Raw genomic sequence first — 72,089 nt, 5'->3', positions numbered from 1 at the left:
TATGGTTTCTTCAAAATCATGCCTTGTGTGGAACCGCGAGTCCCAAATCATTAAAGACAAGACCAAACAAAATGTCTCGTACAACGAAGCAAAGAAGAAGGTTCAAGGGCTCACTTCAAGCACTTCCACCATCACCTTCTCTGCTGCTGTCTCTCGTCCTCCCGTCACTACTGCCTCTATCGACTGCCAGACTGATCTGACATGGGTCAAGTCTGTACACCCGCTTCCAGCAGCTTCAATCCAAAAACCAGCTGTGCCATCTTCGTCTGTAACACCTCCAAAACCAAAACCTGTCAAAATAATTTGAGTCTCAGACTCCTAAAACAGCACCTGAACTTGTTAATCTTACAAACAAGGAAAGAAAGTCTTTGAAAAAAGCAGCAGTCTTCCTCACGTTCGCGTGACATTTCTCCTGTGGAAGCACCACCATGAATCCACAAAAAAACATAATACAATGGAATTGCATAGGTCTTAAGAAGAATTTTAATGAAATACAACATTTAATCCAAGATTTTAAACCGTCAGCATTTTGTCTCCAAGAAACATATTTTAAAACACAGATCTATTTGATATCCATCAGTACATAATCCATAACCCTGCTCCACTCAACACTACTCTACAAGATGGTGCTTTCCATGTATTTACACTGTGTTCACTGTATCTTCCACCTTCCTCAATTATCTATCAATCAGATCTTCAGATCTACTCATACAAATAATAGTGAAGAATCTTTGAAGATTTTATCTCAAATAATGATTTATGCATCTTCAATGATGGTTCTAATACCTATCTCCATCCTGTCACTGGCACATTCTCTGCCCTCGATCTTTCACTGAGAGATTCAAATATTCTAGACGCATTTGAATGGTCGGTCCATGATGACCTTTGTGGAAGTGACCATTTTCCAACAATACAAACCACCTTCAACAAGGTGGAACTTTACAACTGACAAATGAGCGTCTGCGAGCCATTGGTATGCTTGAAGCAGGATCGAGTCAACGTGATGTTACAAGACAATTAAACGTCCACAGAAACACCATTTGGTGTTTATGGCAACGTTGGCAACAGACGAATGCATTCAGAGACCATCCTCTGAGTGGCAGGCCACGCGCAACCAATAACCGACAAGACAACAAGGATTCGCACAACACACCTACGAAATCGATTCCAGCATCCCAAGCAACAGTGACTGCAAGAAGCATCCATGGACTTCGACGAATATCTTCACAAACCGTACGTCGTAGCCCCAGATGTGCAGGCATTGTCGCCAGGAGACCCACCAGACGTCCCATTTTGACAGGAAACCACCGTCAAGCACGTCTACAGTGGTGCAGACAGCGTCTACGCTGGACGACCATGCAATGGGGCAAGTTCTATTCACTGACGAGTCTCGTTTTCACCTCATCCACAGCGATGGACGGATTCGAGAGTACCGACGTCGAGGTGAACGTTACGTCAATCATTGTGTCATGGACGAAGATCGGTTCGGGGGCGGCAGCGATATCGTATTGGGTGGGATTACAGCAAGACAGTGGACCTGTTTGATAGTGGTAGAGGGAAATCTCAATGGACATCGCTACCGCGACGAGATCCTCGACTCTGTTGTTCTACCGTTTTTGCGCTTCGTCATGGCCCAGGCATTACCTTTCAACATGCTCGACTTGTTCAGGACTCTCTTCAACAAAACAACGTGAATGCCATCCCCTGGCCGGCTAGCTCGCCTGGTCTCTCACCAATCGAGCACATGTGGGATGAGATGGATCGGCGCCTTCGACGTCAACCACGTGTTCCACAGACACTCCAGGAACTTCGAAACATGCTCCAGCAGATATGGACAGATTTCCCACAGGACTTTGTGCGACGCCTGGTACATTTCATGAAACGAAGATGTGTTGCTTGCATCACAACCAGAGGTGGACACATACGCTATTGATCTGTAAATTGACATTTTGGCATGTACATGATTTTTATGAAATCACGCATTTTCTGAAGTCAGTATGGCTAATTAAACCATTTGAACACTTACAGGAGTCTTTTATCTGTTGCAAACCGAAATTGTTTCAGATTTGGTAAAAAACTTAACTTTGCATTAAATCATATTCAATGTCACAGGAACTTTTGTTGTTCAGTATATTATTACTCCTATTCCGAAGCCTGGACGGGATCATACAGGTCCATCCAATTACCGTCCAATATCATTAATTAGCTGAGTTTGTAAAACCATGGGGCGCATGGTCAACAATTGATTAGTCTGGTACCTAGAGACCAATAACCTCCTGAGTGACATCCAGTGTAGTTTCAGAAAAAAAACCAGAAGTACGATTGAACATTTGGTGCGTTTAGAATCATTTGATAAAAATTTCATTGTCAACAAACAACATACTGTATCAATCTTTTCCGACCTAGCGTAGGCATATGATACAACGTGGAAACATGGTATTTTAAAAGATTTGAATTTGGATTGAGGGACAAATTACCTCAGTTCATATCTTAATTCTTAAACAATTTCAAGTACGAGTGGTCTCTAACCTGTCTGGTCATTTTGATCAAGACCAGGGCGTCCCTCAAGGCAGCATACCATCAGTCACATTTTTTAGCATTAAAATTAATAGTCTCACTAAAGTATTAAACAATAGCGTTGATGTTTCACTTTTTGTGAACATTTCTTGTCGCGGTAAGAATATGAGTACAATAGAAAGACAGCTACAGCTCTGTCTTAACGAAATTCAGAAATGGTCAAAAACGGCTTCCAATTTTCTAAATCTAAAACAAACTGTATTCACTTTTGTCGAAATATAAACCCAACAAGATTCCAGATTTATATTCATTTTTAGATGGTGCTCCTATCAAGGTAGTAGTGGAAGCCAAATTCCTGGGTCTCATATTTGACTGGCATCACACTTTCTTACCACAAACTAAATATCTAGAGGCGAAGAGCCTGAGTGAGTGAGTATGGTTTTACGCCGCTTTTAGCAATATTCCAGCAATATCACGGCGGGGGACACCAGAAATGGGCTTCACACATTGTACCCATGTCAGGAATCGAACCCGGGTCTTCGACGTGACGAGCGAACGCTTTAACCACTAGGCTACCCGACCGCCCCGCAAAGCGCCTGAAGGCATTTGACTTATTAAAGGTCGTTTCAAGTTCCGAGTGTGGAGGGGATCAGACAACCCTCCTTTATTTGTACAGATTATTAATACGCTCCAAACAAGACTATTGTTCCATTGTCTTTGGCGGAACTTGCAATACAATTTAGACAAATTAGATACAACACCATCAAGGCCTAAGGATCTGTCTCAGAGCTTTTAGGACCTCTCCCGTGGTCAGTTTTCATGTATAGTCTCATGAACCTTCACTCGAACAGAGCCGCATCCACCTTTCACTACAATATATCACAAAATTGCACCCAAAATAAATCAAATCCAGCATACAATTGCGTTTTCCACCCTCAGTGTGAAAACCTGTTTCGAAATCTGTCAAACCTGGTTCCACCACTTTGAATCAGAATTCTACCATACATCGTGGCAGCTAAAATAGATCTAAATATTATATCACCCTCCCGACTTCTGTCTTCTCCTCTCCGGCAGATGGTGAAGCTAGAGGTAGACCTCACTCTAACCCAACTAAAAAATCTCCTGTGTGTATTCCTTGTGATGAAAGGTTCACCGTCAAGCATATATTGCTTGACTGTGTGGACTTTACAATCGCAAGGGATTCACAGTATTTAAAGCGTAAATGTGAAAGATCTCTTTTCCCGTGTCAGCGGGCATCTCATCTGAAGTTACTTTAACGAAATTGATCTGCATAATACATTTTGAATATGTATGTGAATAATTAAATGCTTGTTTTTAAATTTGGAGTGATGCTATTATCAACTGACATTATTGAAGACCATTATCAACCAGTGTTTTTAAGCAGACTCATTTCTGAGTATTTTTTAAATATTGACTAGTATTGCGCACAACCAACAGTAGCTAAGGTGTTGACGTAAATCCTGCTGGGGTATCATGCAGGAAGCCGAGGTACTGTAAGTCCCCATGATCCCCAGCGAGGTGGCCTAGCTTTGGTTACTGGTGGCCTATAGCCCGTGTTTGAAAACTGTTTACATGATATTGTTATGGCTTTACATAAATAACTAGATTGTGAATATATTCACTTGACCTCTTCGCTATATGGCTAAAATAATGCCGATGCGACGTTAAATATTAACTCACTCACTCACTAACTCAATCACTCACCCACTGAGTTGCCTCATATGAAAAGAAAGAACATATGTCCTCACAATCATCCGCCAGTTGTGTGAAGCCGAGAAGAATATAGATGATGATTTTCGCTTGTGTACATGCACAATAATAGGTGATGTGCTTCACTGGGATGTCCGCTGCATACGTAATATGTATATGTAACTGGGCAGTCAGTATAATAATTGTCGAGAACGTTTCATGATTTTAGATTGTCTCAATCAGAATGCACATCAGATTCATCACTATTAACGCCAGAAAAGGAAGTTATTAAAACTACAATATACTTAATTAAAAAAAATGCCTTTGATGATTGTAACAGGTTCTCGCCAAAAAGTGAACGTATCCTGCAATACCTGTGAAACCCTTTATACTTTTCTCATTTTTCATAACTACAACAAAAAGCTGTAAAATGTCCTCTCCACCATCTACGCTCTTCAAAAAAAAGAAACGCACAGGTAGATGTTTAGTAAATGTATTGTACCTAATAAAGTATATATTTTGAATTTAATATCATAGATACAAGTATGACATTTTGGAGCTCGATTGCCGTTGTACAAAAGCATTGAAAACTGTTCATTTTCATGTCACATGAGGCCAGAAGGGCGCGCTGAACTGCCCGTTGTGCTGACCCGGGCAGCAATCACGGCTCTGATCTCCTCGGCACTGACTGGATAAGTGTACGAATTCTGTCCCGTGGAATTCTCCGCCATTCTGCTTGTAACGCGTTGGCCAGTTGTGTGAGTGTCCTCGGCGTGTTCTGACGTTGACGTACACGTCGACGTTGATGTTGGCACCGTGAAGGTAGTCTATTTTGACACGAGCTGTGTGCGTTGGAGCGTTGTCCTGTTGAAACAGCTACTTTGGCGGTCAGTGATTGGAATGAATGTAAGGTCGAAGAATTTGATTCATGTAGCGATTTGCTGTCAAATTTCCCTGAACCACAACCAAGTCAGATGTCGTCGTGTAGCATATGCCACACAATGACACTACCGCCACCCATATTGTCGAATTCACATACACAATGTGGGGCAAAACGCTCATTTCGACGACGATAAACACATTGTCTTCCATCTCGCCGGTGAAGAAGAAACCGAGATTCATCAATAAACCACACGCGTCTCCAGTTTCTCAAATTCCAAGGCTGTTGTAAGGTATGGCGCCAACGCAAGTGGTCTTCTGGGTCGGATTCCAGCCTCGCGAAGATGGTTTGGTCCGATATCTTCCTCAAACGTCCTGCAGTTTCCGTAGCTGTGACATTGCGATGATGTTGGTGGAACAGTCGAATGTAGCGATCCTCTGCAGGGGTGGTAACTCTTGGTCGGCCGGTTCTCGAACGGTCTGCAGTGGAATTAAACTGTGTGTATCGGTCCCAAAGGCGGCAAATGGTGCTGTGCCAGAAGATTGTGATTCCCCTCTTTCGATACGTCATGTGGCGATGTTCCGATCGGCACCGCTGTGCGCATTCTCGAATTGGATGAGAAATTATTGCCTTATAATGCCATAACTTGTACGTGGATATGGCTTTATTGTTTTCCTCCATGACATTTTTTAACAAGTGTGAAAACAATGCGCTTTGAGACATTGCAAATCATTGCAATGGCTGCGTTTAAACGCACCGTTTGTCGAATATCAGGCCACCAACATTTTCCAATCACATATATCCAATTTATATACTGGATATTTTGTGTAGTCAGGCTCGAAGAAGTACATACTACCTGTGCATTTCTTTTTATGAAGAGTGTAGTTTTACACCAACACACTTTGTTTTTAGACACCCTATTATTTCTAAAGGAACTGAAATAAATATCTTATTCGTGTCATTTTGTAAGACACTTTTACGATTGAAAAACATATTTGGTCATATCATTGAAAATTTGTTATTTGTAGTGTTTCTATTATATGCTATCATTGCCCCAAATGGCGCGAATTTGATATCCGTTGTGGAATTAAGTGCCCCTGTTTACCATTCTGTATTTCAAATTCTAAAAAATGGTTTCCACAGAATCTGAAAGTTAAATATGAAAATAGTGTTATGGTATACGCTTTTAAAAAATGGGAACTTGTTTAATTTCATGCTGGCACTAACCGAGATGTTCAATAAAAGCAGAAAAAACACTTTCCATAGTCAAAAGAAATATCAGCTAAATGCAGAATCTATTATCAAATATCATGATCATGTGTTTATGAATCACTATTAAATTGTAATGATCCCGGGTGTTATAGAAATGGTGAAAGTATTCTACACAACCATGGCACCCTTGAAGTCGTATTTTCTAAATCAGACAATTATATATTACTCCAAGCCTTCATTTATAGTTCCCATAGTTCTGATGTTTGGGGTATATTAAGAATCAACATATTTTGAAAGCCACTTGAGACCAGTAGTAAATAAATCTGCAAGAAATTGTATTTCTGAAGTGATCACGATACAGTCTTACGATGCATCACGTTTGCAATAGCGCTCGATAGCAGCCTTGTGTTTGGGTGTTTTAGTTTAAATTGCTGCTCTTAATAGTGTTGATTAAATTTTGATACAATGAACAATATAAGACTGATTGAGAGGATGACTTTAGAACGGTAGCAAGCGTTAATGTATATGTTAATGTATATATATATAAGATGACATAATAGAACAATAAGCAGTACTTCCGGTCTGATAGCCTAGTGGTGAAAGCGTTCGCTCGTCACGCCGAAGACCCGGGTTCGATTCCCGACATGGGTACAAAGTGTGAAGCCCATTTCTGGTGTCCCCCGTCATGATATTGCTGGAATATTGCTAAAAGCTGCGAAAAAAACATAATCACTCACTCCAGTATCTATGTGTAAGGGAAACAGGACATGTCGGTAGACACAATTGCAAACTTGTCTGGCTGACTTGTCTCCAACATAAATCAATCCACAAAGGGTACATTCAGTGCCGTTTAGGACGTTTTTAGTTAGACATGATAGGTCTTCAAAACGTGCAGTATGTTTTAGGTGCTAAGTTAGATTTGAATTCAGGATCCGTTATCTAAATAGTACAAGCTTTGCATTTGTTGTGCCACATGAGTGAGTGAGTGAGTGAGTTTGATTTTACGCCGCTTTTAGCAATATTCCAGCAATATCACGGCTGGGGACACCAGAAATGGGCTTCACACATTGTACCCATGTCGGGAATCGAACCCGGGTCTTCGGCGTGACGAGCGAACGCTTTAACCACTAGGCTACCCGACCGCCCCTTGTGCCACATGAAGAAAAACTGCATAGATATGGGTTTGAAAGAAAAATGTCCTCCAATTTTTCTGAACATTGTTTAATGATATTTGTAAATTACTGTCTCGGCCGAAACAACCTCCCACATGGATTCACAGAAAGACCTGATCGGCCAGACAAGTCATAATCAAAGTATGATTGAAATGAATCGTCTATCTATCTATCTTTTTATTTTTGTTTAACGCCGCACCCTGCGATATTCAAGTGAAACGTGACATTAGTCCATTCACGTACATGGCAACCATATTGAAAACCAATCGCATTGTGTATAACATTGATCATTTTGGTTTGGAATCACTGGATTCATTCTACCTACCACAATTAAGTCACGGAGATTCGAAATTATTTGCTGTTTGAATATAGATGATGATTTCCGTTTGTATACATTCATTATAATAGGTGATGCGCTTCCTGGCGCATATCCGCGGCATACGTAATCTGCACATGTATCTGGGCAGTCAGTACAATAATTGTCGGGAACTGCTCAGGATTTTTAGTTTGTGTCAATCAGACTGCACATCAAGTTTTGCATTTTCTGTGCCACATGAAGAATTACTGCATGGAGATGGGTTTGAAAGAAAAATGTCCTCCAAGTTTACTGAACATTTTTAAATGATGTTTGTAAATTACTTTCTCGGCCGAAACAACCCCCTACATGGATTCACAGAAAGACCTGATCGGAAAGACAAGTCACAATCTAAGTATGATTGTAATGTATCATCTATCTATCTTTTTATTTTTGTGTAACGCCGCACCTAGCGATATTCAAGTGAAATATGAAATTAGTCAATGCACGTACATGGCAAACAAATTGAAACACCCTCGCATTGTGTTTAACATTGCTCATTTTGGTTTGAATTATTCGGATTCATTCTACCTACCACATTCTAGTCACGGAGATTTGAAATGATTTGCTGTTTGAATATAGATGATGATTTTCGGTTGCATACATGCATGATAATAGGTGATGTGCTTCATTCGGATGTCCGAGGCATACGCAATCTGCACATGTAACTGGGCCGCAGCGTAATAATTGTTGAGAACTTTTCATGATTTTAGTTATAAATAGTACCATTTCAATAATTATAAGAAATGCCTTTTGTGATTGCAGCAGGTTCTCGCCACAAGGTGAACGTATCCTGCACTACCTGCGAAACCCTTTTCACTTCTTGCACATTTTTAATGCCTGCGACGAAAAGCCGTAAAAATGTTCTCTCCACTACCTATTTTTACGCCTACGTACTTTTTTATTAGACATCCAAATATTTCTAAACAAACTGAAATAAATATAGTATTCGATCACCATCAAATTGCGATTATACCGGGTGTTCTCACGAAGCGCTCGTAAAGACATTGTGATAGGCAGGTTGTGTGATTCGTGGCGTGACTCAGTACCAACATTTTGACACAAGTCAAATATATCTATGGAGCTAATAATGTAATCGATAACACTTGCCACAGCATTGCCAACATATGTAAAATCACCTTCCCCGGAATCACTTCCACAGCGGCCATTCATAATGATGTGTACATTTAAAACAGCACATAAATTAATAAACATTTTCCAAAGTTATTAAGAACAGTATCGTTTGCATATCTGTACAGATTAAACCTGTCTAAGAGAAAGTCCCAGTATGAGGTATCCTGGCCATGGAGATATTAAAGTATATCATCCTCTACATAATCTTTGCTAGTTCTTGCATTAAAGTCGCCCCCTAAAATGCACGAAACGTCACTAACATCACCTAGGATGTCAAGCAGTTCATCCTGAAATAGCAATATACCGTTTTTAGATCCAACATTACTGTCGTACCATGTAGATCCTTCTGGGCGAATATACACGCAGAAGCATAACACGTGTTTCTCAAGTCCAAACAGTGACCTGTCAAGTAAAAGATATACACCATTTGCTGTGATCCAAAAGTTTTTAACATAAGCTATAAGATTCCTTTTTACGATAACATAAATTCCAACTTAAGGTCTTCCAAAATTTACTAATTTGTCTCCTGTCTTAATAAAGTTGGTATATTCGCAGAACGTATCATCAAAAATCAGTTTCTGGGTCCATGTTTCTGTCAAACCAATTATGTCAAATGTTTTTTTAAAAATGATAGACACTCACAGTCTGATAACTTTGAGAGCAATCCTGATATATTACAAAACACTAGTTTCACAGCATTAATGGTACTACAAGTAGGTTCAGACGACGACCCATGTATATCCGGGCCCTGGCCACACCCTTATCTCTTCTGTGTCGGTCTCCCACCTCTGCCTGCGTTACCTCTGTCGGCCCGACGTGGGTTGTTGCCGTCACGTGACTCGGGGCGAGTCACCTCGGTATTTTCTCGCGAAGCGTACGTATCACGTACAGGAGCAGACAACAGTGTACCACCTTTATAGAAATAATGTTTGCTTGGGTCTTTCTCTTTGCATTGTTTTATCTCTTGTCTCTGGGTCATCGTCAGGTCGTTTGCTATACCGTAGCCTCCGGACTTAAGAGAAGCTCTCAAGTTCAGAGTCTTTAATTTATCGTCCCAATGAACCATTTTTTGCAATAACTGGGCGTGGTTTATCGGACGACATGCGTCCTATCCTATGTGCCCTCTCGATGTCCCTCAGTGTTAATAGTTCATTGTCATCAGTTCTGGCAGAGTTCAGAACATCCAATGTTTTATTTCCGCAAACAGAATATGATTCGTTTTCACTCCCAGGGATACCAAAGATAATAATGTTGTTCCTTCTCCTACGTCTCTCAAGATCCCGTATGCGTGAATCAATAGCATCAAAACCATTATGGATCTCATCAACATTATCATTAACAGCATCAATATCTAACCTCATGATGTTTTCTTCTTTGGTCTCCTTGAGTTGTTTTTCAAGATCGGTGATGTCACCACGTAACAACCGAATGTGGTTCCTCATTGAACTGATCTCGTTTGTTAGTTTATCCTCTGAATCTTTAATTTGCTAAATGATTGCTGATTTGAGATCTTTATTCAATGTCCCAGGTTTTAACTCTATAGCACCTGACAAATATATAATAATACCTGCACATGGATTACACATACAGCTGTTTCGAGAGTAGTCTTCACAAAGGTGTGTGATTTGACTCATATATATATGAAAGTTTATTCTGGTGTAATAACACTGTGCAGAGTAGTATCTGATATGCCATGTCTGTCACTGGCGTCCATTGCGATGTTGATCGATACGGTTGCTTTTTTTCAGTCCGTTCGGCAACGGACAATGGGCAAACGGGATGCCGGCCGTAATTAGCACTTACAGGTTAACGGAATGCCAGGGGGTAATTACCTCTGGTAGGCAAAGGAAACAGAAATAGCAAATCGGCAAAAGGAAGCTATAATAAATTGCACTGACAAAGATCAAACAATAAGACCCAAGGACTAGGCAGATATGTTCCCTGGTCACGGTTCATGGCTGGCTGAGGTCTCCTGAAGTCAATGGCTTATTGTAGTTTTCTCTGTCGTTTTTGTTTGTAGACAGGACTTTGGTGGCTTCCCACATGATGTTATGGTCCTGGATGTCGAGGATGTGTTCGGATTTCAGGTCTAGTTTCTTGACAGAGGTCTGATATTCTTGTCCATTGCCATTTACCTATCAGTAATAATTTAGTCAAGTTGTCCATAACTATCAGCTGTAATTACTGTAAAGTGTTGGCTTCCATTGTCTATTGCTGATCGCCTATCAGCGCCAGTCATCTGTTGGCTTATTTTGTTAAGTTTCTTACTTTTGTTATCTAATTACTTTTGCTGTCCTTACATGTACATATATATAGAATACTACATTCATTCTCGTTAGATACCATTTCATATGAAACGAGTGGACTTGCTATGGTATCTGACCGACCGAAAGCGACATCAAATACCATATAAAGTTCACAAGTTTAACACAGGCTGTGAAGTTTATCAAGTCGAAGGAATGCCCACCAACACTCTCAAAAGATAACATATATCATTACAATCGCAAATATCCACTTCATGATAGCAGTATTTCACTATTTCAGCGTCCAACGTTGGAAATGGAGTGAACATCATACATATATGTTGTTGTTTTGATTGAAGATAAGGAAAACCATTTCCAAAGAGCGCAAAGTTATACTAATATACCCCATCCTGTTTTTCGCAAGATGTGTGATTATGTGCCTCATTTAAATTGACCTTCACCCAAGATGTAGATAGTGTTAACACAATGACTGATTATGAGTAAAAGTGGTCATGACACATGAAGGAGTGAGTGAGTTAAAATTAAACGTTGCATCGACATTACTTCATTCATTTAGCAACGAGACCAAGTTAATATATTCACAATTTAGTTATGTATGCAACGACATATTTAAAAACAATTTATGAAACACATTTGAGCATAACAATATCATATAAACAGTTTTAAAACACGGGCTATAGGCCACCAGTAACCAAAGCTAGGCCACCTCGCTGGGGATCATGGGGATCAGTACCTCGGCTTCCTGCATAATACACCAGCAGGATTTACGTCATCAGTTTAGCTAGTGGTGGTTGTGCGCAATACTAGCCAATATTTAAAAATGCTCAGAAATGAGTTTGCTTAAAAACACTGGTTGATGATAGTTACATGGATTATGATAGAATGACACATGAAGGAAGTACTGGGAACACAAAAGTTAGGCCACGATGTTTCGAATTGATGAATTTACTGTGTTGTCAGACTCCCCACATGCATATCCTCCACCAAAAATTGCCCTAATGCCAATGTTTTAGAACGTGTACAGTCTGTTGCGATGATACAGCATTCAATTCACGTGGTTTTAAAGGGTGTCCATGTCAGATAATTATGCTTTTCAATTGCTGAAACAATGCAATGGAACTGTCCTCAATTTTATGACGAAGACAAGTTCCTTATTATGTTTCATTTGAGGCGACTCAGTTGATAAATAAACTAAAATAATATGAGACTACCTTTCCTGGCGTTGATAGTGATGAATAGGATGTGCAGTCTGATTGACACAAACTAAAAACTAATGTCAGCAATATTCCAGTGACATTTGTCCGTGCACGGACATGACAACCACATGGACTAACCCTCGCATTTGTTTCGTTATTGTGTATAACATTGCTCATTTTGGTTTGGAATTACCTGATTCATTCTACCTACTACAATCTAGTCACGGACATTCGAAATTATCCGCTGTTTGAATATAGATGAGGATTTCCGTTTGTATATATGCACAATAATAGGTGATGCGCTTCCTGTCACATGTCTGCGGCATACGTAATCTGCACGTGTAACTGGACAGTCAGTACATTAATTGTCGGGAACTGTTCAGGATTTTTAGTTTGTGTCAATCAGACTGCACATCATATTCATCACTATCAACGCCAGAAAAGGTAATCGATGTCTCATATTATTTTAGTTTATTTATCAACTGAGTCGCCTCATATGAAATGAAAGTGCGTAATTCCTCACATCATCCCCTGGTTTTGTGAAGCCCGATATAAAGATGCTATTTTCAGTTCAGCTTATCTCTCAACACAGATATATTGCATATGTCTAACATTTCAGTTATTAAAGCTACCATTTCCTTAATTATAAGAGTGAGTGAGTTAGTATGGTTTTACGCCACTTTTAGCAATATTACAGCAATATCACGGCGGGGGACACCAGAAATGGGCTTCACACATTGTACCCATGTCGGGAATCGAACCCGGGTCTTCGGCGTGACGAGCGAACGCTTCAACCACTATGCTATCCGACCGCCCCTTTAATTATAAGAAATGCCTTTTGTGACTGCAACAGATGCGCGCCAAAAGGCGAACGTATCCTGCACTACCTGTGAAACCCTTTTCACTACTTGCACATTTTTCATGACTGCGGCGAAAAGTTGTAAGATGTCCTCTCCACCACCTATTTTTACATCTATGTACTTTTTTTAGCCTCCCAATTATCTATAAACAAACTGAAATAAATATCTTATTCATTTGATTTTGTAAGACTCTTTTACGATTGAAAACAGATTTTAAGCATGTCTTTGAAAAATGTGTGTGTAGTTTTTCAATTATATGCTATTATTGCCCGACAATGGCGCGAATTTGATATCCGTTGTGTGTTGGTGACCCTGTTTACCGTTCTGTATGTTAAATATTAACAAATCGTGTCTCTACATTATCTGAAAGTGAAATATGTAAAAAGTGTTATGGTATACGCTATTAAAAAATGGGTACTTGTTCAATTTCATGCTGGCCAAAACCGAGATGTTCAATAAAAGCAGAAAAAACACTTTCCATAATGAAAAGACAAATCTTAATGCAGACTCTATTGAACGAATATCATGATCATGTGTTTATGAATCACTATCAAATTGCGATGACACCAGGTGTTCTCGCAACGGTGAAAGTATCCTTCACAACCGTTGGCACCCTTTAAATCGTGTTTCTGAATCAGACAATTATATATTACTCCAAGCCTTCATTTATAGTTCCCATAGTTCTGATGTTTGGTGTATATTTAGAATCAACATATCTTGAAGGCCGTTTGAGACCACATCAGAATTGGCAGTCTCATTCTGTTTTGATTTGGGAAATTCAAAATCGACTTTGATTGTCCACCTAGTCATATTTTAGCATGGGTGTTAATCTTCTGCTCTGGAATGGTCAATTTCATTAGTGACTTGTGACTAACTGAAACTTTGTCTTTGTTGGATAAGAATAACCAGATTGTTAGTGTCGACTTCCAAATTGAAACAATAAGTTACCCATGAAAGAATTCAGTGTGAAACCAACAATCAACAACCAATGGTATAAATTAACAATTGTGTAATGAAATGAACCAGGTTTACAAATAAATACAAATTACTGCAATTCAAATACAATGGCAGTACAAAATAGAGTGTCAATACAAAATTCAATGACAGTACAATTACAATAGCAGTATAAAATATAATATCAGTGGTAATAATATTCACCAAGCAGCAACAGCGGTAATAGGATTATTTACAAAAAACGAGGTATAACACCCTCGCCAATAAGCTTCGCTAAGTAACACCAGAGTAATTCAGTACAAGATTGAAAACTGTCACATAGGTCTGTATGACAGACGAGTCGGCTCGTGCTACATGTATATGTGAAAGCAATGTTTTTTTAAAATGAAGAGAACAACTGTTAAAATTTTCTAATAAACGTGTATTTAGTGTTTTTATCTTCACTGCAATAATAATGACGTGTGCTTGTCTTTAGTAATAACATTCAAAATCATGATATCTGCATCAGCGATATTGTCTTCTCTCCACCAGCGAGTAAGGACTAGACTTACTAGTAGTAAAAACATCTGCAAGAAATTGTATTTCTGAAGTGATCACGATGCAGTCTTACGATCCATCACGTTTGGAACAGTGCTCGATATCAGCCTTGTGTTTGGATGTTTAAGTATTTTAAATTGCTGCTCTTAATATTTTTGATAAAAAATTGACACAATGACCAATATAAGGCTAAATAAGAGGATGACTTTAGCACGGTAACAGCCGTTAATGTATAACTGATATATATTAGATGACATAAATAGAACAATGAGAAGTACTTCAAGTATCTATGGGGACGGTCGGGTAGCCTAGTGGTTAAAGCGTTCGCTCGTCACGCCAAAGACCCGGGTTCGATTCCCGACATGGGTACAATGTGTGAAGACCATTTCTGGTGTCCCCCACCGTGATATTGCTGGCATATAGCTAAACGCGGCGAAAAACCATAGTCACTCACTCCAGTATCTATGTGTAAAGGAAACAGGACATGTTGGTAAACACAATTGGAAACAGTTCTGTTGATGCCCGATCTATGCTGGCTGACTGGTGTCGATAATTTCTGTTGTGTCTCTCAAACATATATCAATCCACAAAAGGTACACTCAGTGCCGTTTATGACGTTTTTAGTAAGACATGATAGGTCTTCAAAACGTTTTGTGCAGTTTCTTTTAGGTGTTAAATTAGATATGAATCCAGTATCAGTTATCTAAATAGGACAAGCTTTGCATTTTTTGTGCCACGTGAAGAAATACTGCATAGAGATGGATTTGAAAGAAAAATATCCTCCAAGTTTACTGAACATTTTTTAATGATGTTTGTAAATTACTGTCTTGGCCGAAACAACACCCTACATGGATTCACAGAAAGACATGGTCGGACAGACAAGTCACAATCGAAGTATGATTGTAATGTATCGTCTTTCTATCTTTTTATTTTTGCTTAACGACACACCTAGCGATATTCAAGTGAAACGTGACATTAGTCCATGCACGTACATGGCAACCATATTGAAAACTCATCGCACTGTATATAACATTGCTCATTTTGGTTTGGAATTACCTGATTCATTCCACCAACCACACTCTAGTCACGGAGATTCGAAATTATCCGCTGTTTGAATATACATGATGACTTCCGTTTGTATACATGCATAATAATAGGTGATGCGCTTCCTGTCACATATCCACGGCATCCATAATCTGCACATGTATCTGTGCAGTCAGTACAATAATTGTCGGGAACTGTTCAGGATTTTTAGTTTGTGTTAATCAGACTGCACATCTTATTCATCACTATCAACGCCAGAAAAGGTAATTAATGTCTCATATTATTTTAGTTTATGTATCAACTGAGTCGCCTCAAAAGAAATGAAAGTACACCTCTTCACATCATCCTCTGGTTTTGTGAAGCCCGTTACAAAGATGCTATTTTCAATTTAGCTAATCTCTCAACACAGATAAATTGCAGATGTCTAACATTTCAGTTACAAAACTACTATTTCCTTAATTATAAGAACTGCCTATAGTTATATGTTTCAGTTATATGTTATTATTGCCCGAGAATGGCCCGTTGTGTGATTTGGTGCCCCTGTTTACCGTTCTGTATTATAACAAATCGTGTTTCTACATAATCTGAAAGTTAAATATGTAAATAGTGTTATCCGGCATGGTATCTCAGTGGGCTTAAAACAAGGACTGGTCGGCTCGGAGTCAGTATACTGTGTTTGAGTGGGATGTTCCTTTTACACTGCGGCATGATATCTCAGTGGGCTAGCACTATAAATCGGCATCAGTTCGGACTAGACCAAGCAGCCACAAACACACACACACACAAGCACACACGTGCATGATGTCCTTTGCAATGCCCTATTTTGACTTGTACAATATGTTCCCGAAGTTTTTATCCAGGTAAACAATTGACTTGCCTGATCATGTGTTTGTGTAGGGTGGCACCAGTGGGTCATCATACGCTCACCTTTTCGTGAGCGCCTGGTATCATCACTATTCAAAAGCTATTCATAAACACCTTCTCATGAATCATGCAGTGGACTCTGTCTTCAGCAGAGATTTCTTGTGGCTATGGAAAGGGTTTTGTCGCTTTTATTTACGATGTACACATCCATAAATCCTTTCGAACATATTCTTCCCCCTAACCATAACTATCCTGTCACCAATTCATGTTCAGCCACATACACAACAATTTCAGTTGTGGTATGATGACCATGTTGAAAAATATAAATACTTTACTGTATGATTTTTATTTCTATGTAACTAAACGTTTATTTTACCAAATGTACTCGTTTATTTTCAGAAGAACAGTTGACTTGCCTTGGCATGTATTTGTGATGGGTGCACCGGTAGGGCAAGATACGGTCACCTTTTCGCGAACACTTATATTATAATCACTATTTTATTGTGATTCATTGACAGGCTTTTGATATGCATGAATCTTACTTTGGGCTCGGGTTTTAGTTGACATGCCCAACGAATGTGGAAAGGGTTTTGTCGCCACTGATATTTGGATTGTTATTATTTTGAAACATTTTGTGTTTGATTACTTTACAGGTGAATACAATATATAGTACATCCTCCTCAGTGGAACTTCTAACCTAACAAAAAGGCGTCTATTCCACCATGACAAAGCAAGGGAAACTGGAAACTGAGAAAACAGGTACACCAGGTCTACACAATTCGGCTGTTCTTATCCAAGATACTGATTCTTTGGTGAATTCTATAGAAAGTTTGTAGGGAGAGTGGAAGATTATTTGTTCGATCCTGTGACCGCGTAATGCCAAAATACATTTCTGGCGCTCGGCATTTGGGGGGATAAAACCTTCCTTTAATCATCAGAAAGAAAGGATTCTAAAGTAATGACTGGCTCGTTCGGAGTCTCCACACACACACAAACACACGCGCGCAAGCACACACGCAGGCAGGCAGGCAGGCAGGCAGGCACGCACGCACGCAGGCACGCACGCACGCACGCACGCACGCACGCACACACACACACACACACACACACACACGGGTATACACGTCGCGATATACATGAAAATAACTTGAACCTGACGTTAAACCTCATTTTCACCTCGCCTTGTCTCAACTCCGATTGGCATTGCTATTTGGTGTTTAACTTCTAATATCCTCTAACGCCTGAGCTAGGACGTATATTACACCACTGGTTCCTTATTTCCAGAAACAAGAGAAACATGGGGCCATCGAGTGGATGGCATTGTCACCTTGTTGGGATACAGTGTCGGGGAGGGAACTCTGCTCAAGTTTCCTTATCTATGCGCAAGAAACGGCGGAGGTACACAACCAGATGATCCACTAAACGAGTTGAATTGCCACCTTAAACAAAAAATAAAGCAACCCCCAAAATATAAGTTTAATATTCTATAAGGGAAACTAGTCTCAACATTAATTGGTAAAAAAATAGTCACTGTTTATGTTTGTTTGTATGACTTCCTATCTCCTACGTAGGAGATACTAAGTCCTACGTAGGAGATAATAAGTCTTACGTAGAAGATGGTAAGTCCTACTTAGGAGATGGTAAGTAGGAGAGAACAAAAACAATTTTCACCGTGGCCCTACTACGCTTCGGTGCTAACATATATGAAATTAGATTTTCGGAATATTTTCTGTAGTTATTTCATTGTATTAAGATTCAATCGTACACTTTTGTACCACACTGACTATGTAAATATATACCAGTTTCTTTGTCAGCAACAAAAGAATATAGATATATGAAACTGCAAATGTAATGTTCTTTACAAATACTTACGAACTATGTGATTTACTAGTATATATCTGGTATACTTCGTCTTGAAATAAATCATTTGTCCACTCAAAATACTCGACAAAATAATTATGCCTCATAATACATATTATGAAAAAGAGTGTAGTCCCCTTAAAGTGTTTGTCTCTTACAAAATAGGACAGTGTTAAAAACTGTATTTCTCAGAAATACTCTCAACGACTCACAGATTATTTTGTTTATTCTTTTCAGGAGCATTCTTGATCCCATACCTGGTGTTTGTGGGACTTTGTGCTGTACCCCTGTACTTTCTGGAGGTCGTCATTGGGCAATACTACCAGAGAGGCCCTGTTGAGGTGTGGAAGTTTTGTCCAGCCATGAAAGGTGACAAATACAATATATGTATGTATCGGGGATTTATCCAGAATTCCATACCATTTTTTTGTTTTGTTTATTACTTAACGCCGCACTCGTCAATATTCCAGCTATATGACGATGGTCTGTAAATAATCGAATCTGGAAAACACAGTCCTGTGATTGACATCATGAGCATCCACACTATTGGGATACGATGACATGCATCAACCACGTCAGTGAGCCTGACAACCCGATCCCAAATATCACCGTGGGCGCTTATTAGAGCGGGGCGCTTATTATCGAATACGGTAACTGTATCAAGTGCTTTGGAAATTTTCACTGACAACTTGTGGATAAATAATATTTTGTGCTGAATAAGATTTGTGTTTTAAAATCTATATTTTCTGAAATTCGGTGCAATATTTAATGTCTGATTCTCTATACTGATATCGTTTTATGAGTGCAAGCTACCTCAACAAAGTCATTGTATTGGGAATAACAAGATCAAAAATATAAATTTCATTTTTTTTCCTGCAGACTTCGGGCTGAATATCGACATCCTAGCAGGTGTAGTTACATTTCCCAACATATGTGCTGACGAAACAGTGGTCGCATATATCTATATAAGCTATATGGCCATGGAAATATATTAGAAATGGAAAGTACATTTAAATGAATTTGGTCGAGAGGAAACGGTTGATGGAAGCAATACAATTACGTATAATGACTGTTAACTTAATTGTATTTAATACATGATACATGTGTGTATTTTGACCAGGTCTTGGCCTAGGCACGGTGTTGGTGTCGTGGGTTTACGCCATGTACACGTCTATGTACTTCTCCTGGTATCTCTACTACTTCTTCAACTCCTTCTTCAATCCCCTGCCCTGGTCGACCTGTGGCAATCCCTGGAACACACCCAGCTGCGTGGAGTCGACGCTGCATGGACGGGGAGGGATGAACACCACAGTCAATGACACTGTTCCTCTGCAAGGTGCTATAAACACTACACAGTGGGGTCACCTGAATGGGCCCACTGCGAATGTTGCTAGTGCCTCAGAAGAATTCTGGAGGCAAGTCTTTAAATTGTCTTTATGAGTAAATATTATTTAAAACCGATATTGCAGTGACTTGTAAAGATGCTTATTATTTCTACATGCCTTAAGTTAATGATCATTATGGATATCTACTCCTTCCTGGAATGGTTTAAGCTGAAGATATAACCTGATATTATTTCCATTTCTGCCACCAGCAACGTGAGAAACAATGGACGTTGATTCGTGTAAATCGGGGTAAGATAAAAGTTTGGATTGTCACGAGGTATTCCTGATGTGGTTGAACGTAGAAAGGTAGGCAATGATAAAATAAATTTACCAAGATGATAGTCCATCCTTGAAGATACCAAGAACTTGTTAACAAGCAACACATCTGTTTCAGGTATAATGCACTGGACATCTCGAGTGGACTTGATGACACAGGCTCCATTCGGTGGCCTTTGTTTGGATGTCTACTCTTCACCTATGTCACCATGTACATCATGCTGTTTAAGGGCATCCGTGTTACGGGCAAGGTATATGGTGCGAATTTAGGCATACGTCAGTACATATAAAACGCCAGAGAAAAAACAGACCCCAACGAACCAGATTCCACAAGGTGTAAAAGCAAAAACAACGAAGCAATTATATGAAAATCAGTAATGACACCAGGTGTTCGCGAAAAGGCTAAGGATGTAATACGAAAATACGAGTGTTGCCTTGCACCGCACAATGTTTGTAAATCAAATATTATCTACTGACTGTGAGTGGGTCGCGCGGTCAGTTTAACGCATCCCTTCACTAATGTCATCGAAGGAAAGGTTTGAAACAACCTTGCTGGCGAACATGCACTTGAAAACAAGATTCTTAAAGGCCCTGTGGTTCACTCAATGGGCTACAGATACGGAGGTTGCAAGTTTTAACTGAAATGTAGAGAAGACATTTTGTCGTTCGATTTTACATCATTCTGCACATATAGTCAACAGAACAGAACAAAACAAATATTTATTTGCTCCCAGACCGATATACTCGGTATACGAGGTACGAACCACAGGCCCTTGCGCCGTTGCTTCAATATTTCAGGATCAATTACTATCACGAGTGTCAGACATGCACTATCCGAATCTATCTTTACACAAGGCCAGACACTCCGTGCATTGCCCTTTCTTAAGTAAAATCGAAATTCTGCACAAAACCTTAATATCTACCTTGTCTGGGGTGATTATTTTATCAATTCCAATACATGACACTCCGAAAGCCATCGCCTCGCCACTTTGAATCCAAATGAGCACAAATGGCCGACATCAGACCGTACAGAATGGGTGTGAAAGTAGCTTTCTGATTGGTCAATATTTTTAGTTGTGAGGGGAAACACTCGAATCGCGGGAGCAGTAAACATATAAAGAGCCGCTCATTCTTGTTGCCAAATGAATATTTTCTGTTTCCTGCAAGTTTTAAAGCCCTAAAATGCACACAGACAAAGCAAAATAAATTTCTAGCGAGGGACTCTATCCCCGGGACAGAGGAATAATCCAGATGAAGTCCCTCTGAGCGGTAACTCTTCGGAAAGAAGGCCCGTGAAAATAATAGGATGACGTCATTAGAGGTTTATCATGGGTCTTCAGCAACCTACATGTATCATCCCAGCAACCTACATGTATCATCACTCTTGCGCAGTTCGATGCTCATGATGTTAATTACCGTGTAGTCTGGTCTAAATATATATCATTTCCAGATCGTGTACGTCACCTTCATGTGCCCCGTGCTTGTGTGTGCTGTCTTCCTAATACGGGGTTCCTTGTTGCCAGGGGCGACAGATGGAATATTATATCTCATGAGACCAGACTTTGGACAGCTAAAAAGCCCTAAAGTGAGTGCCATGGCAAAGTTCACCGTATCAGCTGTTACATCATAAACTATTCATGATTGCGTGTGGAGAAAATGTTCTTTCTACTTGTTTGCCCTCTGAAGGTTGTGTGGTATTTTATAATGACAATAATAATAATTCTTTATTCTGTACTTGTGTAGGCCGATGGCCCATGATACGATTGAGGGTCTTCAGAAGACAGTATGGCCAAACGGCGATGTACAAACTTGGATGTATTTCTAATTAAAGATTTTTCTCGGTTTGACATGAGAATATTAAACTCAGATAACGTTGGATGGACATGAAACTTTTCTGGAATATACTGCTTGCGAAGGTTACCACATACATTACAAATTAACAAGAAGTGATATTGGTCCTCCAGATAGCCCATGTTACATGTTTTACAAAACCTCTGTTCTCTGAGAGTATAATTGTATGGTATTAGAATGCGGGTTAAACTTCAAACATTGAAATGACTCATATACCAATAATGGCATTACGGAGGACATGGTACTACGATGATCTGTGATCTTGATGTGTTGTAGATATGGATCGAAGCATGTGGCTATGCCCTTCACTCGATGGGAACCAGTACAGGGATCGCCAACACAATTTCCAGTCACAATCAGCGAAGCAGTAACTGCTACAGGTAAGAGGTTGGATATTTAATATGCCAGTGGGGCCTGTATGTTTGAATAATTTGTTCCAGAAAGTAATGGAAACATTGATGCAAGGTTTTTACTCACCAAAAATAAGCTTGTTAGCTTGTCAGGGGATGTCCTAAAAAACGTGTTTGAACCAAATGTTCGGATTCTCCTTTTCATGGCCTATATATTTCTGGTCCATTCATTTTAACACACGTATTCTACAGTTTTTCAGAAAAATACTGACATAATTGTGCATGTTCTGAGAGGTTGCGAAAACATCCCCTATGTTTGGCTGGTAAGTTCATATTAACACATGTGTTCCCCGACTTATACCATAATGGTGATATAACTATGAATCACGAGAGGTTGCATCCCTATGTTTGGCGGGTAAGTTCATATCAACACATTTGTTCCATTATCCATAATGTTAACGATATTTATGTTACGATCTTAGAGGCATATAACATGTGTGCAAATGGATGTTTTCCTTGTTTCAAGAATAACAGCACACAATAAACTCATTGACAGAAATGTCGAAGGAAGCACCTTTAAACTGCTAAAACGTTTCCTTGAAACAAGGATGATATCGGAAAGAGAAATAAGAACCAATAAACTACGATTTTTATAATCTCTCCTTAAATCTTCATTTTACATTTGGTTTGCTTACTTACTGAGAAAGCTCACTGCCAAATGATTTATAATGTGCCCAGCTCACTTAAGTCATAACAAACAGAAGTGGTCATTGAATATTGCTGATTCCCAGAGTTGCGCTGTTTCTGTGTATTGTGGATCCTCTGATCACCATCTTCTGTGGACTGTCTATCTTCACGGTGTTGGGGCACATGGCTTACGTGACCGGGGTTAACATGGACGACTTCCAGTCATCAGGTACACCAGATTAACGAATAATAATAGTAAACTGCACATCCACGTCGTACTATAACTCTGGGCATCTCACTTTGGGCATCTACATGTACATAAGTCTGATCCACTGACGTTTGTTAGCTTGTTATTAATGTAGAACATATATGCATAGAGAATCTCATCCTCGTGTCTGTTGATATTAAATATATCAAAATCGAGGCTTGCTGAGGAGTGTTAATCTTGTATCGCCTAGCGTTGATATATTTGATCTCAAAAGACACTCGGGTGAGATTCTATTTAGCACCCAACATCATTCTTCTTTTTAGTTAGTATACAGTAATAAACAGGGTCTTAAGTGTAAAATGTACAGCTGACAAGCTTCTGTGACAGAGAGGTTAACTGTAGAGGCCAGTTTTTGATAATAAATGCCTTTCTGTATATCATGTATAACTTCAGTGTAAGATGCATACACATGTGCGTATGCAACCAATTCACTCCTGCCTGCAGGTCTTAATCTGGCGTTCTCGGTGTTACCGGAAGCAGTGAGTTATCTCCCCGTGCCCCAGTTATGGTCGGTGTTGGTCTTCCTGATGATGATGACGTTAGGCCTTGATACAACGGTATATGAAGCTAGTTTATTACAACCATACAAGATTGGAATATAGGGATTCATGGTTACAATTGGTCCTCAGCAACCTATGCTTGCCGTAAGTGTAAGTGTAAGGGAGTGAAAATGCGTCCCAAAATCAGTGTTCAGCCATACTTGTTTATTTGTTCTTTAGCGTCACACTCGGCAATATTCAAGCTATATGACGGCGGTCTGTAAATACTCGAGTCTGAACCAGACAATCCAGTGATTGGCATCATGAGCATCGTTCTACGCAATTGGGATACGATGACATGCATGAACCTTGTCAGTGAGCCTGACCTCACGATCCCGTTATTTGTCTCTTACGACAAGCATGGGTTGCTGAAGACCAATTCGACGCCGGGTCTTAACGAATGGTTTCATCCATATATCGACGAGAAGAAATTATGAACTAACAACATGGTATATTTTGCATCAATAAGTCAAAAATGATTCCAATTGTGATGATGGACATGCGTGTACTGATATATACTCTGTTATTTGTTCACGTATAAATTCAATTACAATTTAAAACGAACCCTTCGTTGCAGGTACCGAGTTTAGAGATAACACAGGAGACACTAGCTGACCAGTTCCCTTCACTGGCCAAGCGGCGATGGCTTCTCCTCCTGATCGTGTTTCTTCCTTGCTTCCTTCTGGCTCTTCCCTATACTACTCAGGTAGGACGAAATAACGTTTAGGTATCAGGGTTCGCCAGGCACTGCTTCATCCAAGAGCGTGGAATAAAATTATCGTCTATTTTTAGCGTCTTATGAATTTCTACAAATTGATAGTTGTTACACTGGCGTCATGAGCAGGAAGTTGGGGGGAAGTGAAATAGTTTTAAAGTCGCGTTCAGTATTATTGCACTTATATAGCGACCTGCGTGCGCGTGTGTTGGTTGTGGCTGCTTGTACTTGTCCGCACTAATGCCGAGCTCGCCCACTGAGACGCAATGCCGCAGGTTAACATGGATACCCTACTCAGACACCGTGTACTGACTCAGATCCTTCCTGTCCTTATTTTAACCCTCAATGCCGAACGGCAGGCAGGGTAACAAGTACCGACGTTGGGCATCTTTTGGTATGACGCGGGCGGGGATCGACCCAAAGACCTTGTGGGCAGGCGGTCTATCCACTACACCACGGAGTCAGACGGTGAGCAGAAGGAGCATTTCACTGTGACTTATTTTGGTCACGTGCTACTTTAGGTATTCCAGCCGTTGGTTGTCGCTCGATGGCCTTCTGTAACAAACGGCGAACAGCTTAATTTGACGCATCAGTAACAAACATGATGTTTGATGCAATTCTTTATTTTGACGTAAACCATATGTTCGAGTGTTTGTTGAGGCGGACACTTGACTTGACTTTGCAAGTGTTTGTGACGGTAAACCACCAGTGGAGTATTTGCATCTCGATTTTCATAGGACAGGCTGTCAACTATTGTGGCACGCATATCGAATTTACTTTCATGACGAGCTCGTGTCACAAGATCTTCTCTTCATATAACGGATTATGGGTTAGCCTCGTGATAAATGCTTTCCCTCGTCACGCAGAAGCGCCGAGTTCGATTCCCAACTTATTTGAAGCCTAATATTGGTGTCTCACGTCATGATGTTGCTTGACTATTGATAATTGACCCGTTTTATCGATATACTCACTCTTCAGAAGAGATGCCGGTATATGGAGAAAGTGTCCACAAAATGTTGATAAATACAATGTTGCATACCAGAATGAGTCCATAATTTGTAAGTGTCGAATGGAGACCCAAACAATTCAAATATGTGTTGAAGTGGATTGTTTTGGATCGTTAAATATGAGATCATGTGTATGCCGTCACCAATATTAAATAAACTCAATTTATAGGATTTTCTTAATCGTATAACAGAAGGTTCATTCTCATAGTTAAACTAGCAATCTGAATAATATTCTTTGAATAATATCATTATTAATCATGGTATGTTTGCGGCTTATTCTCAGATCTTGCGTGTTCACATGGAGACCTTTATTTCTTTCATCATAAGCATTTCCATTGGTTTCAAAACACGTCTCTTGTTTACATGCTGTCGCTGTAGGGTGGTATCTACGCCCTAACCCTCGTAGACTGGTACTCATCGGTGCCCCCCGTGATGCTGTTTGGGGTGGTGGAGTGTCTAGTACTGGCCTGGGTGTTTGGTAAATATATTCGTCGTAGCATGGGGATTCCCGACGAGAAGTGTTTGTCGTATGATGCGACTAAATGGATAGGGTGGTCCGGATCGGTGACTTGGTGGATTGGATATCAGCGTTCCCAATTGCGTAGATCGATGCGTAGACTGCATTGTCTGGTCCAGGCTCGATTATCTTCAGTGCCGCACTAAACAACAAACACAACAAACACGCACGCACGCACGCACTCACGCACTCACGCAGCACTTGACTTTCAAAATTCTTGATTGGTTGGTTGGTTTGTTGTTTAACGCCGCACTCAGCAATATTCCAGCTATATGACGGCGGTCTGTAAATAATCGAGTCTGGACCAGACAATCCAGTGATTAATATCATGAGCATCGATCCACGCAATTGGGATCCATGACGTGCATCAACCAAGTCAGCGAGCCTGACCACCCGATCCCGTTGGTCGCCTTTTACGACAATCATAGTCGCCTTTTACGGCAAGCATGGGTTGCTGAAGATCTATTCTACCCCGGATCTTCACGGGTCCAAAGTTTTTGATACCCCCATTGAGTCCCTTGGTCTCCAGCAACCTGTGCTTGGCGTAAGAGGGTAATAAATGGATCTGGGGGTCAGGCACACAGCTTTAAATAATCGAGTCTGGTTCAATCAAGTCATCAAGTCTGATAGACCCAAATGCTTACAGACTGCCGTGTCGCGTAGCTGAAATATTGCCGAGTGCGGCGTTAAACATCAAACAAAGAAACAAACCAAGTCTGATCACCCGATCCATGCGACAGACATGCATTGCTGGAGACCTATTCCAACCCGGAAACTCAGTGAGAACCTTCAACTTTCTGACAATAGAACAAAAAGAAAACGATTCATGTCCTGTGAAAGCATCTGTGTATGACGAGGGCGTGTACATTACAGGTATAAGGAGACTGGACAAGTGTACGTTGGAGATGTATGGACAGACCATTCCAAAGTGGTTGACGTTCCTCATGAAATACATCACACCTGGGCTTCTCATGGTAGGACGTTCATCCATGTTTAATCTTGAATGAGTGAGTGAGTGAGTGACGTCGCTTCCAGTTTGTCAGTTGGTCTCACGGTATTGTGGCTGGAAAGGTCGAAGTGATCACACGAGCACGGCAATAATCATGCCAAATGAAGAATCACTTTTGGTCCGAATGTGGGATTTGAACCTTTCATCACCTAATTCTGCAACACTTTGGGGGCGCAACAGGACCCTTGCCCCCTCTACACGCAGCACAGACAGCGAATGGGACTTCTCCCAGGAAGAGCTGCCTAGTCAAACCCACCCAGAACTTTTCGGGCAATGTGAAGACTCCCTAACACTGCACACAACCATCTGCATTACCCAGATGGTCAGAAGGGCTGTATTCCTCGTAGCAAACCCGGATACTCTCTCAATGTTAGTCAACAGATTGGGAGGTACGAAACCTAAGGCAACGAGAACAATGGAGAGTCGGAAAACTTGGTACTTTGGATGCAAGCGTGACATTTCGAAAACGAGATCCGCATATTTGCCATGTTTCTCCTCAACCTTGTCAACCACGTTGGTGTCAAAAGGGACAGAAAATTCAATGATATAAATGATTTCATTGGATTTATCAAAAAGGACAAGATCAGGTTTGTTGGCCTGGATACGTCTGAGGCTGTATACGGGCCTATTCCAAAGAATTTTGTATTTATCATTTTCCATGCCGCCCACTACATATTCTGGGTCATTGAGATTATGTCGGATTATGTCCGACATTGAGATTATGTCCCACATCCTTGGCTCGTTTAAGAAAACTGTGGAATGTCTTGTTTTTATCAGAGTCTTGACATGCTTCATTAGAGGATCACAAGACAAATAAATATGTGCACATGTGCTCAATATTATATCACAAAGAGGCTCCACGTTAATCAAAGCGAGTATAAGCGATTTAGGGAAGAACGAGGGTGTTGGGATCTATTGTCCGCCATGATTCTTCGTGTGAGAGTGTCAATACCCTGAATTGTTTGTTTCGTCCAATCAACACCAAAAGAATACGAAAGGACGGGTACAGCATAACTATTTTTGAATTAGACTGTATTTCGAGCGGTTCCAGATTTTCTAAAGTCTACATTTGTCCTCTGTCCTTGTCATTTGTCCTTGATATGGCATTCTGGAGTTTGCATTCCCAAGTACGTGTAGGCCTGACCATCCATGAGATGGTCAATAACTCCTCTCCCAAGTAAACTGACTGATCCTCCTTCTTCTACCGTGCCACGTTGCAGATGATATTATAATTACTGTTGTGATAATTGGTTATTGTGGTTGTTATTATTACAAGGAATGGGTGAATAGCAGTATTCCAAATCATGCTCAGGGCCAGGAGAGCAAAGTAATTATTAGAGTACGTTAGGTGAATGTTGCGGTAACCCTATCTTTGTGCTGCTCCCTACGAATATGATATTGACTTGTCGCTAAACAGAGCGATCCCATAGTGTTTTCCTACTAGATCCCCGTCTCATTGGAGTGGTTGTTTTTAGTATCGTCATTCCAAATACTTGTCTTCTTCGCTCAAAGAACGATCACAATTATTTCATGTTCATATGCCACAGTTGTAAGTATTCACTATTTCCAGACTATATTTTTGTACGCCTTCTACGAGTACCGTCCTCCAAAATACGGTGACTACTTCTACCCTGAATGGGCTACTGTGATTGGCTGGCTAATATCTCTCTTCATAATTGTACCTACGCCTTGCTGGATGGTGTACTGTGTATGGAAGTCGGAAGGGGACACATTTAAACAGGTAACTGAAGCTGGTTCCTAAGTGAGTGAGTGAGTGAGTGACTATATATGTGGGAGTGGGTTATGATGTTTTCATAAGATAAGGCATTATGCTCCAGGTACAAATGAGATGGACACAAATTAACCTCAGTCCTACAAACCTATATAAAAACATACAGTACCCTATTACATCCCAAGACACATAAGCATGACATGCTGCTCTTTTCGCGAACACCTGATGTAATATTTGATGTTCAATGATTCATAAATATTCAGGTAATTTCACCTATAGTTTACCTTTTATGCTCAAAAGAATAATCGAGACTGGTTATTCCCAGGCGTCGACATTCAATGGACACATATGTTAATTAATATAAAGTTTATGTATAAATAATAAAAAGTGCATAATGTATTGTTTATTTCTTCCCTCCACCCAGAAATTGGTGAACGCATTCATTCCGGAAGATGTACCAACGGATATACCAATAGACGACATACGTGGGGAGCAAGAAGCGCTCAACGCAGTCGATACGTCCATGTCAACCCATCCTCTATAACCCAGTGTGATATATCTTCATTCGGTTATGATCAATATCCTGGACCCATTCGCTACCATATCTTCGTTTAGGAAGTGACGTCACCATACCTCTTATGAGTAACTTCGCTGAAAATGTCTATTTCATTGGAGGGCTATTTTAAGCCTCGTTTATTGATCTGACACAATACGAAGTGAATTAGCGAACGTGTTTTAGAGATTGATCGTAATAGATTTGAAATATACTAAACGTCATTATTGATTGGTCACCTAGGTATATCAGATTGTCAAACATTAACATATGCCAACTTGCAAATTTGTGTCTAATAATCTAAGTCTAATAATGCACACTAAAGCTTTTGTTTTCATACCTCCATGTCAGAATGACGAGATCTGGTTTGTCGACGTGATCTTAATGAAAGGGAATATTTTATTACCACTCTGTGTGATCCTGCTACAACGTAATATCCAACTTCTAAAATTTGCATATGAACAACAAATATGTTTTGTCCATTGTTTATTAACTGAAAACGATATTTTATTATCTAATATACCAAAGTTTGTCTCACCAGTCCTACACACCATTCGTTGTCTAGTGCCTTTGCAAAATATATTAATACACGACGCAATGTTTTAAATTTTACATATTTATAAACATCAACTATGTTGTCTCACATTGATACGATTTTCACTGAAAATGATATTTTTAGTTTCAACGAACTGTGTGCGTCGCGTATTCCGTATGCTTCTAAGGACAGTTAATGATAGTTATCGGCTTCCGTGAATGTGTATCTAGTGAATTGTAATGTTGTTTATATTGGCTAAAATAAAGACATGAGTCATGCTTGTTGTGAGATACCTGATGTGAAGACTTTATTGAAGAGGCCAACATATTTACATAGGAACGAACAACTCCACAGAGTTCATGATAAAAACTAATTTCCGATACGACACTTATGCCAGAGACCTTGTTATGTTTCAAACATGTAATCATTTCAAATAATTTTTTAGCTGTTGTATCGGTATTTGACATTTGATCGCTGTACGTGGTAGAATTGGAAACTTTCCCATGATATATGTATCTGTACTTGCGTTTTCATTAATTACCCCCAAAAGGAAAGTGTTCAAAACCTCATTGCCTGTAGATCTGAGGACGCATCAGGAACACAGTCAGTCAGAGTTTTATTACGTCATCTCGAGCACGAATAGAATGGGGAATTCCAAATGCCAAAACATAGAGCTACGCTGTAGAAATTTATAGATCATGTCGTTTCTGAGCGTCTTGTGATCGACATATACTATATATCGAGGGTACATTTATATATGTTTTGTTTAATGCCGCTCTCGGGAACATTCCAGTGATAGTTCTCTTCCAAAACCTCGTCAAGCCAGATATAAACAACAAAAACACAATGTGGCTTCCCCTGTGGCACTTGCCGAGGCATTTACTCTGCATTGAAATGTCCCGTTACAAACCCAGTAGCGTCACTAGCCTTGATCCATATAATTTGAGAACCACGCCAGTCACCGACAGTGTAACATCTTACTGTAAGATATATGCAATTACCAGGTACCATCCATGTTTTGTGGTTCAGAACCATACTCGTCACTGTGACGACATTTGTCTTGAAGCAAGACTGCCAACACCTGCCAACAGAAAATGATCATCACCATAATGCACAGGAGATAAACATAAAGTAAACAGACCGCACTGTAACGGCGACACCACAGGAGAGATTGAACTACCCGGGCTTTACAGTTCCTATATATACCCCTCACGGTTGCGCCCTATACCTGGAATAATCTCTGTTTATATCTGGCTTAACCTTCAAGAGAAATCAATTTCAGTCTAATTCACTCTGTTCAACCGATGAAATTTCATTTCTCTTCCAAAACCTCGTCAAGCCAGATATAAACAACAAACACACAATGTGGCTTCCCCTGTGGCACTCGCCGAGGCATTCACTCTGTATGAGAAACAGATAAAGGGATTTCAGGAAAACAACCTATTACAAACCCAATGAACATTGTTTGCTGCCGCTGAAGTACCACCTGACCTCAAAACTGTGCAGGCCATACCTTGACACATCACCAACAAAAGGGGACAAAGTTATACGAAATATTTCACGGAGTCTTGTATAAGTCGGTGGCTTGTTTTCTTTCCTCAGAACATATTTACCATTAACAGTACTTCGTGCTCTGAACACATATTCCTGAGAATCCACGGCAATCTCTGCCATCGTTAAATAACGTTGTAAGTGCATAACAGGACATAGCAGTGAATCAGATACACCTATGACTACCCATCCACCATCTCCGTCTTGGACTGTTCAATAAGTATAGACATATAATGTTCACAAAACATGATATCTGAACGTGCAATATGCAATAATTCAACTGATCGAAGAAAACAAATACAGCTCCCAAAAAACGACTGGGAACATAAGCTTCTTTGCAAGACGGCAAATAAACCAAGTCTTTTACTTCTTTGAGAAATGTACCTTGTTTGTGTAGCAAAGGACAGAAACTCGCCGAGTACCACTGAGATACAACCAACGTGCCCTTTGCTCTGTATTTGCGCATTTGGCACAACACACGAGAGACCAGATACACTGGTGGTATTATCCAGTTCACCTCATTACTCAAATCTGAAGTAAAATTACACATTCTCAGAATTAGGGTTCTTGTACCTAGAATCAAAACGATTGGTCTTCTTGTTGTAGTAAGAAGCAAAACGATCTATTGAATGTGGTCCCCATGTTTCATCAAGTACATGAAAAACACAGTCTGCAACCGCCCAGTCATCTCTATCAGTAAGCTTGCTCAGATAATCTGCTTGATCATTTTGTTCTCGGGGAATCCAGTCTACTTCCAAACATATACAGCAGCTCAAACACAACTGCCAGATAATTAACGCAAGATTTTGTGAGTGTGTCTTCATGCTACCCTTTTTAATAATAGCACACATGCATTGGTATTATCCGTAAACCACTTGAATGAGTGAGAACCAAGAAAAGACAAAAGACTTGTCAGTACCGTAGACACCATGTGACAACCTTCCACCAAACTGAACACAGTAGCCATCGTAACCTACACCACTTGGTTGCTATAAACAACCCTGGTAGGGGAACTGTCTGAACACAACGATCTTGACTTGTCCCTCCAGAACACCAAAATTTGAATGAAATATAAAGTGGTCTGTTAAGATTGCATAATGCCGTCTACCAATATCTCTGTCATGTTATTCAACATGATAGTTAATGCACATAGTTTATGTGTCATTCATATACAACCGTAACATTACTGAATTGACTGTTTACCTAAGGCGGCCAGAAACCTCCTGTCTGAATTGTATGTTAAAACAAAATAACAGGAGTCCAAACACAACTCGGTTAAAATTACACCTCGATCGAAATCACTGGTAGCAACCTTTTATTTGTTGTCACGCAAAATAAGGTACAGTATATGAAGTATCCCAGGAGTGGTTGTCAGTAACCACGTCACAGAGTTGTCTTGCATTGCCATCTATGTTCTGAATGAAGTCTTTGCTGGTCAGTAATTTCTAGGCCGCACGTTTCACTGAATAACGAAACGTTACTGTATATTGTTGGGTGATAGAATGTTGTGTTTTGTGACAGTTTGCAATAGCGATGTTTATTACGACAGCTTGTAATTTGTAAATATTAGAAACAGACGAGTCATTGACAGCATGACGAACGATCTACTACAGTCGCGGTAAGATGACACACATTCAGCTACATAATAATATGCCTGACGCTCGGCGTAAGGGCATAAAATAATCATCAGAAATGTCTGCATCATATAACAATTAATGCATGGGTTATATATGGAACATATTTTATATAAATTCTGCATAGTTTAATTAAATGTTGTATTGACAGGCTAGTGTGTATTGCTATTGCAATTAAATTGCAGCAATTTGTATTGAATTATAAATCTAATTCATTTTGTAATGCAATTGTTATTTGTATGACAGTTTACTTATTGTTTCAATTTGTAATTGACACGTAACAATGTGCGAACAGTACGGAAAATAAACCCTGCTAAACACAGAAAATAGACAAGGTAAATGTTCATAGAATAGAAAAGCAATACATATGATATCAATAAGGAAATAAATGCTTCTGTTAATTGTGTAAAAAATATAGGTGTGGCATTAATGTATGAATCGATGTACATCTATATACACATATCTCTATATATTTTTAAAGCGTCAAAAATAACTGAATGTGTTGAACCCAAATAATTCATTTAAAAGTCAATGGGATTCAAGCCTATTGACTTGTGAGAAAGGAAAGAGGTGCAAATATTAATAAATTGTGAGATAATATGTATGTCACAAATAGTTGTCCTTTCCTGACGTGACACGTTATAAACATAAGGTATACCCTTTCAAAAAATGAAACGTAAAACGGAAATATTTTTGCCATATGCAAAATGATCACAACAAGGACATGCAAACCATTAGTCGGGAAACCCGTACAATTCGAAAAAAAAGCGCACCCAGTGAATTAACAAAAGAGCCATGTAGCTGAACGCACTGCACGTGCAGCAGCACTAAGAACGGTTTTAAGTGCAGGGCCTACGAATGCCTTGCATCTGCGTCAGTCGAACAGTGACAGTTCAACAACATGCCAAGATTAACAGAAATGCAAAGAAACAACGTCATAGGCCGCTTGCAGGCAGAGGAATCCCGATCAGCTGTACCCAGGGTTTTCAATGTAGCCCCCAGCACCATCACAAGGCTATGTGATCGGTTTCAACAGCATGGGTCAACACGTGTTCGGCCAAGGTCGGGACGAGAGTAACCACCCCGCCAAAAATCGCTACATCCGACTGCGCCACCGATGTAAAAGGACGACCACAGCCATCACAACCGCATCCCAAATAACACGACTGAGCAGAATCTCCGACCAGGCCGTAAGAACTCGTTTATAAGCAGCAGGTCTACGAGCAACACGTCCTGTTCCACGCGTCATATTGAGTCGACAACATCGTCAACAACAACTGCATTGGTGTATGGCTGCAACGACAGGGTATGGCCTCAACTGCGATGGAGAGATGTCTGGTTCAGCGACGAATCAAGATTTCTCCTCCGTCGAGGGGATGGAAGAGCAAGGGTCTTCAGACGTCGGGGAGAACGTTACGCCGGAAACTGCGTACAGGGAGTGGACAGGTTTGATGGGGGTAGCGTTATGATGTGGACTTATATCTCTCATCACGGCAGGACAGGTTTGGTCCATATCCAGGGCAATCTTACGGATTAACATACATCAACGAAATTATCCAACCATACGTCCTCCCAATTGCAGACAACGGCAACGGTGTATTCCAGCAGGACAACCGCATAAGCACGGATCACAAGAGCCTGTCTACACAACAACGTTGATGTTCTCCCCTGGTCCTCCAGATCCCCGGATTTGAACCCAATAGAGCACCTGTAGGATGAATTGGATAGACGTCAACCACAACCCCCGACGTTGCAGCAGTTGGCGTTTGCGTTTGCGTTGCAGGCCGAGTGGGCTACCATTCCCCAGGATGTGATTCGCATACAACGGGGAACATAGCGTTATAGATAGTAGCTGACCTTCACCTTGGACCTTTCCTACGTACCGATAACTGAGATGACTACAATCACTAACCGTTCTCTCCACAACATATTAGCTCAATACCTTTTACGGTTCCTCGTATAAATGTATGTTCCTACCTCATACACATCTGGCTATGCGTTTCTTTTTTGAAGAGCATATAAGGATTATTATTATAAGTCGGGTAACATCGAATTATATACGTATAAAGTTTCATCAAATCTTGCGAGAACAAGCGAGAACAACCATTACACCATCAATCAAACCTATCTGCCAAACAAGGGCCAGTTTCCGTCAGGCCTAGCTTGCCACTGCCTGTTCCTTAATAGAGATAAGAAAGTCACCAAATGCGATCAGCGCAGCCTGAGCTCGGTGAAGGAAATGCATCCCTGTCTGTCCAGACCTTTGGATACTGAATAAACACTTTGACAGAAACCTAACTTGTCACAATGAAGACAGTGAAGCTATATGGCCGACCATTCGGGAAAATGTCCCTATTTCACTGTATATTGTTTTGTGCTGCTGTGTGGTTGATTTCACATGATGTGTGTTTCACTTGATAGGAGCATTTTTTATGTTCTTTAAATTTTGTTTCTCCTTCATAAATATGGATATTATTATGACTAAGACATTGACGTTTTGAAATAGGATGTCGCAGAAATAAGTATTTTATTGAAATATTTTTCTCTTCAAAAAAGAGCCTCTTTCTGTGTGTCACCTTTGCTCTGCAGTGATAGGTCCTTTGAGTGCCAGAATGTTATACTCATTGGTTGAGACTCGCCTCGGTTATGCGTTTTGGCCTTTCAGCACTATACCCGTGCTTGTAGAATGCTTCTATATTTAGACGACAGCTATGATTGTGACTGAAATACCTTTCAAAGTAGCGTTAGCCCGGACACATATCCATACGCCTTGCCATTAGTTATTTGTATTCTGTTTAACCATGCATGAAAGTAAAAGGACAAAACCCTTTTCATAGCCACAAGAAATCTCTGCTGAAGGCAGAGTCGATTGTACAATTCCGACTGTATGATTTACTTCCAAATAGTGATGATACCAGGTGTTCGTATGCTCGTGAGCGTATCCTACTCCTCCGTTGGCACCCGTCGCGAACACATACAAAATCAAGTCATTTATTAACCTGAAAAAAACACGGGAAGATATGGTACAAGTCAATATAGGGAAATGCAACGACCATATTTTTTGTCACTGATGCGTCAAATCTGTTTTGGGGCTAAAAAGCGAAAAGCTAATAGAGATGATAGCATTGTTACGTGTCGACATAATGCTATGACGTTCTTCTGAACCTTAGCTGAAACAATGCTATACAATGAAATACAATTGTACCACTGTTGAACAAAATATTACACTGCCATAACATTATAAATCAATCAATTTGTGAGTAAAACAAACATAATATATCATTAAATATTCTGGCATAAACCTTGGGCTCAAGATTTCACACAGGGAGGACACACGTGTGGGTAGTTACATCGTAGGGGTGGGATGGTGGTGATGTCTTCGTGTTAATCTATATTATTCCTGAGGTACATTGACACAATGCCAATATGTACATTGTTTGGAAACTCTATAAGGAATTTTTGGTTAGCCTAGGCCCCAGCAATGTATGCGAAATGATCCGGTGGTCAGACTTGATGACTTGGTGGACTTGGTGTCATCCTTCCCCGCAACTCCTCATCATATCAATCATTAGATTACCTGGTCCAGATGCTATCATTGACAGGTTGTCATCAGACAAGTGGACAATTGCTGAGTGTGGCCTCAAAGAAAAGACAAGCAATAAAAAACGACAAAACATTTCTACACTCATAAATAATTTCCGCTGAGGACAGAGTCTATCATACGATTCCGAATATATCAAAAGCACGTGTTTATGAATAAAGTGGTGATTATTCCCCCGCACGCACATATGGGAACATATGGTATAAGTCAAGATAGGAAAATGCATCAGGCATCATTTTTGTCACAGAACACATGGTATCATCAATATTTGATATTGATTCATAAACACATGGTCTGTACAATGTACAGTGTACCACTTTCCAAATGTTGTATTAATGTCGTCTGTAAATAGCAATGTATCATTGTCCTCAACAACATATTTCATGCAAGGAAGTTTAGAAATTATCAGACAAATCATCTACAACACAACATATTTTTCCTGTATGTCTGTGGCCTTTAACTGCAATGAAGACTTGAATAGTGATGTGTACCTTAAAACTCAGTTTGCTATGCTCGCTTTTTCCCCTAGGGGGAACGTTTCAATACGAGAGGAGGGGAAGAGGGAAAAGAAGAAAATAGATAATAAATCCAACGGCTGTTAATAAACAATTTTGCCATGTAGTAAATTATATTATCGATGCCAAAAGCTAATCCCATAAACTTGCTAATCGCAAAAGGATTAACGTGCAAATGAAGTCACATTGCAGGAACTGCTTTTAATGACCTCAATACATCGATGTGCATAGTTTTCACAATAAAACAAGGTAGGGATTTTCCCGATGTGAGAGTGCTGGAAACATGGTTCCACATCATTTAGCACTGTATAGTACATAGTTCGTTGTAATCTGGCAATGTGTTCATGCGCGGTTCCTAAAATGACTTAAGGCTACAAAATACGTCACAAAATTCGATTTTTATCAATCATCACACAATATGATCGAAGATGTTGCATTTACGATTGGGACACTCGCTCAATAACCTCTTTGTCGTATAGAGGCTGATCTGAATGCATTGATCCAGCATATCTATTTTCTTTTCTTTGGCTTCAGTTTTGTGTTCACTATTTGATTATCATGTCAATGCACGAGGTATTTGGTTAAGTGAGGATTCGTTTACCTTACTCGAAAACCACGTTTACTTTCAGGTAACCATCAATGAATAATTAAATAATCACTCCAATAGTTTTGAAATAGCATAACTATTAATACCTCACAAGATTGTAAAGAATCTTTGCTGTTTTTATTCAAGGGGTTTGTAATTTTATCGAAAAGAATACATTGTGCTTGAAAATTGATGATAAGATAATTATGCTTAAACAAACTTATGGCCACAACAATAACATTGTTGCGAGGTGTTTTTCGTAAAAGATATGCAGGCTCATAGTTTTAAATAAAAAACTATCTGGTTTCGCAGCTCAAGCTAAAAAAGTACCTAATCTCAAAGCAAAATCCCAGCCCCACTCCCTTTGTTTGCTACTGTTATTTAGATTTTGTGCCTTTGGGCTTCTTCTCTTTACAGAATATCCTTATTATTGATTTGCATGTTTACGTGTCAGATGTATTCAATATTATATGTTACAAATACATTCGTTGCATACAGTAATTACTCATCCCAAAAGAGTTTTGATAATTTCCAAATGTGTTTACGGCGTGATCTTCTTCAGAGAGCGAACTGGGGGTAATAGTTTGCAATTTTAGACTAAGACCTCCGTAGGGATCCGGATTTCAATAGGTCACTGGGGCTCTATTACCTGTCGTGAGGGGCGATGACAGTGTAGTTGTTGTTCAACTGGCAGACACGCATTCAATGCAGTGATTGGCTGAATATCACATGATGTGTATCCATGTTTGACGTCAAATGTATACATAACAACCTAACCTTAGCTATATCGGAGTTTGACAAATGCAGCCTTACAGAAGGTTTAGAGTGATTTTCATTTGATCATTTGATTGAGGCTTCCAGATGTCATGCTACTATGTGATTACTGTGGGGATGAGATACTATCAAACTCACAACGTGTAACTGTGTATCACAAGGATGAGGAAGTGTTTTATGTACCAGAGGGTGGTGATATACCAGAAGCGTATGAACATGTAACTGTGTGCGTACATGGTGACAATGTTATATATACCAGACAGGGAAGCAACCTACCAAGAGGTTTTGAATCTGTCTATGTCTATGCCACAGAACAAGGATTAGTATATTCTAAAGAAAGTACAGCACCAACTGGTTTTGTCCCTGTACTTGTTTATGCCAGGAATGATTTCGCATCCCGCAGTAAGAAATCAACACTTAAACAGGTCGTTCACACAGCGTGTCTAACGTGAGTATTTCGAATATCTGATGTGAACGATATGCACTTTAGTCGGTTATGTATAGTTATGTTATTTATATTCCGAATTTGGTATTTTTCTATTACAAATAAGAAACTCAAACGATTTCCAAAAATGTATAACTATACGAAAATGTATATAGCGGTATTGTGAACTGACCAGAAAGATGCTCGAGGGACTGTTTTGTAGTTCTGACACTCCTGCTACTTACTTGTTTACTTAGTCTACGTATGTTTCCCTTTCAGTGAACATATTCCACGGTGTGAGGAAGCAGTTACTAAGTTCCTCCAGTATGCGTCTTCCACTGATCGCATCTTGTCTATTGGGATTCACGTTAAGTACCTGTATGGTGTAGGACGAGAGGAAGATAACAAAAAGAAGAAAAGGGAGAAGAGAGATCATAAAGTCCACCAGTTGTTGGAAAAAGTGTCAGCTTTGCGCAACTCCAACTCTGGATGTATACTGATTCATCTTGTTGGTCTGGCACCAGGGGATCATTTTACTGGCGCATTTGATGAGTTTGTGGATACAAAACTTCACGACTTGATTCATGATGGTCAATTATTTTCTAATGTTTATCGGAAGGAAAAGCTGAGTAAACACATGAAACTTTGTGATTTCCATGATTTTATAGCTCTTTATGTTAGTGCTTCTTCCATTGTCACAACATCTGACTTCAATACAAAGGTTGCACTTGATGACTGCATTGTAGACATTCCCGCGGATACACTGCGGACATTTATCAGAAAAAGAGGAGAATTCGAAGGAACCTGCCACACACCAACTACAGACATAAACACTGTAAATGATGTTGAGAACTTACATGAAAGCAGATCAATTCAAATGAAAAGTCACTTTCGCCCAAAGAAAGGGGATCATGAAACAGTCACTGACATTATTAACCGTCTTAAACTTTCTGAGTACATAAGTGCAATGAGCAAACTTGAAAATGGTGGTTCTTACCTATATGGTGTCAGAGAGGAATGCGTTTTTAAAACGGAATATGGCTATGAATCTAAAGAAATCAAATGTCAACCTGTTTGTATAGATGAGCAAGACTGTTTGAAGGATACGTTGAAGCAGAAGATTTGCGAGGCTGTTCTTGTGTGTGACTTTGATGGAAAGAAAGTGACTGACGCACATACAATAGACATACGTTTTATCCCCTGCCCGCCAAATGTTACAAAGCCGTGTTGCAGTGATGAACTTAGAAATAACATTTTAGAAACAGGGGGAGAGTACATTATTCATATTTTAGTAAAACACGTGAAGGGTGTAGTGTTTTATGATTCACGGGGACCATTGGCTTACAAATATGATCCCACAAACAAGTCAGTCACCCGGATGGAAATCCATGAATGGTTCCATGCTTTCAAAAAGACACGATGCAATCAAGCATAGCTGATGCTGTGGTATGCTAAAAAGTAGGTAACATATCCTATTTGCTTTATTCATTGTTATATACTATTCACTACTCTTGTAATGTGAATGGTAAAATGCTGTTAAATTTCTTTCAATCAACTTTCAGAATCCATTTTAAAATCAGTATTTAGTTCTATTTCATGAATTGAGATCGAAATCAATAACCAATCAAGATTGTTTCAATCAGAAACTTAAGTGTGAGATTTTGAAATGTTTCTAAACTGAAAAGATATTTTCATTAAACAGCTAAGTGTTGGCCTACCACGTTGTTGAGAATCTATTTTTGATGAAATACGTTTCAGTCTTCCTGTTGTCATATAGTAGCAGTAAAGATTAGGCAGTTGTTTTATGTCTCCCATGAGCAAAACCAGTTTTGCTGTCATCCTCGCTTAGTGACAATGTCATGTTCCCGTCTATGCTCAGCTTGCTGCATGTAGTCTTATGACAATTTTCCAATTGAGGCATTGTATTTCCAGGTTGAAACTGTAGCCTCGTCAAAATGTGGAATATGCTGGTATGTATAGTCGGTGTCCATAAAAAGCAGTAAATTCAGGCAAAGGCGATGGCGATGGTCCCTAGGCATTGGTTACATATCAAACCCCCAAGACTACACAGCCAATGCTTATCAGTGGCATCATTCAAATACCTTGAAAGGAAAATGTCTTCAAAATGTGTCAACTTGCTGTCAGTTGTCTATGACTTGTCATTGTAGTGACTTGGGTGCTGGTGTGGGTTACAATTCATTCAAGGCTGACCCTGAGGAGAATAGGGCCAGCCGCTCAACCGGAATATTTGTCCTGGCTTAACTAATGGGGCTGGAAGGGGAGTGACTTACCAAGTACAACTTGAAATCTTGAAATACCAATAACAAAATGCTAATACTACTGCTAACTACACTACATACTTACTCTTGTTCAGGTAACACGATCGCATAAAAAGTGTGACCGCTACACGTACATTTAACATATCCTAGCACTGATTCAAAATAAATTTCTTGAAATGACAACTGTAGTGTACATGTATTAAGATAAGATTTTTTATGTTTTATTTCCATTATCCAGAACGAAATTGCAAATGAGGAAGAGCATGATTTCGCGTTGGCTACAAACGATTTCTTCCGACCTGACCTGAAGCAAATTGGAAACAGCATCTTTGAGATCAGGAGACATTTCATTCCTGAAGGTGATCAAGCTATATACTAAGAGCAATGAATATTTCTGGTCGTATTGCCAAAGTAATAGTCGAAATTGTTCCCTATTTTTCAACTCTAAACTTAAGAGCGATTTGTTGACATGATAGTAGAATCTGAGCTCAAGGTCACATAATTTAACTCTTTAATTTGAATATTATCCATGTCAAGGGGGAAGTTGGTGTTATGTGTTTAAGGAATTGTAAACGGTACCGTTGTTCCAATAAATATAGACACATTAGTACAATTCGGTCAAGACAAAATAGGTACCTGAGTTCCATTACAACGACACAAGCTTAGAAAACAGTTTCTGTTAATATTTCTTTTCTTTTTTCAGAAGGTCGAACCATAACACCCTCAAAACTTGACGACCAACTAGCAATAATCAAAGACTGTCTCTCGGGACTTGTAGAGAACCATGCGTTTGTCTTAGGTTTGGATACCAGGACTAATGAAGATGTAGACAAAAAGAACCATTCAAAGACTGAGCCATGTTTCATGTTCTTATCAGAAACTTTATCAGTTGCTCTGGATTTTACCACATCGTATCGTCCAAGTAATGCCGTGTGTGATGTGTTCATAGCCTTTCCTACAAAGCCAACTATGGTCCTGTCACTCGTTGATGGCGATGAAGACTCAGAGGAAGCGTTGGTATACAATACGTCCGTGGCTAGAGGAGTGAGGGATAAACTCATCAGATTCATGGATGAAGATGTGAACTCAATACATGGAGTGATCAATACGTCGACTCTCAAGGATAGTGTCGCATTCAACACTCGCCTGGGGGTTTTGGCAAACGATTCGTTTCATTTTGTACCAAAGTATTCATTGCTTATGAATGCTAGACGATATGATTCAGTACTGACAGCCTTTTGGGCAGGTGTTGCTGAGACAAAGTCAGTGCTTAGAGAAAATGGTGAAGGCGATACTTGTATAAGATTCCTCACCAAAGAACAATGTATCATTCTGGTGGAGAACATCAACAGTAAGGATGTCCAGGTCCAGTGTGTGCCAGGTAGCGGGGCAACGACTCTGATGCTGGAGGTGGCCAGGAGACTGAGCAGGCTGGGGGACACTCTACTGGTGTGTAGGTCACGGGAAGAGGAGTGCATACTCGGGTTTGTAGATACCATAGGATCTAAATCAAAATACTCTCAACAAACTATGCATTGGAATATCTCAGAACTCAAGGCCGAGTTAATTATTTCTGTTTATGTCTGTCACTGACTTAATCGTTAATACTTTCAGGTCAGCGTATGCATCAGTGAACGACCTCAGCAAACTGGATCTGTCCTCATACGGGAACATTGTTGATGAAACAAACAGTGTGATACCGAAAACAATACGTCACCATTGGCAATTTGCAACTTGTATGTATTTCAAACATTATTTCTTTGGCTTCCAAAACTCGCATACGTAATATTTTCTTGGCAATACTGACCTCTGCTTTTATATTATTTTTAGATGATTTTTGCTTCATGTTTTTGGTCTGGCATAATGCAGGCTGTTTTTATTTCATAAGGAAGGTGGAATGTGAACAGTCATTGATAAAGACGTACGTGCGCGTGTTTTATTGTTTTAGATCCTGAGACGATCCCTGAAACGAGGGCGGAAAATAAAACAGGATATTCTTTAACGGTAGGTGCCATGCTATTTGTTATTAGCTAGCTGCCTGTCCACATTCATTGCATAAGTTTGGTTTAACAGTTTAGTTAGTAACATATGAATATGTAGTATCATTATATACTGCTAACTGTGTTTATTCACATCTATTGTTGATTGTAGAGTTACATTTTGTGCGGAAACAAACACCAGTACTGCCATGTTACTACTTGCTTAACACACTGGGCTACTGATGGGTACTGCTACAACACACTGGGCTACTGTTGTGTACTGCAACAAAACACTGGGTTACTGTTGGTTACTATTGGGCACTGCAACAACACACTGGGTTACTGTTGGGTACTGCAACAACACACTGGGTTACTGTTGGGTACTGCAACAACACACTGGGTTACTGATGGGTACTGCAACAACACACGGGGATACTGGTGAATACTGCAACAACACACTGGCTTACTGTTGGGTACTGCAACAACACACTGGGTTACTGTTTGGTACTGCAACAACACATTTGGTTACTGTTCGGTACTGCAACAACACACTGGCCTACTGTTGGGTACTGCTAGAACTCCCTGCGTTACTGTTGGGTACTACAACAACACACTTAGTCTTGCAATTGGGTACTGCAGAAACACACAGGGTTAATGTCACGTACTGCGGTAACACACTGGCTCACTGCTGGGTACTGCAACAACACACTGACTTACTGTTAGGTACTTCGACAACATACTGAGTTACTGCTGAGTACTGCAACAACTCCCTAGGTAACTGTTGGGTACTGCAACAGCACACTGCCTAAATGTTGGGTACTGCAACAACACACTGGGTTACTGTTTGGTACAGGAACAACAAACTAGGTTACTGCTGAGTACTGCAACAACTCCCTGGGTTGCTGTTGGGTACTGCAAAAACACACTGGGTTCCTGCTGGGTACTGCTACACCACAATGGGTTACTGTTGGGCACTGCAACAACACACTGGGTTACTGTTGGGCACTGCTACAACACACAGGGTTACTGTTGGGTACTGCTACAACACACTGGGTTAGCGTTGGGCACTGCAACAACACACTTGGTTACTGATGGGTACTGCAACAACACACTGGGTTACTGTTGGGTACTGCAGTAAGACACTGGGTTAATGTTAGGTACTGCAGTAACATACTGGCTTACTGTTAGGTACAGCAACAACACCCTGACTTACTGTTGGGTACTGCAACAACACACTGGGTTACTGATGGGTACTGCTACAACACAATGGGTTACTGTTAGGTACTTCGACAACATACTGAGTTACTGCTGAGTACTGCAACAACTCCCTAGGTAACTGTTGGGTACTGCAACAGCACACTGCCTAAATGTTGGGTACTGCAACAACACACTGGGTTACTGTTTGGTACAGGAACAACAAACTAGGTTACTGCTGAGTACTGCAACAACTCCCTGGGTTGCTGTTGGGTACTGCAAAAACACACTGGGTTCCTGCTGGGTACTGCTACACCACAATGGGTTACTGTTGGGCACTGCAACAACACACTGGGTTACTGTTGGGCACTGCTACAACACACAGGGTTACTGTTGGGTACTGCTACAACACACTGGGTTAGCGTTGGGCACTGCAACAACACACTTGGTTACTGATGGGTACTGCAACAACACACTGGGTTACTGTTGGGTACTGCAGTAAGACACTGGGTTAATGTTAGGTACTGCAGTAACATACTGGCTTACTGTTAGGTACAGCAACAACACCCTGACTTACTGTTGGGTACTGCAACAACACACTGGGTTACTGATGGGTACTGCTATAACACAATGGGTTAATGTTGGGTACTGCAACAACACACTTGGTTACTGCTGGGTACTGCAAAAACACACTTGGTACTGCTACAACACAATGGGTTACTGTCGGGTACTGCAACAATACACTGGGTTACTTTTGGGTACTGCTATAACACAATGGGTTAATGTTGGGTACTGCAACAACACACTTGGTTACTGCTGGGTACTGCAAAAACACACTTGGTACTGCTACAACACACTGGGTTACTGTTGGGCACTGCAACAACATACTGGGTTACTGTTGGGTACTGCAACAACACACTGGGTTACTGATGGGTACTGCAACAACACACTGGGTTACTGTTTGGTACTGCAACAACACACTGGCTTACTATTGGGCACTGCAACAACACACTGGTTTACTGTTGGGTACTGCAACAACACACTGGGTTACTAATGGCTAATGCAACAACACATGGGGATACTGATTGGTACTGCAACAACACACTGGCTTACTGTTGGGTCCTGCAACAACACACTGGTTTACTGTTGGGTACTGCAACAACACACTGGGTTAATGTTCGGTACTGCTACAACACACTGGCCTACTGTTGGGTACTGCAAGAACTCCCTGGGTTACTGTTGGGTATTGCAACAACACACTGGGTAAATGTTAGGTACTGCAGTAACACACTGGGTTGATGTTAGGTACTGTTGTAAGACACTGGGTTACTATTGGTCACTGCAACAACACACAGGGTAAATGTTAGGTACTGCAGTAACACACTGGCTTATTGTTGGGTACTGCAACAACACCCTGAGTTACAGTCTGGTACTGCAACAACACACTGGGTTACTGTTGGGAACAGAAACCACACTCTTGGGTGCTGTTGGGTACTGCAACAACACAATTGGTTACTGTTGGGTACTGCAACAACACACTGGCTTACTGTTGGGTACTGCAACAACACACTGTTGGCTACTGCAAGAACACACTTGTTAACTATTGGTTCCTGCAACAACACACTGACTTACTGTTAGGTACTTCGACAACACACTGGGTTACTGATGAGTACTGCAACAACACACTGGTTAACTGTTGGGTACTGCAACAGCACACTGCCTTACTGTTGGGTACTGCAACAACACACTTTGTTACTGTTTGGTACAGGAATAACAAACTAGGTTACTGTTGGGTATTGCAACAACTCCCTGGGTTACTGTTGGGTACTGGAAAAACACACTGGGTTCCTGCTGGGTACTGCTACACCACAATGGGTTACTGTTGGGCACTGCAACAACACACTGGCTTACTGTTGGGTACTGCAACAACTCACTGTTGGCTACTGCAACAACACACTGGTTAACTGTTGGGTAATGCAACAACACACTGACTTACTGTTAGGTACTTCGACAACACACTGGGTAACTGCTGAGTACTGCAACAACTCCCTGGGTTACTGTTGGGTACTGCAAAAACACAAAGGGTTCCTGCAGGGTACTGCAACACCACACAGGGTTACTGTTTGGTACTGCAACAACACACTGGGTTACATTTGGGTACTGCACCTAAACACTGGGTTACTGTTGGGTACTGCAACAACACACTGGGTTACTGTTGGGTACTGCAACAACACACTGGGTTAAAGTTAGGTACAGCAGTAACACACTGGGTTAATGTTAGGTACTGCAGTAACACACTGGGTTAGTGTTAGGTACTGCAGTAACACAATGACCTACTCTTGGGTACTGCAACAACACCCTTAGGTAATTTTGGGAACTGCAACAACACACTGGGCTACTGTTGGGAACTCCTACAACACACTGGGTTACTGTTAGATACTGCAACAACACACAGTTGGATACTGCAACAACACACTTTTGGGTACTGCAACAACACACTGGGTTACTGTTAGGTACTGCAACAACACACTTTTGGGTACTGCAACAACAAACTGGGTTACTCTTGGGTACTGCAACAACACACTGGGTTACTGTTCGGTATTGCAACAAGACACTGGGTTACTGTTGGGTACTGCAACAACACACTAGGTTACTGGAGACTGAAGTCCAGTGAATACGATATAGCACCAGGTGATGCCCAACAAGGCCAGGGCATGTGTAACATCCAAATATGTATGAGATGCCACACTGTGAAGCTTGTCACTGGCTCTGAACGCCCTAACGTACTCTTCAATGTTTTCTAGGTGATTACAGAAGACAAGCAGCGACTCGCGGGTCTGACGGCAAAGAATGCCTCCTTGGAAAAAGGTTTGTAGATTCTATATAGCTGTACATTCATATTATTTATAGTATACCTTGAATAATTCTTTTATATGGCACCTTGAACCATATATTTACGTGTATGTCAAATGTGGAGTTTAAATGTTAATATCGCCATACCCACACAAAACATGTAATTAGAACAGTATCCATCATTAAAAACGGATGGCAATTATATGTTTTACGCCGTTTTAAGCAAAAGGGCGTGTAAAGCGCGAATGCTTATATGCAAGCAATAATAGTAAGTGCTCTTCATATAAAGTTCAATAAAATTAAATTTATTCAAAATTTAAATAATGCATCTTTCAATAGATATTCATGAACATCCCCTCAACATTAAGATGCACGGCGCACGATTTGAATGTTTGCGTTGGGAGCCTGATACTCACGCAATGCAAACAGCACACACTGATTGTTAGCTAACAAGTGCTCATAAAAAAAACTTTTGTCTTGCCGTAAATAACCCATGCCCGGTTTGCCGAAAATGAAAGCAACCGGTTGAGGGAGCAAAACATCCACTTTTGTTTCCACGTCACCGTCATGCAGGTCTAGCTTGGTGTAGACAGCATCTGAGGTTCAGAAGACAGGCTTGGGACAGTATGCTTGTTTACAGATGAGTCCAGGTTACATCTGAGTAGCTCCGATGGTCGTCCACGCAAGCGTAACTCACATTTATAAATTGTCATTGCAAGAGAATAACTAGCCTAGGTTTTCTGCCGTAACAGATTCCACTCGGCGTAAAGGGAAAATAGCTGAGGAAAACCTTCTCTTGGACGCCGTGCACGACCATGGGAGTCCAAGGCTTGTAACGCTTGCGTTACTCAACGTCGTCAGTTTGTGGGCATAAGTGTAATGGTATGGGTTGCCATCACAACTTATGTTTGAACACAGCTTATAATAGTTTATGGCAAATTGCGTAACCTACGGACCGACATCGTTCGAGACCATTCTCTTCCATATTTTTGGCAAATGCAGGGACGTAAGGTCACTTTGCAGAAGGATAATACCCACCAATATGTTACAGTGTCGCAACGGTCATTTTGAAGCGGCATAGCATTTCTGTGCTTCCATAGCTGGCTGTTTCTCCAGATCTCAAGCCAATATAACATGTATGAAATGAGACAGAACGACACCTACGGAGGGACCAGATCCAGGCGTTAACGCCAACTCAATTGGACCAGTTAACGCCAACTCGTGTGGGCCAGTTAACACCAGCTCAGCTGGGCCAGTTAACGCCATGTGGGGAATCAAACCCGGCTCGTCTTCGTGAGGAGAGAAATAAGCACATGGCTATCCTACTGCTCACTGTTGCATGGTAGATCGTTCATAAAGTAGCATGCAGGGCTTTATCGAGCACAGCAAGCTGATTGATGTCTTTGTTCAAAGGACGAGCTGTTTAACGTCGGCTTGTCGGAATCTTTGAAACATTTATAACGGAACATATCTCATGCTTAATGTCACATAGAAAAGTTCCAATATGTGAAGCTCGATTTATCGGTTACTTCTCTTAGTTGTTGAAGAGGAATTCATAAAATTGTAATTTTCTTTTCAGATTTTGGAATCACTGTACATATTGCTGGAGCTGAATGCCGGCCTGCAGCTATCTCATGTAAGTATTTCCTGGAGTGAGTGAGTGAGTGATGCCAATAACTGATCTCAGTATTCATAGATTCAGTACTGACAGTCACTGACCTCAGTATTCATAGATTCAGTACTGCCAGTCACTGACCTCAGTATTCATAGATTCAGTACTGACAGTCATTGACCTCAGTATTCATAGATTCAATACTGCCAGTCACTGACCTCAATATTCATAGATTCAATACTGACAGTCACTGACCTCAGTAATCATAGATTCAGTACTGACAGTCACTGACCTCAGTATTCATAGATTCAATACTGCCAGTCACTGACCTCAGTATTCATAGATTCAGTACTGACAGTCACTGACCTCAGTAATCATAGATTCAGTACTGACATTCACTGACCTCAGTATTCATAGATTCAGTACTGACAGTCACTGACCTCAGTATTCATAGATTCAGTACTGACAGTCACTGACCTCAGTATTCATAGAGTCAGTACTGACAGTCACTGACCTCAGTATTCATAATTCAATACTGCCAGTCACTGATCTCAGTATTCATAGATTCAGTGCTGACAGTCACTGACCTCAGTAATCATAGATTCAGTACTGACAGTCACATACTTCGGTATTCATAGACTCACTAGTGACAGTCACTGACCTCAGTATTCATAGATTCAATACTGCCAGTCACTGACCTCAGTATTCATAGATTCAGTACTGACAGTCACTGACCTCAGTAATCATAGATTCAGTACTGACAGTCACTGACCTCAGTATTCATAGATTCAGTACTGACAGTCACTGACCTCAGTATTCATAGATTCAGTACTGACAGCCACTGACCTCAGTATTCATAGATTCAATACTGCCAGTCACTGACCTCAGTATTCATAAGTGCAATATTGACAGGCACTGACCTCAGTATTCACAGAATCAATACTGACAGTCGCTGACCTCAGTATTCATAGATTCAGTACTGACAGTCACAGATCTTAGTATTCATAGACTACCTACTGACAGTCACTGATCTCAGTATTCATAGGTTCAATATTGACAGTCACTGACTTCAGTATTCACAGATTCAACACTGGCAGTCACTGATCTCAGTATTCATAGATTCAGTACTGACAGTCACAGATCTTAGTATTCATAGACTACCTACTGACAGTTACTGATCTCAGTATTCATAGGTTCAATATTGACAGTCACTGACTTCAGTATTCATAGACTCCCTACTGACAGTCACTGACCTCAGTATTCTTAGACTCCCCACTGACAGTCACTGACCTCAGTATTCATAGATTCAGTACTGACAGTCACTGACCTCAGTATTCATAGACTCGCGACAGACAGTCACTGACATCAGTATTCACAAACTCCCTACTGACAGTCACTGACCTCAGTATTCATAGATTCAGTACTGACAGTCACTGACCTCAGTATTCATAGATTCAATACCGACAATGACTGACCTCAGTATTCACAGATTCAATACTGGCAGTCACTGACCTCAGTATTCATAGATTCAGTACTGACAGTCACATACTTCGGTATTCATAGACTCCCTAGTGACAGTCACCGATCTCAGTATTCATAGATTCAGAACTGACAGTCACTGACCTCAGTATTCATAGATTCAGTACTGACAGTCACTGATTTCAGCATTCATAGACTCCATTCTGACAGTTAATGACCTCAGTATTCATAGACTCGCCACTGACAGTTACTGACCTCAGTATTCATAGACTTCCTACTGACAGTCACTGACCTCAGTATTCATAGGTTCAATACTGACAGTCACTGACCTCAGTATTCATAGATTCGCAACAGACAGTCACTGACCTCAGTATTCATAGAGTCGCTACAGACCGTCACTGACCTCAGTATTCATAGATTCAGTACTGACAGTCACTGACCTCAGTATTCCTAGACTCCTTACTGACAGTCACTGACCTCAGTATTCATAGATTCACTACTGACAGTCACTGATTTCAGCATTCATAGACTCCATTCTGACAGTTAATGACCTCAGTATTCATAGACTCGCCACTGACAGTCACTGACCTCAGTATTCATAGACTCCCTACTGACAGTCACTGATCTCAGTATTCATAGGTTCAATACTCACAGTCGCTGACCTCAGTATTCATAGACTTGCTACAGACAGTCACTGACCTCAGTATTCATAGATTCAGTACTGACAGTCACTGACCTCAGTATTCCTAGACTCCTTACTGACAGTCACTGACCTCAGTATTCATAGATTCACTACTGACAGTCACTGATATCAGCATTCATAGACTCCATTCTGACAGTTAATGACCTCAGTATTCATAGACTCGCCACTGACAGTCACTGACCTAAGTATTCATAGACTCCCTACTGAGAGTCACTGACCTCAGCATTCATAGATTCACTACTGACAGTCACTGACCTCAGCATTCATAGATTCACTACTGACAGTCACTGACCTCAGCATTCATAGATTCACTACTGACAGTCACTGACCTCAGTATTCATAGACCCGCTACCGACAGTCACCAACCTCAGTATTCATAGATTCAGTACTGACAGCCACTAACCTCAGTATTCGTAGAATCCCTACTGACAGTCACTGACCTTAGTATTCATAGACTCCCTTCTGACAGTCACTGACCTCAGTATTCATAGACCCGCTCCTGACAGTCACCAACTTCAGTATTCATAGATTCAGTACGGACAGCCAATAACCTCAGTATTCGTAGAATCCCTACTCACAGTCACTGACCTCAGTATTCATAGATTCAGTACTGACAGTCACTGTTCTCAGTATTCATAACTTCACTACTGACAGTCACTGACCTCAATGTTCATAGATTCAGGACTGACAGTCACTGACCTCAGTATTCATAGATTCAGTACTGACAGTCACTGACCTCAGTATTCATAGATTCAGTACTGACAGTCACTGACCTCAATATTCATAAATTCACTACTGACAGTCACTGACCTCAATATTCATAAAATCAGTACTGACAGTCACTGACCTCAATAATCATAGATTCAGTACTGACAGTCACTGACCTCAGTATTCATAGACTCCCTTCTGACAGTCATAGAGCCGCTACAGCCACTGACAGAAAATGACCTCAGTATTCGTAAACTCCCTACTGACATTCACCGATCTCAGTATTCATAGGTTAGTACTGACAGTCACTGATCTCAGTATTCATAGGCTCGCCACTGAGAGTCACTGACCTCAGCATTCATAGCCTCCCTTTTGAAAGTCACTGACCTCAGTATTCATAGAACCGCTACCCACAGTCACCGATCTGAGTATTCATAGGTTCAGTTCTGACAGTCACTGACCTCAATATTCATAGATTCAGTACTTAAAGTCAATGACTTCAGTATTCATAGATTCAGTACTGACAGTCACTGACCTCAGTATTAATAGATTCAGTAGTGACAGTCAATGTTCTCAGTATTCATAGACTCCCAACTGAGAGTCACTGACGTTAGTATTCATAGATTCAGTACTGACAGACAGTGACCTCAGTATTCATAGGTTCAGTATTGACAGTCACTGACCTCAGTATTCATAGACCCGCTACGGACAGTCACCGATCTCAGTATTCATAGGTTCAGTACTGACAATCACTGACCTCAATATTCATAGACCCGCTACTTACAATCACCGATCTCAGTATTCATAGGTTCAGTACTGACAGTCACTGACCTCAATATTCAAAGTCCCGCAACCGACAGTCACAGAACTCAGTATTCATAGGTTAGTACTGACAGTCACTGATCTCAGTATTCATAGACTTGCCACTGACAGTCACTGACCTCAGTATTCAAAGATTCAGTACTGACAGTCACTGACCTCAGTATTCATAGATTCAGTACTGACAGTCACTGACCTCAGTATTCATAGATTCAGTACTGACAGTCACTGACCTCAGTATTTATAAATTCAGTACTGACAGTCACTGACCTCAGTATTCATAGACCCGCTACCGACATTTACCAACCTCAGTATTCATAGATTCAGTACTGACAGCCACTAACCTCAGTATTCGTAGAATGCCTACTGACAGTCACTGACCTTAGTATTCATAGACTCCCTTCTGACAGTCACTGACCTCAGTATTCATAGACCCGCTACCGACAGTCACCAACCTCAGTATTCATAGATTCAGTACTGACAGCCAATAACCTCAGTATTCGTAGAATCCCTACTCACAGTCACTGACCTCAGTATTCATAGATTCAGTACTGACAGTCACTGACCTCAGTATTCATAACTTCACTACTGACAGTCACTGACCTCAATATTCATAGATTCAGTACTGACAGTCACTGGCCTCAGTATTCATAGATTCAGTACTGACAGTCACTGACCTCAATATTCATAAATTCACTACTGACAGTCACTGACCTCAATCTTTATAAAATCAGTACTGACAGTCACTGACCTCAATAATCATAGATTCAGTACTGACAGTCACTGACCTCAGTATTCATAGACTCCCTTCTGACAGTCATAGAGCCGCTACAGCCACTGACAGAAAATGACCTCAGTATTCGTAAACTCCCTACTGACATTCACCGATCTCAGTATTTATAGACTCGCCACTGAGAGTCACTGACCTGAGCATTCATAGCCTCCCTTCTGACAGTCACTAACCTCAGTATTCATAGAAGCGCTACCCACAGTCACCGATCTGAGTATTCGTAGGTTCGGTACTGACAGTCACTGACCTCAGTATTCATAGATTCAATACTGACAATCAATGACCTCAGTATTCACAGATTCAATACTGGCAGTCACCGACCTCAGTATTCATAGACTCCCTACTGACAGTCACTCACCTCAATATTCATATATTCAGTCCTGACAGTCACTGACCTTAGTATTCATAGACTCCCTACATACAGTCTGTGATCTCAGGATACATAGGTTCAATACTGACAGTCACTAACCTTAGTATTTATAGACTCACTACAGACAGTCACTGACCTCAGTATTCATAGACTCTCTACTGACAGTCACTGACCTCAGTATTCATACGTTCAATACTGACAGTCACTAACTTCAGTATTCATAGATTCAATACTGACAATCACTGACCTCAGTATTCATAGATTCAATACCGGCAGTCACTGACCTCAGTATTCATAGATTCAATACTGACAGTCAATGACCTCAGTTTTCATAGACTTCCTACTGACAGTCACTGACCTCACTATTCATAGATTCAGTACTGACAGTCAATGACCTCACTATTCATAGACTCGTTAACGACAGTCACGGACCTTAATATTCATATACTCACTACTGACAGTCAATGGCATCAGTATTCATAGATTCTGCACTGACAATCACTGACCTCAGTATTCATAGACTTAGTACTGACAATCACTGAGCTCAGTATTCATAGATTCAGTACTGACAGTCACTGATCTCAGGATTCATAGGTTCAATACTGACAGTCACTAACCTGAGTATTCATAGATTCATTACTGACAGTCACTGACCTCAGTATTCATAGATTCAGTACTGACAGTCACTGACCTTAGTATTCATAGACTCCCTTCTGACAGTCACTGACCTCAGTATTCATAGACCCGCTACCGACAGTTACTAATCTCAGTATTCAGAGGTTCAGTACTGACAGTCACTGACCTTAGTATCCATAGGTTCAATACTGACAGTCACTGACTTCAGTATTCATAGATTCAGTCCTGACAGTCACTGACCTTAGTATTCATAGACTCCCTACAGACAGTCACTCATCTCAATATTCATACATTCAGTACTGACAGTCAATTACCTCAGCATTCATAGGTTCACTACTGACTGTCACTGACATCAGTATTCATAGATTCAGTACTGACAGTCACTGACCTCAGTATTCATACATTCAGTACTGACAGTCACTGACGTCAGTATTCATAGATTCAATACCGACAGTCACTGACCTCAGTATTCATAGAGTCAATACTGACAGTCACTGACCTCAGCATTCACAGATTCACTACTGACAGTCACTGACCTCAATATTCATAGATTCAATACTGACAGTCACTGACTTCAGCATTCATAGGTTCACTACTGACTGTCACTGACCTCAGTATTCATAGATTCAATACTGACAGTCACTGACCTCAGTATTCATAGACTTCCTACTGACAGTCGCTGACCTCAGTATTCATAGATGCTGTACTGACAGTCACTGACCTAAGTATTCATAGGTTCAGTACTGACAGTCACTGACCTCATTATTCATAGATTCAATACTGACAGAGACTGACCTCAGTATTCATAGACTCGCTACCGTCACTGACCTAAGTGTTCATAGATTCAGTATTGAGAGTCACTGACCTCAGTATTCATATATTCAGTACTGAGAGTCACTGACTTCAGTATTCATAGATTCAATACCGAGAGTCACTGACCTCAGTATTCATAGGTTCAGTACTGTCAGTCACTGACCTCAGTATTCATAGATTCAGTACTGACAGTCACTGATCTCAGTATTTGTAGACTCGCTACAGACAGTCACTGACCTCAGTATTCATAGATTCAATACTGACAGTCACTGACCTCAGTATTCATAGACTCGCTACAGTCACTGACCTAAGTGTTCATAGATTCAGTATTGAGAGTCACTGTCCTCAGTATTCATACATTCACTACTGACAGTCACTGACCTCAGTATCCATAGACTCCCTACTGACAGTCACTGACCTCAGTATTCATAGATTCAGTACTGACAGTCACTGACCTCAGTATTCATAGATTTACAAGTGACAGTCAATGACCTCAGTATTCATAGGTTCAGTACTGACAGTCACTGACCTCAGAATTCATAGACCCGCTACGGACAGTCACCGATCTCAGTCTTCATAGGTTCAGTACTGACAGTCACTGACCTCAATATTCATAGACCCGCTACCGACAGTCACCAATCTCAGTATTGATAGGTAAGTACTGACAGTCACTGACCTCATTATTCATAGACTCCCTACTGACTGTCACTGACCTCAGTATTCATATAGTCAACACTGACAGTCACTGACTTCAGTATTCATAGACTTGCTACCGTCACCGATCTCTGTATTCATAGAGTCACTGACAGTCACTGACCTCAGTATTCATAGACTCCCCACTGACAGTCACTAACCTCAGTATTTTTAGATTCAATACTGACAGTCAATGACCTCAGTATTCATAGACTCGCTACAGACAGTCACTGACCTCAGTATTCATAGATACAGTACTGACAGTCACTGACCTCATTATTCATAGACTCCCTACAGACAGTCACTGACCTCAGTATTCATAGACTTGCTACCGTCACCGATCTCTGTATTCATAGAGTCACTGACAGTCACTGACCTCAGTATTCATAGACTCCCCACTGACAGTCACTAACCTCAGTATTTTTAGATTCAATACTGACAGTCAATGACCTCAGTATTCATAGACTCGCTACAGACAGTCACTGACCTCAGTATTCATAGATTCAGTACTGACAATCACTGACCTTAGTTTTGATAGACTCCCTTCTGACAGTCACTGACCTCAGTATTCATAGACCCGCTACATACAGTCACCGATCTCAGTATTCATACGTTCAGTACTGAGAGCCACTGACCTCACTATTCGTAGACTCCCTACTGACAGTCACTGACCTCAGTATTCATAGATTCAGTACTGACAGTCACTGACCTAAGTATTCATCAATTCACAACTTACAGTCACTGACCTCAGTATTCATAGATTCAGGACTGACAGTCACTGACCTCAGTATTCATAGATTCAGTACTGACAGTCAATGACCTCAGTATTCGTAGACTCGCTACAGACAGTCACTGACCTCAATATTCATAGATTCAATACTGACAGTCACTGACTTCAGCATTCATAGGTTCACTACTGACTGTCACTGACCTCAGTGTTCATAGATTCAATACTGACAGTCACTGACCTCAGTATTCATAGACTTCCTACTGACAGTCGCTGACCTCACTATTCATAAATGCTGTACTGACAGTCACTGACCTAAGTATTCATAGATTCAATACTGACAGTCACTGACCTCATTATTAATAGATTCAATACTGACAGTCACTGACATCAGTATTCATAGACACGCTACCGTCACTGACCTAAGTATTCATAGATTCAGTATTGAGAGTCACTGACCTCAGAATTCTTACATTCAGTACTGAGAGTCACTGACTTCAGTATTCATAGATTCAATACCGAGAGTCACTGACCTCAGTATTCATAGGTTCAGAACTGACAGTCACTGACCTCAGTGATCATAGATTCAGTACTGACAGTCACTGACCTCAGTATTCATAGACTCGCTACAGACAGTCACTGACCTCATTATTCATAGACTCCCTACTGAGTGTCACTGACCTCAGTATTCATAGATTCAGTACTGACAGTCACTGACCTCAGTATTCATATATTCAACACTGACAGTCACTGACCTCAGTATTCATAGACTTGCTACCGTCACCGATCTCTGTATTCATAAAGTCACTGACAGTCACTGACCTCAGTATTCATAGACTCCCTACTGACAGTCACTAACCTCAGTATTTTTAGATTCAATACTGACAGTCAATGACCTCAGTATTCATAGACTCGCTACAGACAGTCACTGACCTCAATATTCATAGATTCAGTACTGACAGTCACTGACCTTAGTATTCGTAGACTCGCTACAGACAGTCGCTGACCTCAATATTCATAGATTCAATACTGACAGTCACTGACTTCAGCATTCATAGGTTCAATACTGACTGTCACTGACCTCAGTATTCATAGATTCAGTACTGACAGTCACTGACCTCAGTATTCATAGACTGCCTACTGACAGTCACTGACCTCAGTATTCATAGACGCCCTACTGACAGTCACTAACCTTTAGTATTTATAGATTCAATAGTGACAGTCACTGACCTCAGTATTCATAGGTTCACTACTGACAGTCACTGACCTCAGTATTCATAGACTTCCTTCTGACAGTCACTGACCTCAGTATTCATAGACTTCCTTCTGACAGTCACTGACCTCAGTATTCATAGATTCAGTACTGACAGTCACTGACCTCAGTATTCATAGACTCCGAACTGACAGTCACTGACCTCAGTATTCATAGATTCAGTACTGACAGTCACTGACCTCAGTATTCATAGACTGCCTACTGACAGTCACTGACCTCAGTATTCATAGACGCCCTACTGACAGTCACTAACCTTTAGTATTTATAGATTCAATAGTGACAGTCAATGACCTCAGTATTCATAGACTCGCTACAGACAGTCACTGACCTCAGTATTCACAGATTCAATACTGGCAATCACTGACCTCAGTATTCAAAGACTCGCCACTGACAGTCACCGATCTCAGTCTTCATTGACTCCCTTCTGATAGCTGCTGATATCTGTATTAGTGGAATCATTGATAGCGACCGAGCTCGGTATCCACATATCCTAACATCCACGATATGCACCACAGTGTAATTCAAAGGGATACCTGATTGCTTTACCTGTTTACAGGAGATGAGTTGTACTTCGTCTCTTCCAGAATATGTTGGGCTGAGATTAATGCATCACAGTCATGTCATGGCGACTCAATTCTGCACAGCCAACCATTGTACATACATAAGAGTGATGCGGTTCTTTAACGGTCGGGCCCGTGAAGATCTGGGGTTAGAATAGGTCTACAGCAACCAATGCTTGCCGTAAAAAGGGCGACTATGCCTCGTAAGAGGCGACAAACGGGATCGGGTGGTCAGGCTCGCTGACTTGGTTGATGCATGTCATCGATCCCAATTGAGTGGATCGATGCTCATGATATCAATCACTGGATTGTCTGGTCAAGACTCGATTATTTACAGACCGCCATCATATAGCTGGAATATTGCTGAGCCCGGCGTTAAACAACAAACAAACAACCAACTTTAACAGTCGTGTGGCGTAGCTGGTGTTTTAATTCCTGAGAGCTTTGCGTTCACACACTGAATGTCTAATATTTCTACTCAAACCTATCGGGGGTGTAAGCCTTGGAGAGGTTTTTTTTGGTCAACTGAATACTCTGCTCCAGGCTGGTTCCTTTTTCTTGTAGTATTCTTTGTAATGACTGAAACGGACGTAAAATATTAGCCAACATCTTTCCTTAAAACAAAAGTGTCCAAATGTATTCCAGGCGGAAACAATTACAAATATTCTTGACTTTTAACTTGTGAACGTTCGATAATGTGTAAAGAAGCAATTTGAATGCATAATAAATTCTTTCTGCGAGTGAGAAAAATGCTCTTTTTCTCTCCCAAGTTGATCTGCACAGTGCACTGTGCAAGGCTCTTTAAAAAGTGATGGACCCTAAACCAGTATTTTATCAATCGCACATTATTTTAGGACATACTGATGGATATTGTAAGAACGATATAACCCTGAACAACGATATATATATGTTCTCAATCAAAGGTTATTCAATTGGTTTAACATGACATTTGTTATAGATAAGACAATAGTATTACATCATCTTTTAGCCTGAGCAAATATCTGAAAAAAATTATTATCAATTTCATACTACCAGTGATCCATTCCTGAAATTATGGAGAATTTAGAACTATGTCACAAAGGTGTTATATTTAAATATGCTAAACCTTTACACCAGTGAAGATTCGGATAAGAATAGGTCGACAATGCGTGTCGTAAGAGGTGACTAACGGGATCGGGGAGTCAGGCTCTCTAACATGCTTGGTGCATGTCATCATAACCCAAATGCGTGGATCGATGCTCATTATTGCAATCACTGGAATGTCTGGTCCAGACTCGATTATTTACAGGCGGCCGCTATGTAGCGGTAATATTGCTGAGTGCGGCCTTAAACAACAAACCCCTTCTTTACTGCAATATGCCTTTGTCAGCGTTGACTGAATCTCTATACGAATTCTTGTGTAAGTACAATTATACAATCATGAATCTTATTCATTCTATACTGGAATAACTCAGAAAGCTGACGTTGTTGACGGACTTGCGACATCAATCACTGACCAGCGCTTGTGAACATTCCGCGACACACAGACTGTGACGGTGTAACGGTGAAAGTGACTGAAGCGGACATAGAATATACCTGTTCATGCGGTGTATGATGAACACAAAAATGTCAAAAATATCCTAAAACATGGAACTTTGTGGTTTATGTTTATCTTCTTTCGTAAAAGATTTATATAGAATCCACACACAAACACTTTTGTTGGGAAATTTACTCACTGAGATCGTATTTCATACACGAACATCGTCCACGTCTGGCAGATATCTGCACAATGGGGGTAAATCAAAAGTATCCTAAAACAATTTAATATTGCCTTTGTTTGTGAATTATTCTATTTGTTTCTTAATGAAATGTATTTTGAATTCTCGTAGTAATAGTTTTACATTGTAATTAGCTAATATAGTGCACTTGTTGTATATCAAGTCATGTTGTAACTGTCGATAGAAATTCGAAAATATTCCAAGATGTTTATTTCTTTTACTGCAGTAAGGCAGCAGGCGAGGAAACTAATGCATTCTACTTCACAGCACTGAAGAAACTGTCTATATTACCTCTCTAAATACTGAACCATGGAACTGTACAGTTTCGAGAATGTATTTAAGCAGCATGTATGTATAACTACTATTTAAATGCATTCTCACTTTGGAGGATTGGAATCTGTTGTAATAGATTGAATTTGGTTCTTCAGCTTAATACTTTATTTAATTGAATTTCAGGTCACCACAGTGAAGCCGTTCGGGTGTACAAGAGGTCTTTAGATGACCAAAAGCCATCAGTTTCCGACCTGTTTGGCGTTGTCCCCCACAGGAAGAGAAAAGTTGATTCTGAACCAACTGCTCAAACTTCTGAAACAGAGTCAAAAGTTTCTGTTAACTGTGTGTTAAATGCAAAGACAAGCAGTATTCGTTAACTATTAATTTCAACTGAAATAAAGAATTGTTGAAAAATTTGTTTATTTTTTGTTGTTGAAGGATTAAGAAAATCAGGTATCTGAAACGGGCTTCTCGAAACAAACTTGAGAATTCTTACTACATTAAATTTCTCTACATGTTTTCAACACTAAAGTCTGATTTCAACCTATACTGTAACTTTGTATAAAATATCACACTGAAGTGTTCATGTGGGCTACATTTGCTAATATCGTAAATCCGGTTTTGCTTTAAAACTTGGTTTGTTTCGAAATCAGGGCAAGGTTTAACTTTAAACAGTAAGACCCGATAAGAGGTCTTACTTTCAAAAGTAAGACCTGCTACTGGGTTTTACTTTTAAGAAGTAAAACCTCCAACTCAGCAAGAGGTCATTACATGAAATTCGAGTACCTCCAGTATAATGGGACATATCAGTGATAGGTTTATATGTACTGATGAAAAACACAGACGAACATTCAGCGCGCTGTTTAGAGAAAAGCAATCAGCCGATATTTTCAGTAAATCTCTTTCTGTGTCTCAGTTTGTAACAAACAGTGAAATAAACTTGCCACACAACAAATACAATGTTTATTTCCAGGTCCTAAACGCCACCTGGACGCGGCTCGGGCCAACACAGATTGGTGCCACGTAACTACAGACGGTGAGCTGGTCAGCTCGGAGCCCGACACACGGGATGAGGGGCGGAACAGGCTACAGACGTAAATGGGGACCTGTAGCTCCCCCATCCCCCTTCCTCCAACCCCCTCCACCCTCAACCCCCTCCCCACCACACCAACACACTGGGAGACAGAGACCAGGGTGCGGGTGATGGGGGGAGTGCCGTGGTATGTCCTGGAGATGGGGGTATGCGAGGCAGGTCAGGTGGACAGTCGGTTGTGGGTTTCTCGACAGCGTCGCTCCTGGAGTGTCTGTGTAGAGAGATGTGTCAGACACGGGTGGAGTATCTGTACCAGGGTGTGGCGGGAGAGGAAGCAGGGCGAGTGTCACCAGAACACCATGTTCCGCACTCCCGGCACACAGGCCACCCTTCACTATGGCGTGGTGCTGGATGTGGGGAGGGGGAGAGTGGCCTTCATTGACTTGGACAGGGGGATTGTTCTTGTCAAGTATGATGAGGTGTTCCGGGAACGTCTTGTCCCCATGTTTAGTGCTGGGTGGTCGCCATCTGGCTACACTGCGGCGATGCGTCTGATCAGCGGGGAGGACGTCGACATGACATACATCAAGAGGGCCCTCGTCTACCAAGCGCTGAGATAGGAAATAAACTGGTTATGTAAAGTTGTCCGTGTAACTGAGAGATTTCTATCAACTGTTTGAATGACAGGCGGGGAAAGTGAATGAAGCGGACATAAGAGTGTTCGGTTTCTTCACATGTCTGGTTTCACTACTTTCCTGGTTTCTCCTGGGATAGGAAATTGTTTTAAATACTCACACGAATATTGTTGTAATGAAGTTATTGCTGTGGTTGCTGAAATTATGCCACAGCAACAACTTTCTGAAATATGATGTGAAACAGAAGTGAGTGCACAGACAAAATGTAAAAATTGTTTCAAAACAAGATTTCTTCTGCTAATATTGATTTAAAAGGATAAAACAATTGTTTTAAATACCCACACAAATATTGTTATAATGAAATAATTGCTGTAGTTGCTGAAATTATGCCACAGCAACAACTTTCTGAAATGTGATGTGAAACAGAAGTGAGTGCAGACAAAATGTAAAAATTGTTTCAAAACAAGATTTCTTCTGCTTATATTGATTTAATACTATAAAATTAGTATTCTTAATCCCCACATGACTTTTGTTGTGATGAAATTATTGCTGAAATTATGCCCAGACAAAAATGAGCACAGACCAAATGTAAAAAAAAAGTTGCTTCAAAACAGATTTCTTCAGCATATATTGAGTTAATGCTTTAATATTATTTTTTCAAAACCACACATTAGGTTGTTTAGATGAGATTGTTGATGTAGTTGGAAACTAAACTGCCACAGAAAATGAAAGTCAACCTCCATGTTTGATGCTGGCAAAATGTTTAACAAACAAGAAATGAGTATTCCACGGTGATGTACTTGATACAGAGATCCTAGTGGTGTTCTGTACCTAGTCACGTATATATGTAATTGTATATGTTTGTTTTGTTTGTGTGTTTGTTTGTTGTTTAACGCCGCACTCCAATATTCCAGCTATATGACGGCCGTTTTGTAAATAATCAAGCCTGGACCAGACAATCCAGTGATTGACATCATGATCATCGATCCACGCAATTGTGATCAATGACATGCATCAACCAAGTCAGCGAGCCTGACCACCCGATTCCGTTAGTTGCCTTTTGGGACAAGCATAGTCGCTTTTTACGGCAAGCATGGATTGCTGATGACCTATTCTACCCCGGTAATTGTATATGTACATGTGTGACATGTAGATATTGAGACCACATTTAATTTAATCTATATAGTCAATATTTATTTAGTGAGGTATGTAAAATGCTGACCTGCGCAAAAAATGTTTGTTTAAAATTAAATCTGGTGAATATCTCAAAGTATATTGGTGTCTTTCTTTTATATCTTATTGATGTATTTTACATTGTTCATAATCATGTACTTACTTGTAGTATGACTAAGAAATACATTGGCTTAGATATAATTTCGGAGATTGTAAAGATTACAGTGCCATGCAAACAAACATATCATGAATCCCTATGAGGTGAGGTGAGGTATAATGTGGCTGCTTGTACTAGTCCGGACTGATGCCGATTTATAGTGTTTGCCCACTGAAATACCATGCTGTAGTTTGACATGAATGCCCCACTCAGACACAGTATACTGACTCCGAGCCGACCAGTCCTTGTTTTAGCCCCTTAATGCCGAGCGCCAGACAGGGTAACAACAAGTACCACTTTTAACGTTGTTAGGTATGACAGGGCCGGGGATCGAAACCATCTTCTGCTCTCTAGGCGGATGCTCTACTAGACCAGTAAGCGGCATTTATCCCTTTGAAACCATTGGTAACAGCAACAAATTGGAATGTGAATACGTTATGATTTAATCATTAATCATTATAATGGTGAAGTTGCAACCAGTCGGTCACTGAATTACGTTCGATAACATTTCTCAAGTCATCAGTATTTGTGTAAATCAGTGTCGTTGTTTATAAAAAAAACCTCTGTATTTTCCAGCATCATATATAATAAAAACAAAACCGATATGTCAGTTCAAATGGAAGGTAGCCAAGTTGTGCTTGATTCCCTTGCAATTCATTTGCCAGTTGTACATTTACCTACTGTGTCCATGGTCATAATGGGTTTCCGTTACCATGTTAAATGGAGACACCAAAAGGACACATGCTGTTGTTTACAGATTTGTTTGCTTGTTTGTTTAACTCCGCATTCAGCAACTTTCCTGCTTTATGATGACAGACTGTACATAATCGAGTCTGTATCAGACTACACTGTGATTGACATCATGAGCATCTATCTACACAATTGAGATACAATGACATGCATCGAAGTCAGCAAGCCTGACCACCTGATCAAGCATAGTTGCCCGTGTCAGCAAGCATGGGTTGCTGAAGACCTATTCTAACCCGGATCTTCAGAGAAGAGAAGAGAGGTGAGGTGACATTGGGATTAACATGGTGTTCAAGATTATTGCACTTATATAGCGATGTGTGTATTGGTGGCTGCATGTACTAGTCTGGACTGATGCCAATTTATAGTTCTAGCCCTCTGAGATACGATGCTGCAGTTTAACATGAATACCCTCTGACTCCGACACAGTATACTGACTCTAAGCCGACCAGTCCTTCTTTTAGCCCCTTACTGCCGAGCACCAGACAGGGTAACAACAAGTACCATCTTGTTATGTCTTTTGGTATGACGCAGCCAGGAACCCCAAACCTCTACGCTGGACGCTCTACCACAAGACCACAGCAGTGGTCGAAGAAAAGAGAGAGATGACACACAATTTCTTCTACAATGAACTCCACATGAAGGTGTTACAGATTTGGGCATATTCAACTGAAACAGCAGAACAACAGTTTAATACCGCACGCAGCAATATTCTAGCAGCCTGTAAATGTCGAGTCTGGACCAAACGATCAAGTGACTGATATTGTGAACAACAATCCAAGCTATCGCGTACATTGACACGCCATCAAGAGTCACAAGGTCCCCTCACCCAATCCACCATGTCCGCTACAACTATTACATGTGACCTATTATAACGAGGAATCACAATGAAGCATTATATACATAGGACATAGAAATTAATTAATTGATTTCCCATAATTATTGTATATTTTCTTCAGTTTTTAACAGATTTCTGAAAGGTGTTCTTTATAAACATGAAAAGATATATATTTAAACCTAATGAAAGGAGACTATTCAAGCCTTTGAATATCATGAAATATTTCATTTCAGTAAATAAAAAAATATTTCAGTGATAAGCTATACCAGCTTGCACGGGAAGTGAAATGACTGCCACTTTGATGGAACCATGAACTGACAAACCCAGGGTTGGTATCAGGGCGAAAAGGGCATTCAAACAAATGGTCAGCAGATCATTGAATAACTAAGGGATGCAACTCTGTTGTAGATAATAACACAGTCTATTAGGCCTCATCAAGTGTATAATGAATAAATGTTGCATGTGAATAAATTAGCAATATTTCAGCTATATCATGCATGACAAACTGTAAATAAGGAATCTGGACTAAACAATGATCCATGCAGTCGGGGCAGGATGATGCACAATCACACTTTGTAACCATCCAATCCTCATTTTGACAAGCTCAGGATACTTACGAGCTATTCTGCCCTGGAAACCCCATTCGGCCAACTTAGGGGAACATGGAAGCGGGTAGTGCCAGTACGAAAAGCCTCTTTAGTCTTCTTTGAAATGACAAAACACTCAAGAATTATTGCATCGGTTTAATTTGAGAACAGATCTGCACAATAGGCATTTAAAACCTAACATAAATACAAACTCAGACATTATATTAAAATGGAAAATAAATAATGATGACTCTTGTCCTACGACATGACTACTACTGTCTGCAAGCAAAGACACTCTTCACCTCTCCGAGATGACAAGCACACGTTCACCCAGTGAGGTATTTACCTCGTGTTGGGTTACTATGGTGATGTGAAGATCTGACAGATGACATCAAATACTAAGACACACGCGATTTGGTCAGAATAAATTTAGCAATGATAATGATAGACACCTCACTACCTACTGACAAGTCACCGATGTTCAAAAACATCACAAAATGTTGGGTAAGAGAAGTTTTTTCACAAAATACTGCATTTCATGTATTTAAACATTCAGGGTTAATGTTGTTTTTAAGTATGGGCGGCATTAGGTTCCAATTAAAGACGACCTAGTCTGTTTCATTTGAACAAGGTTTCCATGAAATGAGAAAGCCAAATAGTGACTACTGGACTGTTTGTAGAAGATAGCCCATTGTGTTAATCAGGGTAACCTTACTGTGTTCCAATGTAAGCCTTCATGTAAGAAGATGACCTTGTGTATCAGTGGTCAAGTAGGTCCTGAACAAAACGTCTACTCTGGTAAACTAAATGTTTTGGCATACTTTTATTGTAGCTGTCAGGAAATATTCACTTCTCATTGGCTTTCAATCCTAACAGTTGCAATTGTATGTGATCACAAACCTATTTCTATTTCAACACTGGGAATTCAACACGAGGCACAAATTGAGTTATTTAGTATAAGATGTCATCTGTCAATGGCTGAAAGGTAGGTAATGAAGGCATGTGGTTAGTCAAGAGGTTGTCGTCACATTTCAGTAGGTGTGCTGTAGCAAGTGACATGGCATGGCTGAACACCGTTACATGCTTATATATATATATATATATATATATATATATATATATATATATATATATATATATATATATATATATATACACACATTGTCTCAGCATCCCATATAGCTACATGGCACATGCCAAAAAATATATATATATACATGTTGGCATGTGCCATGTAGCTATATAGGATGCTGAGACAATGTCTTACCATTTGATATTTAGGTGAGAGGTCGGGTTTTGGGGGTAGAGTCATGTTTTTCTTCTTCTGTTTTAGGGTCTAAGATTATTTTTTCTTCTTAAAAGAGTCCATGTTTCACAACACCATGTGTGGCAAAACCAAGCGTGACGTTTTCTCCAAATTGACAGAAAACTGGTCATCTTGACATGTTTGTACTCACTGCTACTGGGGGAATACTTTCCAATTACTAAGATTGTGGATGACGGAGTTAAATAGCATCACCTTCGATGTAAACTGACAAGCAAACAAAACCGTTACTAAACTGACATAACATAGGGTGGCATCACGCATCATGTTGACATCCGACGTGTCATATTTAGTACAGCAGGCGGGAATAAGACAGTCAGCGGAATCTGACTTATTTGACCCGGAGGTGGGGATCTTACACACACGTGACAACATTGTTTGCCAAGTACCCAAAGTTCGCAGAGAATGTAAATATCTTTATATCATTGTCAATCTTCGTAATCTGCAAGTGTAGTATACAGTCAAAACGACAATGCCAGAAAAATGTCAAATAGATGCCGAACCAGATCCCATAGCGTGTAAGAGGCACAACAGTCGTGAAACCATGTCCTGCATCACTGGTAGCACCATCCGCCACTCACACAATTTTCATTAAAATAACAGGAGGTAGGCAGCTGTCTCACCTGGAGGTTAAGTTGACCTTTAGGCAGGGATCCTATCTACAAAATCATCTGCTTCTGGAGGGAGCGGTCGGGTGGCCTACTGGTTCGATTCCCGACATGGGTACAATGTGTGAAGCCCATTTCTGGTGTCCCCCGCCGTGATATTGCTGGAACATTCCCATAATCGGCGTTAAACCATACTCACTCACTCACTCACTCTGCTTCTGGAATTGACGTATCACCTGCATTGTGTATTTACTAGAAGACGTGGGTCCCACCTACATTTGAAGTTGACCTGTGGGCAGGAATATCACCTTCAAGTGTCACGGAGATATAAGTGAACAATTATTCCTATACTGATATTAAAGTCTGATTCTTTGTTGGTCGTAAAGTAGCCATGGTAAAAACTAAACACATTTGTATTCATTTTGAAAATTGTTACTCCCTGTATATCTCAGGGCACATTAAACATACATTTGTACCACCAAATTCTCATTAAAACTGTTATTAATAATTCTGACAACAATCAAGTTAAAAATAGAATAAACAGAGGTGTATCCAAACAAATTTCCCACACTCCGATTTGTGTCAAAGATATTCATTGACATGTGTATGCCGATGGGAGTATTTCGTTCGCTATACATGTATTACAGAATAGATCACTGACCACTGATTAAAATGATCCAAACATGTAATTGTCATCACCATTTTGACTTTTACGCTGCATGGTTTCGCCAGATATTCGAGACTGATTATTACCTGGGGATTTGAATTTCATCTGTCGAGTATGCCCTGTTTTGCGTTCTGAAGTTGGTACATTCGCTATTGAGCAAAACGGGAAACAATGTCCTACCAAAACACGTTTTATGATGGTATATGATGGTCCGGATGACAGACTAACATATACTCTATGAAATCCGTTTTTACACAATACAATTCTCCCTTCTATTTTCTATATATGCTACAGAACAGTCATAGTGCAGGTCTCTTCGGACTAGTACAAGCACCCATACCCGTGAAGATCCGGGGTAGAATAGGTCTTCAGCAACCCATGCTTGCCGTAAAAGGCGACTATGTTTGTCGTAAAAGGCGACTAACGGGATTGGGTGGCCAGGCTGGCTGACTTGATTGATGCATGTAATCGGTCCCAATGGCGTGGATCGATGCTCATGATGTCAATCACTGGATTGTCTGGTCCAGATTCGATTGTTTATAGACCGCCGTCATACAGCTGGAATATTGCCGAGTGCGACGTTAAACAACAAACCAACCAACAAACAAACAATCAGCCATGCAAACACACATGCGCACTCCCACGCGCGCACACACATGAATGCACGTAGCTACGTAAGTGCAATAACTTTGAATGCGACGTTTCATACAATTTCAAACCCGTGAAAAGATTACGGTGTAGAATAGGTCTTCAGCAACCCATACTTGTTGTATGGGTACTTGCGACTAACGGGATCGGGTGGTCAGACTCGAGGCGTTAAACAACAATTAAACAAAAATCATACAATTTCACGTCACACACCTCGTTGTTTGTACATAGTTATATCCTTCTACAGCCTGCGTGTAATTGCACTGACTGAAAATAAGGATCAAAAGTCAAGCATTCACATTAACGCCCGACTGAAGCATTGAACACAGTCGTCTGGGACAATGAGCTGGTGGGAGAGAGAAGGGGTTGTTATCCTCAATGTAAAGGGAGACAAATCTGTCTACACTACTGTACAGTACGGCGTCTACTCTGCTGTTCGGATGGATGTACCCATGCTTGTGTTTACTCTTTTATTCAATATGTCAGCATGCAGTATGTACGAGGAGTGTTGATATGATTATTCAAAGGAAAGATGTTCATATTTTGATGAAATCATTTCGGAAAGAAAATACAATGAATACGTATGATTAGCATGTTCTAAGTTTAAGGGCATTGGAGGATCCCAGGATGATACGCATCTATTAACTATGACAACATTGTGTCTCTCGTTTGCAGTGAATGTGAACATTTTCTTTGAGTGGTATTTAGTAGCTGGTGTTGTAAACGAGAACAAACAACTTCTTAATTACAATTGAGGAGACGTTCTGATGTAGTCAATGGTAGTTATCTAATAGACAGGAGAATCACCGTCAAGTGTAGTTATCTTATAGACAGGAGAATCACCATCAAGTGTAGTTATTTAATAGACAGGAGAATCACCGTCAAGTGTAGTTATCTAATAGACAGGAGAATCACCGTCAAGTGTAGTTATCTAATAGACAGGAGAATCACCGTCAAATGTAGTTTACCCTGCAGGTGTAGTTAAGCAGTGATTTGACCTGTAGGCAGACATATAGCCTTCAGTTGTAGTTAGGAGCAACATGTCGGGATGTCACTTCTCTTGCAGTCAACACATTACCGCCTCTTTCCGTTGCTCTAATAAAATTATATCCTCCAACGAAGTCCGTAAAACAAAGGTCAAAAGCCATCTATTGACTTCCCCGTCACACTGTTGCATTGTACGCCGTCTCCTGCTGTGTGACAATGGGCAGGTGGGAGAGAGAGGGGCCTCGAGTCGACAGTCAACACACACACTGCTTGTGGATGTAATTTCTCGATGGAAAGGGAGACAAATCTGTCAACATTATTGCAAAGTACGGCGTCTTATCTGCTTGTTGGGTCGTAAATATCTATGCTTGTGCTTAATCTCTTAGAATATAAAACTTGAATATGTATCATTTGCTCAACATGTAAAATACATCGTAAGCAACCCTTGATTTCTGGAGGGTTCACTCATTTCTATTCTCAACTCCCCAGTTAAACATTGAAATAAATCATATTCAGAACATTGAAAATATATTGACAAATCTTTGCTGTAAATGGGACGATAAAAAACTCTGTAAATAATTGAGACTTTTCTACGAAAATAAATAGCATGGCTGTGAACTGTTTTAATTTCCTGACGCATATACCACCTCTTACAACTGTCAAGTGTTTAAGGTCTGACTCATTGAATATACACCCTTCTTATCTGGACTGCTATCAGTCTGCAGTCACTGTTATTTAACTGTTCCGAATTTGTTCTATAATTGCTTACATTGTACATGAATCTGTCTAGGCATGCAACTTTGTAGCACTGTACACTAGTATGTGTTTTCACTTTGGCTCCATTATATTGTGTAAAACTGTAAGCATGAACTATTATGTTGTTGGCTATTGATGTAACAGTTAATGATATGCACAGAACGAGAACTACATTGATATTTTAAGCTCTATTATTCATATCACGTAACTGAAAAGATCTGCATAATTACTAAAAGTGACAATACCACCCATTCCATAACAAGAAATATATATATGGAATTGCATCGGACATAATTTTGGTCACTTATGTGTCAGTACGCATAAGTCGGTAATATATCCACTGACCAAAATTCGGAAGAGCTGTTATTTATTTAGAACGTATTTAACCATCTTTTTACAGGACGGTCGACATTAATGACGTTTAGGACTTCATCAATAGACTTCCACTTAACTGAATCAAATACTTTTCAAAGTTAATACGTCGCAGGTTTCAACAGTCTTTCTCTCAGGGGCAAACAGTTTTAGTTGGTTTCTCCAATTTTCAGTCCAATTGCCTTTTGATCTAATGCTAAAACCTTCGATATTTGTGTTAGTGATTTCATCTAATTTAGTTTTTGTTATATTTATGTCTGGAATTTCTTGCGTTTAAATTAGCAAATAACAATTAGTCCACGTTCATTTAGCAAACACTGTGCATCTTTGTTGCTTTATTTAGTTTTCATTTTGTGATATTATGATTTAATACTTTTACTTTTAACATTGGTAAAAGTGTTTCCCAAGACAGTTTTCCATTTAAGTTTAATACAGTAATGCTATCACTGTCAATGTATTTGGTATATTGCATTTCAGCTTTCGTAATTACTTTTTAGCAGTTTTGCGTATTCAGTATCAGTCAGTTGTAGTGTAAATCGATATCGTGAATGATCTAATCTATAGCTTGGGGTGGACTTTCGACAAGACAAGTTTCTGACGTCCTCGACAACAGAAATTAGACAGAATGATGGTTTGGACCGCACTATATGTATTATGTGGTGTGTGAGCGAAGGTGTTTTGTGAGAAAATTAAGTCTGGCGTTCGTGAAAACCTTCCTTACCAACGTAGTTATTCTCTCTGCGAGATCGAAATCAAAATTTTCTTTGAATATGAACTAATTCTGCACTCATTTGAGTGTCATTAATATATTTGTGTCTCCATATCATCTGTAAATTGTGTATCCTGTAAACAATATTTGTTTTTCTGCTCTTAAGATGTCTTAACACAATCTTCTTTTAAAGCTCGTTTTCTATTCCTGGCTATTCTAAATGTTGCAATGGTTAACGACATTATTTCCCTTCCAAGAAATC

At 40.3% G+C, this 72,089-nt stretch overlaps 2 protein-coding genes and 1 pseudogene across 2 annotated transcripts; all 3 read left to right on the top strand.

Annotated features, from left to right (window-relative positions):
- The first annotated feature begins 17,421 nt into the window (after positions 1–17,421).
- LOC139448714 (sodium- and chloride-dependent glycine transporter 2-like) lies at positions 17,422–22,455 on the top strand. The gene is made up of 7 exons (XM_071230260.1): positions 17,422–17,458; positions 17,984–18,097; positions 18,271–18,339; positions 18,797–18,928; positions 19,680–19,974; positions 20,339–20,471; positions 22,348–22,455. Exons 1-7 carry the CDS (start codon positions 17,422–17,424, stop codon positions 22,453–22,455), a joined length of 888 nt encoding a protein of 295 aa, XP_071086361.1.
- An 836-nt stretch (positions 22,456–23,291) lies between these two features.
- LOC139447201 (sodium- and chloride-dependent glycine transporter 1-like) lies at positions 23,292–29,439 on the top strand. The gene is made up of 7 exons (XM_071228425.1): positions 23,292–23,337; positions 23,821–23,933; positions 24,493–24,621; positions 26,016–26,115; positions 27,028–27,128; positions 28,734–28,904; positions 29,320–29,439. Exons 1-7 carry the CDS (start codon positions 23,292–23,294, stop codon positions 29,437–29,439), a joined length of 780 nt encoding a protein of 259 aa, XP_071084526.1.
- A 9,225-nt stretch (positions 29,440–38,664) lies between these two features.
- On the top strand, positions 38,665–62,915 carry LOC139448713 (uncharacterized; annotated as a pseudogene).
- The last annotated feature ends 9,174 nt before the right edge of the window (positions 62,916–72,089 follow it).

Source organism: Haliotis cracherodii, unplaced genomic scaffold (genome assembly GCF_022045235.1).
Source record: "Haliotis cracherodii isolate W230 unplaced genomic scaffold, xgHalCrac1.p SCAF_7, whole genome shotgun sequence".
Taxonomy (NCBI): Eukaryota; Metazoa; Mollusca; class Gastropoda; order Lepetellida; family Haliotidae; genus Haliotis; species Haliotis cracherodii.
This window is presented reverse-complemented; position numbering and strand designations above follow the sequence as displayed.

Coding starts and splice junctions, on each gene's coding strand:
- LOC139448714 (XM_071230260.1), top strand. CDS start 17,422: ATGACAAAGCAAGGGAAACTGGAAACTGAGAAAACAG. Junction 18,929..19,679: donor GTTTTGTCCAGCCATGAAAG/GTGACAAATACA, acceptor TATTTTGACCAG/GTCTTGGCCTAGGCACGGTG. Junction 20,472..22,347: donor GCATCCGTGTTACGGGCAAG/GTATATGGTGCG, acceptor GATGTGTTGTAG/ATATGGATCGAAGCATGTGG.
- LOC139447201 (XM_071228425.1), top strand. CDS start 23,292: ATGGCTTACGTGACCGGGGTTAACATGGACGACTTCCAGTCATCAG. Junction 23,934..24,492: donor CGTTAGGCCTTGATACAACG/GTATATGAAGCT, acceptor CCTTCGTTGCAG/GTACCGAGTTTAGAGATAAC. Junction 26,116..27,027: donor AGTACTGGCCTGGGTGTTTG/GTAAATATATTC, acceptor TGTACATTACAG/GTATAAGGAGACTGGACAAG.